This window comes from Lethenteron reissneri, chromosome 19, assembly GCF_015708825.2.
Source record: "Lethenteron reissneri isolate LAM-NWPU_2019-01 chromosome 19, ASM1570882v1, whole genome shotgun sequence".
Classification (NCBI taxonomy): Eukaryota; Metazoa; Chordata; class Hyperoartia; order Petromyzontiformes; family Petromyzontidae; genus Lethenteron; species Lethenteron reissneri.
In genome coordinates this window covers 13,678,884-13,749,755 of record NC_083797.1, presented here as the reverse complement: position 1 = coordinate 13,749,755, position 70,872 = coordinate 13,678,884, and the positions used below count along the sequence as shown (strand labels likewise).

Genomic DNA, 70,872 nt, shown 5'->3' with positions numbered 1-70,872 from the left:
GAATCCACCATTCCTGACCTCCAGTACTATTTGGCTGAGTCGAATAAAACTCACCGCCTTTGCTACTGACACTGGTTTATAAGAAACAAACGTGTATACATGTGTATGGTACTAACTTCTGGCCCTTAGCCGGCCCCAAATTCACATCCCGGGGACTGACCCTTGTGTGGCTCCATCTTCACCGGTGATGTGCAGACTCTTGCAGGCCCTACCGTGGCTCGATCATTGTGGCAAGATGGTGCCGTACCTGCAGGCTGCCTCCACTCCTGCTTCTATTACATTAATTCTCCTTTTCACCAAGCCTCTCTCTGTTTTTTTACCCTTAATCTCTTCCCTATCTTCCCTTTCGACTCGCTTCTTTATTATTTTAATTACGTTGCAGCCTCACTCTTGGGCTGCCCCAACGTGGATCTCGCCTGCTACCCAGCTGCTCCCGGGTTGCAAGACTGCCAAGGCTACTTGGTACCTTCACCAGCCTCCTTCGCTGTTTGCAGTGGTCGACCCGCTGTCGGACTGTCTGATCGACGGGCAGCTCTATCGTCTCGCTCTGGCAGTTCCATCGCTGCACCACACAGTCCTCGGGCCATACTGCTGCTCTGCAGGGGTTGAGTCACTTTTGAGCCATCTGGCCGACTCTATATGCCGTATGACTTTACAATGCTGGAATGTAGTACCTTCACATTTATATTAATTCCTTGATCTCGCCTTCTCTGAGCACCATGGTCAAGTATGTTAGTATGGTAGAACTATGACTTATCAGGTGTTTCGATGCCTTTAGAAGATTGCGTAGATTAATGGGAAATACAGTGGTCTCTCGGTTAACGATATTAATTGGGTCCACGAAAACTATCGTGAATTGAAATTATCGTTAATCGAATAGAGGAAATACATTTGAAAGGCTTAATTTGTTCCAAGACGATCGGAAGTTGACCTTTTTAACCATAAATCCATAGTTTATAATGTTTAAACACGCGATTTAAAAAAATGAACGTTAGATGAACACTTTTAATGCATTAAAATTAATACAAACATCGATAAATAAAGAACAAATAGAGAACACAAATGCGCATAAATTTAACATTCTTACCTTGGGCTTTTCAATTATTTCCTGCTTAATTTGCACGCTAATTATTTTCCTCACTTGTCTTTTTTCAAATTCATTTTAGGCGCCATTGTTATTGATCTCATTTAACTTTTAAGTAAAAACACCTCAAGTATTCAAGAGAGCTGTTTCCATAAGCAATGCACAACAAACATTGAAAAGCTAGCCAGTTGCTCTCAAGACGATCATAAAAGGATGTAGCTGGTTGGCTGAGGTCCGCGTGATATCGTGAACATCGTTATGGGAGGCGGACCGTTAATCGATGACATCGTCAATCGAGCGACCACTGTATTCTCTTTTTTTTTTACAAAATAACAAAATACTGTACAGCATGCATTGATCCCTCCAATACTCCAGCAAATATAATATTTAAAAATGTTACTTTAACCCAGGTTGAAACAACTGAGAATAGATCTGAAGTGAAGATTTAGCCTTGCATAACCCGCTCTTTAGACCCCATGGCAAATAACGTGTGATGAGAAAAAGGCCATTGCCCATGACGTTTCACGTCTACTAGTAGTCCCCGACTTACGATGGTCCGATTTACGATATTTCGATCTTACGATGGCGATAACGATATCACAAAATTGTAAAATATTTAACATTTCGCGCGGCAGGCAAACGCAGCAGCGTACGAGGTACGATACTGTACCTTGGGACGCTGCCGGGATGTACTGTACGCATATAGTTTATACAGTACGGTTCTGTAAATTGCTCAGTTTTGCTAAATTATCACCATTCTTTAACACTCCTGGGTAGGCTAGGCCATTTTCGACTTAAGATATTTTCGACTTACGATGGGGTCGTCGTAACGCATCTGCGTCGTAAGTCGGGGACTACCTGCATTTCTTTCTTTTAAGGAAGTGTTATTTGACAGTGTGTTGAATTTGTTGATGGTGATCTCAACGTCTAGAGAAGTAGAATCATTTGATCTGCCAACACTGGTCAGGCCTCTCCCATAAGATGAATAACTTTTTAAGTCGTTAATAGTAATTAAATTTGCAATGCACGCAGAGGGAGGTGAGGTAATCTTTTTACAACTAATGTTGAAATTGCTTATGTAAAAACTCTCTGCGTTTTTCTTTCTGAAGTGGCACGATAATTATTATACGCTGATCCAATATAAACAAAACTTTAGTAAAAAGTTGTTGCTAATTTGTTACTTGCAATATTTAAAACCGGCGAAATTGATTAAAGGATTTCTGAAAACTAGGAAACAATACGTGTTATAAAGCATGTGTGCATGATTGTTCTTGCTTTGTTTAAATATTAGAGTAAATTTGTCATGTATTTTTTTACAATTATAAGGGCATGTTTGATATGCTGGAAGTACACCGTGCATTGTAGTATGAAAATGTTCATATTTGTATAATTGGGAACGGTTTGTTTACTTGTCTTTAACCAGAATATCGGTTACACGTAACAAGTGGCTTAGAAGTGAAATCCAACTGTGGTGTTTGTCTATTAACCTCCAATAGAGTATGCACATTTATTGATAGTTGATTCTTAACCCAAATAACTTCAGTATATGGTAAGATTACTTCTTTTTGCTATATTAAAAACAATATGATGACCGTATAGTGTTTTTGTTTGAACAAATGTGAAATCAATTGTGCTTAATAAATTACACGCTTGGCTAAGTTTATGATTGTTTATTATTTAGCCTAGGTCATCGGAAAGCCTGGGTCAAGGCTCACCCTCGTGTCCTCCGTTTAACTCATCACTGACGCTTTGGCACTCATGAGCTCGTTCGTAGCACTGTTGGCGGGTTCCAACTCGCCTGCGGGATCGGAGCCCTGGCATTCTTACTCATAGTTTTAGTGTTACCACACACGCGCTATGACCAATCGATTATGAAACACCCACACGCGATCTCTCATGCACACGCACACCGTAACTGCATAATAATTAGCACTTATGATATGCTCGCCAAAGTCGTGTGACATTCAACAGACTCTCAAGCAAACCGATATTACGCAATTTGTCACACTTATAATACACGCAACTAGGTCACGCAACTTTCAAGAACAGCAACAGCCACCATTGGCCACGAAGTGGTGATGACTTCTCCACAATGTATCCAGCATGTGCTGGGCAAGATACACTATGAGGCCATGTGAAGGGTCGAAGACTCGTTGGAAAGAGGTAATGGGACAGACCCAGGTGCCATGGGTTGAGTGACTGATATGACTGGCAGATGCACCAACTGCGCTCCCGACTGTTTCAATTCGCTGCGTTTTAGCGACACGGCGCTCCACTCGTTGTGAGCCTCGCTCTTCTGGAAAACTCCCACCACAGAAATTATTATTTACTAATTGTCTAAATTTATACTTATTGAAGTATTCATTGAGACAAGCCAGTTAAATAATTCGTCCCTACTCGTCCCCAATACTGGTTATTGAAATGGGATGGTAAAGCAACGGCGACCTGATTTTTCTATCTGAAAGTCACCTCAACATGTTGGTCGCTGCTATAATAAGTGTGCGTGATTAATATTCTTCATTAACATGGCCGCCATTTTCTTAAAAGCACAAAATGTAAATTTGAATAGTTTATAATGCTGGATATCTTGATAAACGTGCATCAGCCAAGGAATCGAAACGTGGCCTCCCACGTGGCAGTCGAGAACTCTACCATTGGAACCACCGATGCCACGTGTGCCTGAAGTGATTCTATGTGAGATGCGTGAATACTGATCTTATTTCAGTCGTTTGTAAATGCGTCTTCTCTGTATATATTTCGCTTCTAACTTTTCCTTCTTTCATGACGATCCGAAGATGAGAAAGGAGTTTTTGGATTATCTGCAAATGAATTGGATTTTGCTAAAACGATTTCTTCACATGTCATAATGAATAAGTGGAAACTCTTTGAACAAGAGGAATCATTCGTCACAACTCGTCTTCAATACTAGTTTTTGAACTTCGATGTTAAAATAACTGCGACCTGATTTGTGCCCCTGAAAGTGACCTCAACGTGTTTGTTGCCGCAAGTTTACAAGGAAAAGAAGTGGGTGCGATTAATATTTTTTATAAACATTGGATAAAAGTGGAACGGCCGGGAATCGAACCCGGGCCTCCCGCGTGGCAGGCGAGAATTCTACCACTGAACCACCGATGCCTCGTGTGCCTGGTGTGATTTTACGTGAGATGCATGAATACTGATCTTATTTCAGTGGCGTGTAAGTGAGACTTTTCTGTGTTTCTTCGGCTCCTGACTTTCCCATTTTTCTTGAATATCCGAAGATGAAGATGGACTAAATTGATGATATGCAAGTTATTGGGATGTTGTTAAAATATTTCTTCACCTGTTATAAAGATTTGGTAGAACCGCTTTCCGCAAGAGAAATCCTTCATCAATACTCGTTTACAATACTAGTTATTGAACTTCGTTGTTAAAATAACTGCGGCCTGATTTCCACAGCTGAAAGTGACCTCACCGTGTTTGTTTCTGCAAGTATACAAGAGAATGAATTTGAAGCGATTAATCTTCTTCATTGACATGGATAGTCATTTTTCTGAAACCACTCCACGTGCATTTTAATCGGTTATAATGTTGCTTATCTGGATAAAAGTGCATTGGCCAGGAATCGATCTCAGGTCTCCCACGTGGCAGTCCAGAATTCTACCACTGAATCACCTATACCACATTCCACTCGAATTTTTTTTACGTGAGATGCATGAATACTCTTCTTTTTTCATTCCACCAAAATTGCGTGTTGTCTGTGTATATAGAATCTGACTTTTTAATTTTTTCATCACGATCTGCAGATGATGGTGGGTTCTTTTTTATATTCGCTACGAATTTGAAGTTTATTGTTGTTTAGTTGGATAAAAGTGCATCGTCTGGGAATCGAACCCGGGCCTCCCACGTGGCAGGCGAGAATTCTACCACTGAACCACCGATGCCTCGTGTGCCTAGTGTGATTTTACGTGAGATGCATGAATACTGATCTTCTTTCAGTAGCGTGTGAGTGAGACTTTTCTGTGTTTCTTATGCTCCTGACTTTCTCATTTTTCATGAATATCCGAAGATGAAGATGGACTAAATTGATTATATGCAAGTTATTGGGATGTTGTTAAAATATTTCTTCACCTGTTATAAAGATTTGGTAGAACCGCTTTTCGCAAGAGAAATCCTTCGTCACTACTCGTTTCCAATACTAGTCATTGCATTTCGTTGTCAAAATAACTGCGACCTGATTTCTGCAGCTGAAAGTGACATCACCGTGTTTGTTTCTGAAAATATACAAGGGAATGAATTGTATGCGATTAATATTCTTCATTGACATGTAAAGTCATTTTCCTGAAACCACTCCACGTACATTTTAATCGGTTATAATGTTGCTTATCTGGATAAAAGTGCATTGGCCAGGAATCGATCTCAGGTCTTCCACGTGGCAGTCCAGAATTCTACCACTGAATCACCTATACCACATTCCACTCGAATTTTTTTTACGTGAGATGCATGAATACTCTTCTTTTTTCATTCCACCAAAATTGCGTTTTCTCTGTGTGTATAGAATCTGACTTTTTACTTTTTTCATCACGATCTGCAGATGATGGTGGGTTCTTTTTTTATTTTCTCAACAAATTTGCAGTTTATTGTTGTTTAGTTGGATAAAAGTTGCCAGGCAACGGAAGCTTGGCTCACGTCCAGCAACGCCTGCCAGCACTCAAGGCATTTTCTTCAGAGAGGGGTGAGTGGGCAGCGTTCGAACGCCGGTTCGTCTCTCTTATAGAGACGTCCGGCTGGTCGGAGTATGAAGCGCTCCAGGGCCTCCCGGCCATGCTCGACGACGACTCCCTCGCAGCACTCCTTGCTGTGCCACGCGCGAAACGTGCCACGCTCACTGATGCCCTTCATCAGATGCGGCTGATTTATGGACCCCCATCCGAAGCACGTCACCGCTTCGATGCGAGGAGGAAGAAGGCCTCCGAGTCGGCGATGGGGTACCGCAGCGCGCTGCTGGCCATGGCGAAGGTTGCCTACCCTCGCATGGATGAAGACGCTGTGGAGTCACTCGTTCTGCAGAAGCTCATGAGCTTGGCCCGCCAGCTTCGAGTTGCCATGCCGACAGCCGACGACGACGACGACTTCACGTCGCTACGTGCTGCCAGGTGCATCCAAGCACACCTACATTGCGATGAGGACACGACCATCGCCGCCTGCGCAGGCCCACCTGATGCACAAGCCTATGACGTGCATTCGGGGCCTCATCAGGCCTTCGCAGCAACAGAAAATCGCGGATCGTCCACCTGGCGATCCCAGCGAGATCACCACCAGCGGGACCGGCCAACCTCGCGCCAGGACGGAGCGTCCATCGTCTGCCACAACTGTGGCCTTCGGGGCCATGTGGCGTCCGGCTGTCGGGTCCCCCGACGCCGGACTTCAGGACCTCCGGCGCCTCGGCCACCACCTTATCCTCGGCATACCCAGGCGAGTCACGACACCTCGCACTCTCGGCCCCCACTTACAACAAGCACGCACCCTCACACCACACAGGGGGGTCATGCTTCGGAGGAGGGGGATTCGGGCCCATCATTGAACAACCGGGCGCTCGGACCGGGTCAATGGTCCGAATTGGCCCATAGGGTCGTTGCCGCTGCGGCAGGGTCCTCTGCCGTAGTGGGTTCCATCGAGGGCGTTGATGTTCGTATGTTGATCGATACGGGTGCGTCAGCGACCATCATTTCAGACATAATTTATAACATTTTGCCCGATACATGCCGTCCCTTGCAGCCAGTTGATGTGCCATGCTATGCCGCAAATGGGGGTTCGTTGGGCATCACCGGTCGGATCAATGCTCAGATCCGCATTGCTGACGTCCAATTAGTTTGGCCCATTTTGGTCTCATCAACCCTCGCCGTTCCGTGCCTCCTCGGAACAGATTTCTTGGGGAAGATGCCCATTAAAATTCTCATTAACAAAGGGTGTATTGAGCTCCCCTCCGGCCGACGCATGGCCTTCCTACCCACACCCACTCGGTTGCACTCCGCATCTACGACGGTGCAGGCGTTGGCGGCGTGCACAATTCACATTCCTCCTGGCTCTCAGATGTTAGTTCCCCTCCGGTTTCGTAAACCCCTTGATTACGACGCGTTCATGGGGGGTGCTGTGATCGGGCCTTCGCGTTCAGCTGAGCGGGTGCCGGACCTCGTGTGTGCACAAACGCTCGTGCAAAGCGACCACGACCCCTTTATCCAGGTCCTTAACGCGGGATTGGAAACGGCCGTTATCTGTCAGGGAATGGTGCTTGCTCACGCGACGCCAGCCCCGCCAGAAGATGTGATCGTGGGTCACGTAGGGGGCGAGTTCTCTTCCGTTGCCAAGCCAGGTCCTGACACAGGATGGCTCGACGCGCTTTGCTCCACTTCTGCCGATTTGTCACCATTACAGCATGCTAAATTACGCACGCTGCTGAGCGATTTCGCCGACGTTTTCAGTCAAAGCAAATTCGACATTGGCTGCACTAAATTGCTAAGCCACCACATCGACACGGGTGATGCCGCTCCAATTCATCAAAACCCATTCCGGTTGAGCCCGGCCGAAAAGGAACATGTACGGGTGGCCGTCAACGATATGTTGGCGGCCGATGTCATTGCGCCATCAAATAGCCCATGGGGGGCGCCGATCGTTCTTGTTAAGAAGCACGACGGGAGCCTCCGCTTTTGTGTTGACTTCAGGAAACTTAATAAGATTTCTGTGGCCGACGCCTACCCACTTCCCAGGATGGACGAGTCGCTCGATGCCTTAGCAGGTGCGCATTACTTCTCCACCTTGGATCTCCTCTCGGGGTTTTGACAGCTACCCCTTGATGACGCATCCAAACCAAAGATGGCCTTTCGCACGCCGCAGGGACTGTTCCAATTCAACAGACTTCCCATGGGTCTTCACTCGGCCCCGGCGACGTTCCAGCGCCTGATGGAGCTGGTCCTCGCTGGGCTCCAGTGGGATTCTTGCCTAATCTACCTCGACGATGTAATCGTGTTCAGCAAAACTTTTGATGAACACCTCACGCGATTGAAGGCAGTTTTCCTTAAAATGCGAGCGGCTAACCTGAAATTCAAACCGCAAAAGTGCCACCTCATGAGGGATTCGGTTCGTTATTTGGGCCATATTGTCAGCCGCTCGGGAATTGCCACGGACCCCGAAAAGACAAATTGCGTGCGCTCATGGCCAACTCCTACCTCTGTTGGGGAGGTGCGGAGTTTTATCGGCTTCGCCTCATATTATCGACGATTTGTTGCGGATTCGCATCCATCGCGAAGCCCCTCCACGCATTAACAGCCAAAGGGGTCAAATTCCGCTGGGGAGAGTTAGAACAGGCATCTTTCAATGCCGTCCGAAAAGCACTGGTCGATGCTCCTACCCTGTCTTATCCAGATTTTACCACTCCGTTCATTCTGGATACAGACGCCAGCAACACCGGAATTGGAGGGGTGCTGTCGCAAATTGTCAATGGAGTGGAGCGCGTCGTCGCCTATGGCAGCAGGGTGCTGTCGCCCGCGGAGCAATGTTACTGCGTGACGCGCCGCGAATTGCTTGCTATCGTTTTTTTCATAAAGCAGTACAGGCCATACGTGTATGGCAGGCATTTCACAGTACGCTCCGACCACGCGGCGCTACAATACGCCTTGCGAGTGGACCAACCATCTGGACAGCTCTCGCGTTGGCTCGAGATCCTCCAGGACTTTGCGTTCACTGTCATTTACCGCAAGGGGATTCGACACGGGAACGCCGACGGGTTGTCGCGACTGCCGAACAATGGGTGCTGTGCTTGTTTTTTGGGTGCGGGGCGTTGTAGGCAGCCTGACGGGGTACCGCCCCCATCCCTTGCGGCCGCGGCCGGGGATGGGGTCGGGGACCACGGGGCTCCCTCCACGCAAGTTCCGCAGGACGCATTGTTGGGCCTCGGGTTGGACGACTGGGGACGTCTTCAGATGGAAGACGTCTCCCTCCTCAAATTGAGACGCCGCGCTAGGGATGCCGAGAGTCACAGGGGGCAGGGGGCCCCGTATCATATGTCATCCGGGAAGGCGTCCTCATGCATTGGGATGGGGGGTCCCAATCCCACACATTGGTGGTGCCCACCTCCCTGCGGGGGCGACTTGTGTGGGAAACCCACAGTCGCCTCTTGCACTTGGGTGTTCAGAAAACACTATCTAAAATCCAATTGGAATTTTTCTGGCCGGGCATGGCAAACGATGTGGCTGACCTTGTGCAAGGTTGCACAGAATGTGCACGGCGGAAACCACCTGCTAGGCCGTCCATTAAAGTTTCCCGGGTCAATGAGATCGTCGCATTGGATATTTTGGGTCCGTTTCCCGCTACTCCTCGGGGTAGTAAGTACCTTTTGGTTGGGGTCGAATATTTTACCCGATGGGCCATGGCCTGGCCACTCCCCAACCAGTCTGCAGCAGCCATTACGGAGGCCTTTTTCCAGGGCTACGTCCTGGACAAGGGTGCTCCCGAACGCCTGCTGACCGACCAAGGGAAAAATTTCTCTTCCACGCTGTTGCGGGATGTGTGCAACCTGCTAGGGACACACAAAATTCGCACCTCGCCATATCACCCCCAGACTGACGGTATGGTCGAGCGATTACATAGGACACTTACCTCCATGCTAAGCCACCAGGTGTCTGAGTCACAGACTGATTGGGATCTCCACATACCTGGTGTCTTGGCCGCCTATAGAATGGCGCCCCATGCTGCCACGGGGTACTCGCCATTCTATCTTATGTATGGTAGGGAGGTTTGCCCCCCAATCGACGTACAATTGCACATTAAACAGCCCGCACCTAAGGCTAAGATTGCCGACCACATCCGTGCTAATGTGCGTCGTCTCATGGATGCCCGGGAGGCTGCTCAAAATAACTCAGAAGCCCGTCAGCTTGCCAATGAGCGGTTGCGGAATCTCCGCACATCCCGCCACGTTTGGGTGGAAGGGGACCGCGCCTGGCTCCACTGCCCGCAGGTACCATTGGCTACTTCCTCAAAACTGCTTAAGCCTTGGAGAGGCCCGGTTGTTATTATTCGCGTTCTCCGCCCGCAGTGTGTCAGGATCCAGCATGGCAAGCGACGTTGGTTCGTGCACCCGTCACGTCTAAAACCTTACATTCAACCCTACACACCTCCTTCACTTCTCCGGGGCCGAGAGCGCGACATGTCTGACGAGCCGCGCCGCGATGATGCTGCTTCTAACTCTCGGGCAGGTCCCGCTGTCCCGCCCTCAGGTGGCTTGGGAATGAAATCCGCCACGGCCGACCAAGCGGGAACAAGCTTGCCCGCGGGATCAGCGACCCAGGACACAAGCGCAACAGCGGGTCGTCGGTCCCCTCCCACCTCCGTCGCGACCGATGGACCTGCCACTCGGACTCGCTCAAAACTCAAACGATTTTCATGACCCCCGCCCACAAACTCTCGTCCCAACGTGACGCCACTCACCTTGCCATCATGTATAGTGGGCGATTGGGGCATGCGTTCATCCTGAATATATGTGTTTATACAGTGTTGTTCTGCATCGGTGACCACAGGAGGGGGAGAGGCGCTTTCTTCTCATTTTTTTTTCTTGATTGTCACACACTCATTCTGATGGTTAACAAATAATTTCTTGTACAATTGTATTTTTTTTTGACAGCCGGGTCGGCTGGAGGCTACGTAGAGGGGGGTAATGTAGTGACATAAGAAGGGAGGGGCTGCTGTAGGCTCTGGGTTCCCAGGTGGGTCCAGACGCGTAAGCCTCTGGGCACCAGGCACTGGGTTCCCAGGGGGTCCGGACGCTTTTAAGCCGTTGGGCGCCAGGTGTTGGGTTCCCAGGCGCTTAAGCCTTTTTGGCGCTGCCAACGGGGGGGGGGGGGGGGGGCTGTGTGTGCTCTGTGGGATGTCTGGTGGCGCACACGGCCCCACCCCTCGTCGGACCAGGCATAAAAGGAGAGCTCCCTGGACGATCGGGGCCCAGTTGTAACTCAAGACCCAAGACCCACGACCAGCCATCTGAAGACCCTGGAATGTTGTGAGAGCCAGCGCTGGGACTCTGGAACTCCCGACTCTACGGCCTTGTGAGGGCGAGTTCCGGAGCGTAGCCAGAGTAGAGTATCTACGCTGTGTATCTAGGCTGTGTAGCTAGGCTGTGTACCTAGGCTGTAACAGAGTATCAGGACTGTTGGAGAGTTGGAGTACTGTTGGAGAGTTAGAGTACTGTTGGAGTGTTGTATTGTAATAAAGAAGTACATCTAGAAGTGTCTCCGGAACCCGTTACATATGTAATAAAAGACTCGGACGCTTCTCTCTGACTCCGTGTCCTTTATTTGGGTTCTTCGTAATTACCCTCACGGCACTCTCTTAGAGATACTCTGCTTGCAGCCCCCGGCTGCTATCACTATTGTAGCCTCCTTCCTCTCCTTGCAGACTCGCTGCTAACTCCGTGTGCAGACTCCCGCTGCCAACTCTGTATGCAGACCCCCGCTGCCAACTCCGTGTGCAGACTCCCGCTGCCAACTCCGTGTGCAGACCCCCGCTGCCACCTGCAGCCTCCTCGCTGCTCCGGGTCGGTCACCGTTGGCCGACGGTGCCGAACCTCGTTCCCCGCATACGTGGCGATCTCGCCACTCTCCCGCTCTCGCCCTACGTGGCCTACCTCGTTCTTAGTCTCCCATCACTCCCCCTCCTCTTCCGGTTTCTCTCCCTATAGACCTGACCCCTCTCCCCCACGTGACCTAACTCCTCCCCTCATGACGTCACCTCCGGGAGGTCGTTCACGCCCGCATTACATCACCCTCCCCCGTAGAGAAAATCCAGCCGACCTCGGCTGAACAACGACCTAACAAGTAATGCGAGCGTAAAAGACCAATACATTAAAGGACACGAAGCATACAACAACAATATAACAAGAACACAACACAAGTTAACGAAATGTGAGGGATTTCGAGCGAGTACGGGTAGCCGGACTGTCCTGGACGGTCGGCGGCCCTCCCGCCGAGCGGGAGCGTGGCAGGGTTTTAAGGGCGACAGGAGCAAGTTCGTCCGTCGCCATTGGAGGCCTGCCACCGTCCCGGTCCCGTTCAGAGGCGTCCCGTAATCTCGTCCGTGGCGGGGCAGGAAGGGCTGCAGGTCCCGGAGATTCCGCGGCCCCGGTCGGCACCCCGCGAGCGGAGCGTCCTCCCTCCTGCGGCGTCACGGCCGGCTTGTCTGTAAGGGGTACGACAGGCGCTCTTGCAAGGTCAGCAGGCACAGGCAGGGGCGAGTCGGCAGCAACAGACCCCGGCAAGGCAACCTCAGGAGATGACGCATCAGGTCGCGGGGCAATGTACGGCTTCAACCGAGATGTATGTACGAACCAGCGCCGCGAACCAACCCGAACACGCGCCGACTGTGGGTTGGGAACCGCGATGAGGCGGACCGGTCCTTGCCATGGTTTATGTAATTTAGGAGAGGTACCTGGCCGCACCTGTGGGCAATGAAGCCAGGCCAGGTCCCCCGTTTTCCAGGGGCACTCCCCCTTTGAACATCGAGCACACCGCTCGTTCCGGGCCTGGGCTTTGGCCGTAGCCACGCGGGCTCCTTCCCTCGCCTCAGTGACACGGCGAACGTTGTCCTGAATATAATCAGGAAGAGGTTTAACAGGTCCCCTCGCTCCGGTTCCCAACTGCTCATTGATTGGCGGCACGTTTTCACGGCCGTACATAAGAAAGAACGGCGAATATCCAGTAGCCGCGTGCGGCGTCATGCGATACGCCGAAAGCACCCCAGGGATATGCAAATCCCAATCTGATTGTTTTTCACTGACCGTATGACACAGCATGGCGGACAGGGTCCGATTTAACCGTTCCACCATACCATCCGTTTGTGGGTGATAGGGGGATGTCCGTATATTTTTAGTTCCAAGAGCCGCACACACCTCCCCCAACAATTTAGACGAAAAATTCCGGCCTTGGTCTGTAAGGAGCCTCTCCGGCGCCCCCTTGTCCATAACATACCCAAATAGAAATGCGTCTGTGATAGACGCCGCTGACTGGTCCGGCAAAGGCCAGGCCATCGGCCAGCGGGAGAGGTACTCCACCCCCACTAGCAAATACTTATTTCCCCTAGCGGATGGCGGAAAGGGTCCCAAAATATCTAACGCCACCAATTCATTAACCCGAGATACCTGAATAGATTGTATCGGCGGCACATATGGATGTTTAGGTGGCTTCCGGCGGGCACAATCGGGACACGCGCGAACGTGACCGACGACATCTGTCGACATGCCGTGCCAATAATAGTCTCGCTGCAGCGTCAATAGGGTCTTCTGCACCCCCAGATGTAAAAGTGTGTCACAATGCAGAGTCCTAATCAATTCGTACCGCAATGATGCCGGTACAACCAGACGCCAGCGTTCCTGTATCCCTTCCCTCCACATCAGCAACCCATCTCGGAGAGCGGATTCCGGCACACCACCCGCGCCGAGTCCCCTACTCGCCTTTTCCGATCGCTTTCGTAACGTTACCAAGGAATCATCCAACATTTGCTCCCGAATCCACACAGACCTCGGGAGACGCAAAATCCCATCAGCCGGTCCCCCATCAACCGGTCCCGGCTTAAGCGGAGCTTCAGGCACATCAACCGCCAGCGCGACAGGCTGAGGGGGGTGCTGAATCGGTCCACACCTATGCGTCCCCGACGCACACGCGCAAGGGGATCGCTGCGGCAACCTGGAAAGCGCGTCCGCATTAGCGTGACGCACACCCTTCCGATGTTGAATTTGGAAGGAAAATTCTTGCAGCGTGTCCAGCCACCTTGCCAATTGGCCGGACGGCTGGTCCATCTTAAGAGCATACTGCAAGGCCGCATGGTCCGTGCGGACAATAAACGACCGACCGTACAGATACAGTCTAAATTGGCGGAGAAAAAAAACAATAGCCAAAAGTTCCCTGCGAGTGACGCAGTAGCGGGTTTCTGCGGGAGACAAAACCCGACTACCATACGCCACTACGCGTTCAACTCCACCTTTTGACTGAGACAACACCGCCCCAATGCCAGTGTCACTCGCATCCGTATCCAGAATGAAGGGATGTTCAAAATCCGGATAATCCAACGTCGGTGCCGTAGCCAATAGATCACGCAGGCTTCGAAACGCCGCCTCCTCCGGCGGTCCCCAAACAAATTTGTGTCCTTTCCCTGTAAGGAGATGCAAAGGCCTCGCAATCGTAGCAAAATTTGGAACAAACCTCCGATAATAAGAGGCGAACCCCAAAAACCGGCGCACATCACCTACCGTGGCCGGGGTTGGCCAATCACGGACACACGCAGTTTTCTCCGGATCTGTGGCCACCCCGTCCGCACTAACAATATGCCCCAAGTATCGAACGGAGTGTTGCAGTAGGTGACATTTTTTTGGCTTGAATTTCAAATTAGCAGAACGCATCCTGGTGAATACAGCCTCCAACCGCAGTAAATGCTCATCAAATGTGCGGCTGAAGATGATAATATCGTCTAAATATATCAAACATGTCTCCCACTGCAACCCCGTTAATACCAACTCCATCAACCTCTGAAAAGTGGCAGGGGCCGCATTCAACCCAATCGGAAGACAGTTAAATTGGAATAACCCCTGCGGCGTACGGAAAGCAGTCTTTTCTCTCGAGGGCTCGTCAAGGGGGAGCTGCCAGAAGCCCGAAGAGAGATCTAGCGTTGAAAAGAACTTGGCCCCCGACAAGGCGTCGAGAGAATCGTCCATACGCGGCGGGGGGTACGCATCTGCTACCGACACTTTATTCAACTTACGAAAATCGACACAAAATCGCAATTTGCCATCCTTCTTTTTAACCAACACAACAGGCGCGCCCCATGGGCTGTTAGACGGAGATATTATGTCCGCGTTCAACATGTCATCCACTGCACCTCGAACATGCTCTCGCTCAGCCGGACTCATCCGACGGGAGTTTAAGCGAATAGGGGCAGCGTCCCCTGTGTCGATATGATGATAAAGCAGCGAGGTGCGTCCCAAGTCCAAATCATCGGAGCTAAACACATCCGAATAACTCGATAATAATTTATGAATCGCACAACGTTGTTCGCCGGAAAGGGCTGAATTCTCCCCACACAATTCAGCAATCCAACGATCATCCACCGCTCCATCGTGTGAAACACCCCCAACCAGCCCCCCGCTGGACAGATCACTGTGAGCCGTAAACGCCGTAGTGGCATGTGCCACAACGGTACCAGCCGGAACACACACGCTTTCGGTACTCGCGTTAAGCACCTGCAAAAACGGCCGCTGATCTGGCCGGACAATAGTTTGCGCCCCCACCAGCGCCGATCCACCCGTAATAGCGGCGGACGGCGACAGCAAAACCCCAAAAGCTCCCTGCCGACCAGGCACCGGCTTCCGATATCATAAGGGAATGAGCATCTGTGAGCCAGGTGGAATATCAACAGAAACTTCCGATAACGCCTGCACCTGGGCGACAGGAGCAGGTCGCCCCCAGGCGGACGGTAAAAATGCCATTTTACGGCCCCCCGGCAATTCAATGCAGTTTTCATTGATTCGAATTAGAATGGGCATTTTAGCGAGAAAATCAGTACCCAACAGGCAAGGAACCGCAAGGGACCTCGAAATTAACACAATTCCCGAGGCCGACACACCCCCGATAGATATGTTAGCGTCCACCTGCCCCACGATGCCCATGCTACCCCCGTTCGCAGCGACGCAAGAAGCGTAAGCTGGACTCACGGCCCCTGGTGGGATGTTCAAAAGGTGGAATATCACGTCCGAAATGATGGTCGCGGACGCACCGGAATCCACCAAAATACGTACGTCCACTCCTTGGATCGACCCGGGTACAGTGGACGAACCGGTAGCGGCCGCGACAACCCGCCGAGCCAACTTGCGCCACTGCGTTATCGAGCGACAAGGCGCAGATAATGGCCTCCCGTATTTAACAACATCCGCCTCGCACGACAACGGCGATGAGTGAGATGTCAAGCCTTACCGGGTGTCTGGTGCGCACCGACTTGCCTGTGCTGTAGAATCTTTCTTGGGAGCGTCCGCTGTCGAGGCCTCCTGCTGGGGCGGACCCGGAACGCGGGCCCAGCAGTCCCTGGCATAATGGCCCCGACGGCCGCAGCGGAAGCACACGATGTCGCTGCGGCGCGCAGCGGGCACCCCGTCCCGACGCGGCCGTATCGGCGGCGCAGCCCGCGGCCCCGGCCCACCCCGGGCCGGCCACGGAGCGGAGGCGGCTGACAGCTCCTGCTGGCTGCTCCCATCCGGCACGTACACGGCCTTTTTAGGGTCCCACCCTAAGGCACCCCCCTCGACGACAGGACCACCTGTCCACGCCGTAACTTGTTTCCAGCGGCGGAGGTTAAACTGGGCGTCCAGACACTTCGCCGCAGCCCGGGACGTGAGTTTTTCATGACCGCACACCGGCATAGGAATGCCGAGATCCCGGGACAACTCCAACATCTTCCCCAGGATGAGAGGTTCCAGCAGGTCAGGCTCCGTCTCCGGGTAAGCGGCCATAGCTAGCTCCAACACCGCGCCCCTATACGCAACCGGTGACTCCTCGGGTGCGCGTTGTCGTTGCACAAACCGGCAATGGGCATCATCCGGCGGCTCGTACGCGTCCGCCATTTCGTCGAACACCCCTCGCAGAGTCTTCTTCTTTGCGGCTTTTATAGAGCGAAAAAAACGAACGGACTCATCATCGAGAAGGGTCGGAAGAACCTCCAGTGCCTCGGCGTCCGTCCACCTCGCTGAGCGTACTGCTGCCAGAAATCTACAGGCGAACGCACTCCAATCGCCCCCGATGGAGAATTCCTTGACAGTTGTTAAGTGACGACTGCGACTCCTTGGCTTGCTCCCTCCGGCCGCTGGCTCCTCCGGTGGCAAATTTAACATGGCGTCGCAACGCGGTGTCGACAAGATGGCGGCTGGCAATCGTGGAGGTCCCAAAATGGCGGCTTCCCGCTTTTCGTCGTGCGCGACGCCCAAGATGGCGTCGTCGTGCCGCGTGGCCGATGGCGGCGACATCGAAGACAACCCGGACTCCTGCGGACCACCAACATCTCCATCCGACGCCGCCCTCGGCGTGACAAGCTCACACAACTGAGTAATGACATTCTTGAGAGTTACAAGTTGCTCCGCCATCTGGCTCCATCTTGAATCCGCGTCCTTTGGAGCAGACGGGTCCGCTGACACGACGACATCTTGGACCCCCGGACCCGCACGCATCCCAGCACGGATCTCTTCTTCTGCCAGAGTCAGGCCGACTTCAGGAGGAAGATCTTCGTCGTCGGAAGATGAAGCCGATGCCGGAGACGGAATATTCTTTTTTCTGAGTTGTTTCGCCATGCCGTTTCACTTCTGACTCCAGTGTAATAAAAGACTCGGACGCTTCTCTCTGACTCCGTGTCCTTTATTTGGGTTCTTCGTAATTACCCTCACGGCACTCTCTTAGAGATACTCTGCTTGCAGCCCCCGGCTGCTATCACTATTGTAGCCTCCTTCCTCTCCTTGCAGAGGGGGGTTAACGGCCCCAGTACCCAGCCTCAGCCGGGTGGGTAATTTAGGCGAGGCCGGAGGCTCTGCACGGTACTAGGCCTCGACACCTCACCACACTATAGGCCGTACATATTACTGCACAGCGGCCAAGGAGATCGTGGCTGGCGGGGGGGGGGGGTAGCAGCCCATCTGTGTATATATGTAAGGTTATTAAGAAATATATTTTTCATCCAGGCAACGCCGGGTACTTCTGCTAGTTCTCTACAAATTTGCAGTTTATTGTTGTTTAGTTGGATAAAAGTGCATCGGCCGGGAATCGACCCCGGGCCTCCCGCGTGGCAGGCGAGAATTCTACCACTGAACCACCGATGCCTCGTGCGTTTCGTGTGATTTTACATGAGATGCATGAATATTGATCTTCTTTCAGTAGCGTGGAGGTGAGACTTTTCTGTGTTTCTTCGGCTCCTGACTTTCCCATTTGCATGAATATCCGAAGATGAAGATGGACTAAATTGATTATATGCAAGTTATTGGGATGTTGTTAAAATATTTCATCACCTGTTATAAAGATTTGGTAGAACCGCTTTCCGCAAGAGAAATCCTTCGTCACTACTCGTTTCCAATACTAGTTATTGCATTTCGTTGTCAAAATAACTGCGACCTGATTTCTGCAGCTGAATGTGACCTCACAGTGTCTGTTTCTGAAAATATAAAAGGGAATGAATTTTATGCGATTAATATTCTTCATTGACATGTAAAGTTATTTTCTTGAAACCACTCCACGTGCATTTTAATCGGTTATAATGTTGCTTATCTGGATAAAAGTGCATTGGCCAGGAATCGATCTCAGGTCTCCCACGTGGCAGTCCAGAATTCTACCACTGAATCACCTATACCACATTCCACTCGAATTATTTTTTACGTGAGATGCATGAATACTCTTCTTATTTCATTCCTCCAAAATTGAGTTTTATCTGTGTATATAGAATCTGACTTTTTAATTTTTTCATCACGATCTGCAGATGATGGTGGATTCTTTTTTATATTCGCTACAAATTTGCAGTTTATTGTTGTTTAGTTGGATAAAAGTGCATCGGCCGGGAATCGAACCCGGGCCTCCCGCGTGGCAGGCGAGAATTCTACCACTGAACCACCGATGCCTCGTGTGCCTAGTGTGATTTTACGTGAGATGCATGAATACTGATCTTCTTTCAGTTGCGTGTGAGTGAGACTTTTCTGTGTTTCTTATGCTCCTGACTTTCCCATTTTTCATGAATATCCGAAAATGAAGATGGACTAAATTGATTATATGCAAGTTATTGGGATGTTGTTAAAATATTTCTTCACCTGTTATAAAGATTTGGTAGAACCGCTTTCCGCAAGAGAAATCCTTCGTCAATACTCGTTTCCAATACTAGTTATTGAACTTCGTTGTTAAAATAACTGCGACCTGATTTCCGCAGCTGAAAGTGACCTCACCGTGTTTGTTTCTGCAAGTATACAAGAGAATGAATTTGAAGGGATTAATTTTCTTCATTGACATGGATAGTCATTTTCCTGAAACCACTCCACGTGCATTTTAATCTGTTATAATGTTGCTTATCTGGATAAAAGTGCATTGGCCAGGAATCGATTTCAGGTCTCCCACGTGGCAGTCCAGAATTCTACCACTGAATCACCTATACCACATTCCACTCGAATTATTTTTTTACGTGAGATGCATGAATACTCTTCTTATTTCATTCCACCAAAATTGCGTTTTCTCTGTGTATATAGAATCTGACTTTTTACTTTTTTCATCACGATCTGCAGATGATGGTGGGTTCTTTTTTAAATCCTTTATATTAAGTTCGCTTGCTTGCTTGCGTACTTGCTTGCTTACGACCGTGCAAATCTTTCGGTCGTTTTTTAACCCACTTCCCGTGATACAATCGAGCTGACATTTTCCACACAGACTCGTTGTGCCAGACAATTAATGTTCGTGAAAAAAAATTCCCAAAATTTTACACTTTTTAGGCAAAAAAAAAATATTTTACATATATTCAAAAGAACTCATTCTTGGCTTTGGCTGAACGTCACAGTATAAGAGCCCAGAGCGTAACCCCTCCACAGGCCGTGGCGGAGTAGCGCAGTTGGTAGCGCCCTCGCTTCCCATGCCAAAGGTCGCGGGATCGATCCCCATGTCCTCCACAGGCGAATTTATTTTAAAATCCTTTATATTAAGTTCGCTGCCACGCATATAAAGGATTTATAGTGAAAAACTTTGTTTTTACGGGTTATACTTATTATATTCTCTACAAATTTGCAGTTTATTGTTGTTTAGTTGGATAAAAGTTGCATCGGCCGGGAATCGAACCCGTGCCTCCCGCGTGGCAGGCAAGAATTCTACCACTGAACCACCGATGCCTCGTGTGCCTGGTGTGATTTTACGTGAGATGCATGAATACTGAACTTCTTTCAGTCGCGCGTGAGACTTTTCTGTGTTTCTTAGGCTCCTGACTTTCCCATTTTTCATGAATATCCGAAGATGAAGATGGACTAAATTGATTATATGCAAGTTATTGGGATGATGTCAAATATTTATTCACCTGTTATAAAGATTTGGTATAACCGCTTTCCGCAAGAGAAATCCTTCGTCACTACTCGTTTCCAATACTAGTTTTTGCATTTCGTTGTCAAAATTACTGCGACCTGATTTCCGCAGCTGAAAGTGACCTCACCCTGTTTTTTTCTGCAAGTATACAAGGGAATGCATTTGATGCGATTAATATTCTTCATTGACATGGAAAGTCATTTTCTTGAAACCACTCCACGTGCATTTTAATCGGTTATGATGTTGCTTATCTGGATATAAGTGCTTTGGCCAGGAATCGATCCCAGGTCTTCCACGTGGCAGTCCAGAATTCTTCCACTGAATCACCTATACCACATTTCACTCGAATTTTTTTACGTGAGATGCATGATGCATGAATACTCTTCTTTTTTCCATCGTCCAAAATTGCGTTTTCTCTGTGTATATGGAATCTGACTTTTGACTTTTTTCATCACGATCTGCAGATGATGGTGGGTTCTTTTTTATATTCGCTACAAATTTGCAGTTTATTGTTGTTTAGTTTGATAAAAGTGCATCGGCCGGGAATCGAACCCGGGCCTCCCGTGTGGCAGGCGAGAATTATACCACTGAACCACCGATGCCTCGTGTGCCCGGTGTGATTTTACGTGAGATGCATGAATACTGAACTTCTTTCAGTCGCGTGTGAGACTTTTCTGTGTTTCTTAGGCTCCTGACTTTCCCATTTTTCTTGAATATCCGAAGATGAAGATGGACTAAATTGATGATATGCAAGTTATTGGGATGTTGTTAAAATATTTATTCACCTGTTATAAAGATTTGGTATAACCGCTTTCCGCAAGAAAAATTATTCGTCACTACTCGTTTCCAATACTCGTTATTGCATTTCGTTGTCAAAATTACTGCGACCTGATTTCCGCAGCTGAAAGTGACCTCACCGTGTTTTTTTCTGCAAGTATACAAGGGAATGCATTTGATGCGATTAATATTCTTCATTGACATGGAAAGTCATTTTCTTGAAACCACTCCACGTGCATTTTAATCGGTTATGATGTTGCTTATCTGGATATAAGTGCTTTGGCCAGGAATCGATCCCAGGTCTTCCACGTGGCAGTCCAGAATTCTTCCACTGAATCACCTATTCCACATTTCACTCGAATTTTTTTACGTGAGATGCATGATGCATGAATACTCTTCTTTTTTCCATCGTCCAAAATTGCGTTTTCTCTGTGTATATGGAATCTGACTTTTGACTTCTTTCAGTAGCGTGTGAGACTTTTCTGTGTTTATTAGGCTCCTGACTTTCCCATTTTTCTTGAATATCCGAAAGAAGTTCAGTATTCATGCATCTCACGTAAAATCACACAGGCACACGAGGCATCGGTGGTTCAGTGGTAGAATTCTCGCCTGCCACGCGGGAGGCCCGGGTTCGATTCCCGGCCGATGCACTTTTATCCAACTAAACAACAATAAACTGCAAATTTGTAGCGAATATAAAAAAGAACCCACCATCATCTGCAGATCGTGATGAAAAAATTAAAAAGTCAGATTCTATATATACAGAGAACACGCAATTTTGGAGGAATGAAAAAAGAAGAGTATTAATGCATCATGCATCTCACGTAAAAAAAATTCGAGTGGAATGTGGTATAGGTGATTCAGTGGTAGAATTCTGGACTGCCACGTGGGAGACCTGAGATCGATTCTTGGCCAATGCACTTTTATCCAGATAAGCAACATTATAACCGATTAAAATGCACGTGGAGTGGTTTCAGGAAAATGACTTTACATGTCAATGAAGAAGGTTAATCGCTTCAAATTCATTCCCTTGTATACTTGCAGAAACAAACACGGTGAGGTCACTTTCAGCTGCGGAAATCAGGTCGCAGTTATTTTGACAACAAAATACAATAACTAGTATTGGAAACGAGTAGTGACGAAGGATTTATCTTGCGGAAAGCGGTTCTACCAAATCTTTATAACAGGTGAAGAAATATTTTAACAACATCCCAATAACTTGCATATCATCAATTTAGTCCATCTTCGGATATTCATGAAAAATGGGAAAGTCAGGAGCCTAAGAAACACAGAAAAGTATCACGCGCGACTGAAAGAAGTTCAGTATTCATGCATCTCACGTAAAATCACACCTGGCATACGAGGCATCGGTGGTTCAGTGGTAGAATTCTCGCCTGCCACGCGGGAGGCCCGGGTTCGATTCCCGGCCGATTCACTTTTATCCAACTAAACAACAATAAACTGCAAATTTGTAGCGAATATAAAAAAGAACCCACCATCATCTGCAGATCGTGATGGAAAAATTAAAAAGTCAGATTCTATATACACAGAGAACACGCAATTTTGGACGATGGAAAAAAGAAGAGTATTCATGCATCATGCATCTCACGTAAAAAATTCGAGTGGAATGTGGTATAGGTGATTCAGAGGAAGAATTCTGGACTGCCACGTGGAAGACCTGGGATCGATTCCTGGCCAAAGCACTTATATCCAGATAAGCAACATCATCTATATATATAAAATCGTGCATGTCTGTCTGTGTGTGTGTGTGTGGACTTTGGCCCATACGCACTTTCATTGGACGGCGGTTGCCCCTGGCAACGGCTAGCCACGCCTTCGCCGCTTTCATTGGACCTGGCAACGGCTAGCCACGCCTTCGCCAAGGGCTGCAGTTTCATTGGACGGCGGTTGCCCCTGCCAACGGCTAGCCACGCCTTCGCCACTTTCATAAGCTCCGTATTTAATTAAATAATAGCCATTACACAGTATTGTTGGAGCGCTAGGGGGGGGGGGAAGGAACGCCACCCGTACCCTGCCTTTTCCAAGCCGACAATTTTAGGCGAGGCCGCAGGCTTTGCACGCTACTAGGCCTCGACACCCACCACGCCACTCTGAGGTAAATTCATCAAAGTTTTTCCTACTCTTCACTACACCCCCACCACAATGTGTGCTATTAATATTACTTTTAAACCCAACGCGCCAACAATCGATTACTTTAATGTTCACTGTACAAATACTCATTAAGCTGGGTGAGCGTACTGCCAGTCTATCATGTACACTGTAGCCTGCTTATTAAGCTCGGTGAGCGTACTGCCACTCTATCATGTACACTCTAGCCTGCTTATGAAGCTGAGTGCGTGTACTGGCAGTCTATAATGTGGACTCTTGCCTGGTTATTATAATCGATTCTTTATATGTTCTTTGTACAAACAGTCATTAAGCTGCTTGAGCGACCCCAGTTCGATTCCAACTCACGCCCACCACCGCTGACGATTATTTGAAACGGACCTGGCCCTCCCCTAGGTCCACTCAGCCTCAAAAGCGTAACTGCTGTCGTGTGTGAACATCGTCACTGGGGAGACAAAGGCGGCGGGGCATCGTGGATCAAAGTCCCGGGCGAAGCCGGGTCATGTGTATGTGTGTTTGTGTTTATGTGTATGTCTGTGTGTCTCTATGTATGTGTGTATGTATGTGTATGTATGTGTTTGTGTGTATGTGTGTGTGTATGTATGTGGGTTTTTTTTTACGTCTTTATGTGTATGTCTGCGTGTCTCTATGTATGTGTGTATGTACGTGTGTGCATGTGTTTGTGTGTATGTATGTGTGTGTCTATGTATGTGTGTGTATGTGTTTCTGTGTATGTATGTGTGTGTATGTATGTGTGTTACGTGTCTGTCTGTGTGTCTGCATGTATGTGTGTGTGTATTGTGTATGTGTTTGTGTGCATGTATGTGTGTGTTTGTGTGTATGTGTATGTCTGTGTGTTTGTATGTGTGTGTATGTGTGTGTATGTGTTTGTGTGTATGTGTGTGTATTATGTGTGTGTATGTGTTTGTATGTGTTTGTGTGTTTACGCTCGCATTACACAAATGTGTTGCTGGTCTAAGGCGTTCCTCGCACAGCATTGCCGCTTTATTATTTCAGTCGTTTACTGCCTTACGCACCCTGAAAGTCGTGTGTCTGCAGCAAGCGCGTGTATGTGTACCTATGGACGCGCGCGCGTGTGTTGTGTAGGGGGAACGGTAGTGTAGTGCTTAGCGTGCTGTCTGTGTGTCTGTGTGTGTGTGTGTCTGTCTGTGTCTGTCTGTGTGTGTCTGCGTGTGTCTGTGTGTGTGTCTGTGTGTGTGCGTGTGTGGTGTGTGGGGAGCGGTAGTGGAGTGCTTAGCGTGCTGTCTGTGTGTCTGTGTGTGTGTGTGTCTGTCTGTGTCTGTCTGTGTGTGTCTGCGTGTGTCTGTGTGTGTGTCTGTGCGTGTGTGGTGTGTGAGGAGCGGTGGGTGTAGTGCTTAACGCTACGCTGCGCTACCAACCCGGCGAACCGAGTTCGATTCCCGCTCACGGCCACCACCGGTGACGATTATTTGAACCTCCCCTAGGTCGACTCAGCCTCAAACGAGTAACTGGTGTGGCGTATTAACATCGGCACTTGGGAGACAAAGGCGGCCGGGCGTGGTGGATCCAAGTCCCGGGCGAAGCCGGGTAGTACAGCTAGTAACCGATAAAAATGCACGTGGAGTGGTTTCAAGAAAATAACTTTCCATGTCAATGAAGAATATTAATCGCATCAAATGCATTCCCTTGTATACTTGCAGAAAAAAACACGGTGAGGTCACTTTCCGCTGCGGAAATCAGGTCGCAGTAATTGTGACAACGAAATGCAAAAACTAGTATTGGAAACGAGTAGTGAAGAAGGATTTCTCTTGCGGAAAGCGGTTATACCAAATCTTTATAACAGGTGAAGAAATATTTTGACATCATCCCAATAACTTGCATATAATCAATTTAGTCCATCTTCATCTTCGGATATTCATGAAAAATGGGGAAGTCAGGAGCATAAGTAACACAGAAAGTCTCACTTACACGCGACTGAAAGAAGTTCAGTATTCATGGATCTCACGTAAAATCACACCAGGCACACGAGGCATCGGTGGTTCAGTGGTAGAATTCTCGCCTGCCACGCTGGAGGCCCGGGTCCGATTCCCGGCCGATGCACTTTTATCCAACTAAACTACAATAAACTGCAAATTTGTAGCGAATATAAAAAGAACCCACCATCATCTGCAGATCGTGATGAAAAAAATAAAAAGTCAGATTCTATATACACAGAGAACACGCAATTTTGGAGGAATGAAAAAAGAAGAGTATTAATGCATCTCACGTAAAAAAATTCGAGTGAAATGTGGTACAGGTGATTCAGTGGAAGAATTCTGGACTGCCACGTGGAAGACCTGGGATCGATTCCTGGCCAAAGCACTTATATCCAGATAAGCAACATCATAACCGATTAAAATGCACGTGGAGTGGTTTCAAGAAAATGACTTTCCATGTCAATGAAGAATATTAATCGCATCAAATGCATTCAAAATATTTCTTCACCTGTTATAAAGATTTGGTATAACCGCTTTCCGCAAGAGAAATCCTTCGTCACTACTCGTTTCCAATACTAGTTTTTCCATTTCGTTGTCACAATTACTGCGACCTGATTTCCGCAGCGGAAAGTGACCTCACCGTGTTTTTTTCTGCAAGTATACAAGGGAATGCATTTGATGCGATTAATATTCTTCATTGACATGGAAAGTTATTTTCTTGAAACCACTCCACGTGCATTTTTATCGGTTATGATGTTGCTTATCTGGATATTAGTGCTTTGTCCAGGAATCGATCCCAGGTCTTCCACGTGGCAGTCCAGAATTCTTCCACTGAATCACCTATACCACATTCCACTCGAATTTTTTTACGTGAGATGCATGATGCATGAATACTCTTCTTTTTTCCATCGTCCAAAATTGCGTTTTCTCTTTGTATATAGAATCTGACTTTTTAATTTTTTCATCACGATCTGCAGATGATGGTGGGTTCTTTTTTATATTCGCTACAAATTTGCAGTTTATTGTTGTTTAGTTGGATAAAAGTGCATCGGCCGGGAATTGAACCCGGGCCTCCCGCGTGGCAGGCGAGAATTCTACCACTGAACCACCGATGCCTCGTGTGCCTGGTGTGATTTTACGTGAGATGCATGAATACTGAACTTCTTTCAGTCGCGTGTGAGACTTTTCTGTGTTTCTTAGGCTCCTGACTTTCCCATTTTTCATGAATATCCGAAGATGAAGATGGACTAAATTGATTATATGCAAGTTATTGGGATGTTGTTAAAATATTTCTTCACCTGTTATAAAGATTTGGTATAACCGCTTTCCGCAAGAGAAATCCTTCGTCAATACTCGTTTCCAATACTACTTATTGCATTTCGTTGTCAAAATTACTGCGACCTGATTTCCGCAGCTGAAAGTGACCTCACTGTTTTTTTCTGCAAGTATACAAAGGAATGAATTTGAAGCGATTAATCTTCTTCATTGACATGTAAAGTCATTTTCCTGAAACCACTCCACGTGCATTTTAATCGGTTATAATGTTGCTTATCTGGATAAAGGTGCATTGGCCAGGAATCGATCTCAGGTCTCCCACGTGGCAGTCCGGAATTTTACCACTGAATCACCTATACCACATTCCACTCGAATTTTTTTTACGTGAGATGCATTAATACTTCGATTTAAAGCTTTCGTGACTGCAGGGATTCATCTTCTTGGTTCTTTCGGTAAAGTCACGTAGAAGGGAAGTAATAAAATAATAAAAATAAAACATAATAAAATAAAATAATTCTCACGACGTTTCGGCTACAACGCAAGCAGCCGTCTTCAGGTGAAGAATGCTTGGTAGTGTCTCATTCTTCACCTGAAGACGGCTGCTTGCGTTGTAGCCGAAACGTCGTGAGAATTATTTTATTTTATTATGTTTTATTTTTATTATTTTATTACTTCCCTTCTACGTGACTTTACCGAAAGAACCAAGAAGATGCATTAATACTCTTCTTTTTTCATTCCTCCAAAATTGCGTGTTCTCTGTGTATATAGAATCTGACTTTTTAATTTTTTCATCACGATCTGCAGATGATGGGTGGGTTCTTTTTTATATTCGCTACAAATTTGCAGTTTATTGTTGTTTAGTTGGATAAAAGTGCATCGGCCGGGAATCGAACCCGGGCCTCCCGCGTGGCAGGCGAGAATTCTACCACTGAACCACCGATGCCTCGTGTGCCTGGTGTGATTTTACGTGAGATGCATGAATACTGAACTTCTTTCAGTCGCGTGTGAGACTTTTCAGTGTTTATTAGGCTCCTGACTTTCCCATTTTTCTTGAATATCCGAAGATGGACTAATTTGATGATATGCAAGTTTTTGGGATGTTGTTAAAATATTTATTCACCTGTTATAAAGTTTTGGTAGAACCGCTTTCCGCAAGATAAATCCTTCGTCAATACTCGTTTCCAATACTACTTATTGCATTTCGTTGTCAAAATTACTGCGACCTGATTTCCGCAGCTGAAAGTGACCTCACTGTTTTTTTTCTGCAAGTATACAAAGGAATGAATTTGAAGCGATTAATCTTCTTCATTGACATGTAAAGTCATTTTCCTGAAACCACTCCACGTGCATTTTAATCGGTTATAATGTTGCTTATCTGGATAAAAGTGCATCTCAGGTCTCCCACGTGGAAGTCCAGAATTCTACCACTGAATCACCTATACCACATTCCACTCGAATTTTTTTTACGTGAGATGCATTAATACTCTTCTTTTTTCATTCCGCCAAAATTGCGTGTTCTCTGTGTATATAGAATCTGACTTTTTAATTTTTTCATCACGATCTGCAGATGATGGTGGGTTCTTTTTCATATTCGCTACAAATTTGCAGTTTATTGTTGTTTAGTTGGATAAAAGTGCATCGGCCGGGAATCGAACCCGGGCCTCCCGCGTGGCAGGCGAGAATTCTACCACTGAACCACCGATGCCTCGTGTGCCTGGTGTGATTTTACGTGAGATGCATGAATACTGAACTTCTTTCAGTCGCGTGTGAGACTTTTCTGTGTTTCTTAGGCTCCTGAATTTCCCATTTTTCATGAATATCCGAAGATGAAGATGGACTAAATTGATTATATGCAAGTTATTGGGATGATGTCAAAATATTTCTTCACCTGTTATAAAGATTTGGTATAACCGCTTTCCGCAAGAGAAATCCTTCGTCACTACTCGTTTCCAATACTAGTTTTTGCATTTCGTTGTCACAATTACTGCGACCTGATTTCTGCAGCGGAAAGTGACCTCACCGTCTTTTTTTCTGCAAGTATACAAGGGATTGCATTTGATGCGATTAATATTCTTCATTGACATGGAAAGTTATTTTCTTGAAACCACTCCACGTGCATTTTTATCGGTTATGATGTTGCTTATCTGGATATTAGTGCTTTGGCCAGGAATCGATCCCAGGTCTTCCACGTGGCAGTCCAGAATTCTTCCACTGAATCACCTATACCACATTCCACTCGAATTTTTTTACGTGAGATGCATGATGCATGAATACTCTTCTTTTTTCCATCGTCCAAAATTGCGTTTTCTGTTTGTATATATAATCTGACTTTTTAATTTTTTCATCACGATCTGCAGATGATGGTGGGTTCTTTTTTTATATTCGCTACAAATTTGCAGTTTATTGTTGTTTAGTTGGATAAAAGTGCATCGGCCGGGAATCGAACCTGGGCCTCCCGCATGGCAGGCGAGAATTCTACCACTGAACCACCGATGCCTCGTGTGCCCGGTGTGATTTTACGTGAGATGCATGAATACTGAAAATCTTTCAGTAGCGTGTGAGACTTTTCTGTGTTTCTTAGGCTCCTGACTTTCCCATTTTTCTTGAATATCCGAAGATGGACTAAATTGATGATATGCAAGTTATTGGGATGTTGTTAAAATATTTCTTCACCTGTTATAAAGATTTGGTATAACCGCTTTCCGCAAGAGAAATCCTTCGTCACTACTCGTTTCCAATACTAGTTATTGCATTTTGTTGTCAAAATAACTGCGACCTGATTTCCGCAGCTGAAAGTGACCTCACGGTGTTTGTTTCTGCAAGTATACAAGGGAATGAAGTTGAAGCGATTAATCTTCTTCATTGACATGTAAAGTCAATTTCCTGAAACCACTCCACGTGCATTTTAATCGGTTATAATGTTGCTTATCTGGATAAAAGTGCATTGGCCAGGAATCGATCTCAGGTCTCCCACGTGGAAGTCCAGAATTCTACCACTGAATCACCTATACCACATTCCACTCGAATTTTTTTTACGTGAGATGCATTAATACTCTTCTTTTTTCATTCCGCCAAAATTGCGTGTTCTCTGTGTATATAGAATCTGACTTTTTAATGTTTTCATCACGATCTGCAGATGATGGTGGGTTCTTTTTCATATTCGCTACAAATTTGCAGTTTATTGTTGTTTAGTTGGATAAAAGTGCATCGGCCGGGAATCGAACCCGGGCCTCCCGCGTGGCAGGCGAGAATTCTACCACTGAACCACCGATGCCTCGTGTGCCCGGTGTGATTTTACGTGAGATGCATGAATACTGAAAATCTTTCAGTAGCGTGTGAGACTTTTCTGTGTTTCTTAGGCTCCTGACTTTCCCATTTTTCTTGAATATCCGAAGATGGACTAAATTGATGATATGCAAGTTATTGGGATGTTGTTAAAATATTTCTTCACCTGTTATAAAGATTTGGTATAACCGCTTTCCGCAAGAGAAATCCTTCGTCACTACTCGTTTCCAATACTAGTTATTGCATTTTGTTGTCAAAATAACTGCGACCTGATTTCCGCAGCTGAAAGTGACCTCACGGTGTTTGTTTCTGCAAGTATACAAGGGAATGAAGTTGAAGCGATTAATCTTCTTCATTGACATGTAAAGTCATTTTCCTGAAACCACTCCACGTGCATTTTAATCGGTTATAATGTTGCTTATCTCGATAAAAGTGCATTGGCTAGGAATCGATCTCAGGTCTCCCACGTGGAAGTCCAGAATTCTACCACTGAATCACCTATACCACATTCCACTCGAATTTTTTTTACGTGAGATGCATTAATACTTCGATTTAAAGCTTTCGTGACTGCAGGGATTCATCTTCTTGGTTCTTTCGGTAAAGTCACGTAGAAGGGAAGTAATAAAATAATAAAAATAAAACATAATAAAATAAAATAATTCTCACGACGTTTCGGCTACAACGCAAGCAGCCGTCTTCAGGTGAAGAATGCTTGGTAGTGTCTCATTCTTCACCTCAAGACGGCTACTTGCGTTGTAGCCGAAACGTCGTGAGAATTATTTTATTTTATTATGTTTTATTTTTATTATTTTATTACTTCCCTTCTACGTGACTTTACCGAAAGAACCAAGAAGATGCATTAATACTCTTCTTTTTTCATTCCTCCAAAATTGCGTGTTCTCTGTGTATATAGAATCTGACTTTTTAATTTTTTCATCACGATATGCAGATGATGGTGGGTTCTTTTTTATATTCGCTACAAATTTGCAGTTTATTGTTGTTTAGTTGGATAAAAGTGCTTCGGCCGGGAATTGAACCCGGGCCTCCCGCGTGGCAGGCGAGAATTCTACCACTGAACCACCGATGCCTCGTGTGCCCGGTGTGATTTTACGTGAGATGCATGAATACTGAACTTCTTTCAGTCGCGTGTGAGACTTTTCTGTGTTTCTTAGGCTCCTGACTTTCCCATTTTTCATGAATATCCGAAGATGAAGATGGACTAAATTGATTATATGCAAGTTATTGGGATGATGTCAAAATATTTCTTCACCTGTTATAAAGATTTGGTATTACCGCTTTCCGCAAGAGAAATCCTTCGTCACTACTCGTTTCCAATACTAGTTTTTGCATTTCGTTGTCACAATTACTGCGACCTGATTTCCGCAGCGGAAAGTAACCTCACCGTGTTTTTTTTCTGCAAGTATACAAGGGAATGCATTTGATGCGATTAATATTCTTCATTGACATGGAAAGTTATTTTCTTGAAACCACTCCACGTGCATTTTTATCGGTTATGATGTTGCTTATCTGGATATAAGTGCTTTGGCCAGGAATCGATCCCAGGTCTTCCACGTGGCAGTCCAGAATTCTTCCTCTGAATCACCTATACCACATTCCACTCGAATTTTTTTACATGAGATGCATGATGCATGAATACTCTTCTTTTTTCCATCGTCCAAAATTGCGTTTTCTCTTTGTATATACAATATGACTTTTTAATTTTTCATCACGATCTGCAGATGATGGTGGGTTCTTTTTTATATTCGCTACAAATTTGCAGTTTATTGTTGTTTAGTTGGATAAAAGTGCATCGGCCGGGAATCGAACCCGGGCCTCCCGCGTGGCAGGCGAGAATTCTACCACTGAACCACCGATGCCTCGTGTGCCCGGTGTGATTTTACGTGAGATGCATTAATACTCTTCTTTTTTCATTCCTCCAAAATTGCGTGTTCTCTGTGTATATAGAATTTGACTTTTTAATTTTTTCATCACGATCTGCAGATGATGGTGGGTTCTTTTTTATATTCGCTACAAATTTGCAGTTTATTGTTGTTTAGTTGGATAAAAGTGCATCGGCCGGGAATCGAACCCGGGCCTCCCGCGTGGCAGGCGAGAATTCTACCACTGAACCACCGATGCCTCGTGTGCCCGGTGTGATTTTACGTGAGATGCATGAATACTGAACTTCTTTCAGTAGCGTGTGAGACTTTTCTGTGTTTCTTAGGCTCCTGACTTTCCCATTTTTCTTGAATATCCGAAGATGGACTAAATTGATGATATGCAAGTTATTGGGATGTTGTTAAATTATTTATTCACCTGTTATAAAGATTTGGTAGAACCGCTTTCCGCAAGATAAATCCTTCGTCACTACTCGTTTCCAATACTAGTTTTTGCATTTCGTTGTCACAATTACTGCGACCTGATTTCCGCAGCGGAAAGTAACCTCACCGTGTTTTTTTTCTGCAAGTATACAAGGGAATGCATTTGATGCGATTAATATTCTTCATTGACATGGAAAGTTATTTTCTTGAAACCACTCCACGTGCATTTTTATCGGTTATGATGTTGCTTATCTGGATATAAGTGCTTTGGCCAGGAATCGATCCCAGGTCTTCCACGTGGCAGTCCAGAATTCTTCCTCTGAATCACCTATACCACATTCCACTCGAATTTTTTTACATGAGATGCATGATGCATGAATACTCTTCTTTTTCCATCGTCCAAAATTGCGTTTTCTCTTTGTATATACAATATGACTTTTTAATTTTTCATCACGATCTGCAGATGATGGTGGGTTCTTTTTTATATTCGCTACTAATTTGCAGTTTATTGTTGTTTAGTTGGATAAAAGTGCATCGGCCGGGAATCGAACCCGGGCCTCCCGCGTGGCAGGCGAGAATTCTACCACTGAACCACCGATGCCTCGTGTGCCCGGTGTGATTTTACGTGAGATGCATTAATACTCTTCTTTTTTCATTCCTCCAAAATTGCGTGTTCTCTGTGTATATAGAATTTGACTTTTTAATTTTTTCATCACGATCTGCAGATGATGGTGGGTTCTTTTTTATATTCGCTACAAATTTGCAGTTTATTGTTGTTTAGTTGGATAAAAGTGCATCGGCCGGGAATCGAACCCGGGCCTCCCGCGTGGCAGGCGAGAATTCTACCACTGAACCACCGATGCCTCGTGTGCCCGGTGTGATTTTACGTGAGATGCATGAATACTGAACTTCTTTCAGTAGCGTGTGAGACTTTTCTGTGTTTCTTAGGCTCCTGACTTTCCCATTTTTCTTGAATATCCGAAGATGGACTAAATTGATGATATGCAAGTTATTGGGATGTTGTTAAATTATTTATTCACCTGTTATAAAGATTTGGTAGAACCGCTTTCCGCAAGATAAATCCTTCGTCACTACTCGTTTCCAATACTAGTTATTGCATTTTGTTGTCAAAATTACTGCGACCTGATTTCCGCAGCTGAAAGTGACCTCACCGTGTTTGTTTCTGCAAGTATACAAGGGAATGCATTTGATGCGATTAACCTTCTTCATTGACATGTAATGTCATTTTCCTGAAACCACTCCACGTGCATTTTAATCGGTTATAATGTTGCTTATCTGGATATTAGTGCTTTGTCCAGGAATCGATCCCAGGTCTTCCACGTGGCAGTCCAGAATTCTTCCACTGAATCACCTATACCACATTCCACTCGAATTTTTTTACGTGAGATGCATGATGCATGAATACTCTTCTTTTTTCCATCGTCCAAAATTGCGTTTTCTCTTTGTATATAGAATCTGACTTTTTAATTTTTTCATCACGATCTGCAGATGATGGTGGGTTCTTTTTTATATTCGCTACAAATTTGCAGTTTATTGTTGTTTAGTTGGATAAAAGTGCATCGGCCGGGAATCGAACCCGGGCCTCCCGCGTGGCAGGCGAGAATTCTACCACTGAACCACCGATGCCTCGTGTGCCCGGTGTGATTTTACGTGAGATGCATGAATACTGAACTTCTTTCAGTAGCGTGTGAGACTTTTCTGTGTTTCTTAGGCTCCTGACTTTCCCATTTTTCTTGAATATCCGAAGATGGACTAAATTGATGATATGCAAGTTATTGGGATGTTGTTAAATTATTTATTCACCTGTTATAAAGATTTGGTAGAACCGCTTTCCGCAAGATAAATCCTTCGTCACTACTCGTTTCCAATACTAGTTATTGCATTTTGTTGTCAAAATTACTGCGACCTGATTTCCGCAGCTGAAAGTGACCTCACCGTGTTTGTTTCTGCAAGTATACAAGGGAATGCATTTGATGCGATTAACCTTCTTCATTGACATGTAATGTCATTTTCCTGAAACCACTCCACGTGCATTTTAATCGGTTATAATGTTGCTTATCTGGATATTAGTGCTTTGTCCAGGAATCGATCCCAGGTCTTCCACGTGGCAGTCCAGAATTCTTCCACTGAATCACCTATACCACATTCCACTCGAATTTTTTTACGTGAGATGCATGATGCATGAATACTCTTCTTTTTTCCATCGTCCAAAATTGCGTTTTCTCTTTGTATATAGAATCTGACTTTTTAATTTTTTCATCACGATCTGCAGATGATGGTGGGTTCTTTTTTATATTCGCTACAAATTTGCAGTTTATTGTTGTTTAGTTGGATAAAAGTGCATCGGCCGGGAATTGAACCCGGGCCTCCCGCGTGGCAGGCGAGAATTCTACCACTGAACCACCGATGCCTCGTGTGCCTGGTGTGATTTTACGTGAGATGCATGAATACTGAACTTCTTTCAGTCGCGTGTGAGACTTTTCTGTGTTTCTTAGGCTCCTGACTTTCCCATTTTTCATGAATATCCGAAGATGAAGATGGACTAAATTGATTATATGCAAGTTATTGGGATGTTGTTAAAATATTTCTTCACCTGTTATAAAGATTTGGTATAACCGCTTTCCGCAAGAGAAATCCTTCGTCAATACTCGTTTCCAATACTACTTATTGCATTTCGTTGTCAAAATTACTGCGACCTGATTTCCGCAGCTGAAAGTGACCTCACTGTTTTTTTCTGCAAGTATACAAAGGAATGAATTTGAAGCGATTAATCTTCTTCATTGACATGTAAAGTCATTTTCCTGAAACCACTCCACGTGCATTTTAATCGGTTATAATGTTGCTTATCTGGATAAAGGTGCATTGGCCAGGAATCGATCTCAGGTCTCCCACGTGGCAGTCCGGAATTTTACCACTGAATCACCTATACCACATTCCACTCGAATTTTTTTTACGTGAGATGCATTAATACTTCGATTTAAAGCTTTCGTGACTGCAGGGATTCATCTTCTTGGTTCTTTCGGTAAAGTCACGTAGAAGGGAAGTAATAAAATAATAAAAATAAAACATAATAAAATAAAATAATTCTCACGACGTTTCGGCTACAACGCAAGCAGCCGTCTTCAGGTGAAGAATGCTTGGTAGTGTCTCATTCTTCACCTGAAGACGGCTGCTTGCGTTGTAGCCGAAACGTCGTGAGAATTATTTTATTTTATTATGTTTTATTTTTATTATTTTATTACTTCCCTTCTACGTGACTTTACCGAAAGAACCAAGAAGATGCATTAATACTCTTCTTTTTTCATTCCTCCAAAATTGCGTGTTCTCTGTGTATATAGAATCTGACTTTTTAATTTTTTCATCACGATCTGCAGATGATGGGTGGGTTCTTTTTTATATTCGCTACAAATTTGCAGTTTATTGTTGTTTAGTTGGATAAAAGTGCATCGGCCGGGAATCGAACCCGGGCCTCCCGCGTGGCAGGCGAGAATTCTACCACTGAACCACCGATGCCTCGTGTGCCTGGTGTGATTTTACGTGAGATGCATGAATACTGAACTTCTTTCAGTCGCGTGTGAGACTTTTCAGTGTTTATTAGGCTCCTGACTTTCCCATTTTTCTTGAATATCCGAATATGGACTAATTTGATGATATGCAAGTTTTTGGGATGTTGTTAAAATATTTATTCACCTGTTATAAAGTTTTGGTAGAACCGCTTTCCGCAAGATAAATCCTTCGTCAATACTCGTTTCCAATACTACTTATTGCATTTCGTTGTCAAAATTACTGCGACCTGATTTCCGCAGCTGAAAGTGACCTCACTGTTTTTTTCTGCAAGTATACAAAGGAATGAATTTGAAGCGATTAATCTTCTTCATTGACATGTAAAGTCATTTTCCTGAAACCACTCCACGTGCATTTTAATCGGTTATAATGTTGCTTATCTGGATAAAGGTGCATTGGCCAGGAATCGATCTCAGGTCTCCCACGTGGCAGTCCGGAATTTTACCACTGAATCACCTATACCACATTCCACTCGAATTTTTTTTACGTGAGATGCATTAATACTTCGATTTAAAGCTTTCGTGACTGCAGGGATTCATCTTCTTGGTTCTTTCGGTAAAGTCACGTAGAAGGGAAGTAATAAAATAATAAAAATAAAACATAATAAAATAAAATAATTCTCACGACGTTTCGGCTACAACGCAAGCAGCCGTCTTCAGGTGAAGAATGCTTGGTAGTGTCTCATTCTTCACCTGAAGACGGCTGCTTGCGTTGTAGCCGAAACGTCGTGAGAATTATTTTATTTTATTATGTTTTATTTTTATTATTTTATTACTTCCCTTCTACGTGACTTTACCGAAAGAACCAAGAAGATGCATTAATACTCTTCTTTTTTCATTCCTCCAAAATTGCGTGTTCTCTGTGTATATAGAATCTGACTTTTTAATTTTTTCATCACGATCTGCAGATGATGGGTGGGTTCTTTTTTATATTCGCTACAAATTTGCAGTTTATTGTTGTTTAGTTGGATAAAAGTGCATCGGCCGGGAATCGAACCCGGGCCTCCCGCGTGGCAGGCGAGAATTCTACCACTGAACCACCGATGCCTCGTGTGCCCGGTGTGATTTTACGTGAGATGCATGAATACTGAAAATCTTTCAGTAGCGTGTGAGACTTTTCTGTGTTTCTTAGGCTCCTGACTTTCCCATTTTTCTTGAATATCCGAAGATGGACTAAATTGATGATATGCAAGTTATTGGGATGTTGTTAAAATATTTCTTCACCTGTTATAAAGATTTGGTAGAACCGCTTTCCGCAAGATAAATCCTTCGTCACTACTCGTTTCCAATACTAGTTATTGCATTTTGTTGTCAAAATAACTGCGACCTGATTTCCGCAGCTGAAAGTGACCTCACGGTGTTTGTTTCTGCAAGTATACAAGGGAATGAAGTTGAAGCGATTAATCTTCTTCATTGACATGTAAAGTCATTTTCCTGAAACCACTCCACGTGCATTTTAATCGGTTATAATGTTGCTTATCTGGATAAAAGTGCATCTCAGGTCTCCCACGTGGAAGTCCAGAATTCTACCACTGAATCACCTATACCACATTCCACTCGAATTTTTTTTACGTGAGATGCATTAATACTCTTCTTTTTTCATTCCGCCAAAATTGCGTGTTCTCTGTGTATATAGAATCTGACTTTTTAATTTTTCATCACGATCTGCAGATGATGGTGGGTTCTTTTTCATATTCGCTACAAATTTGCAGTTTATTGTTGTTTAGTTGGATAAAAGTGCATCGGCCGGGAATCGAACCCGGGCCTCCCGCGTGGCAGGCGAGAATTCTACCACTGAACCACCGATGCCTCGTGTGCCTGGTGTGATTTTACGTGAGATGCATGAATACTGAACTTCTTTCAGTCGCGTGTGAGACTTTTCTGTGTTTCTTAGGCTCCTGAATTTCCCATTTTTCATGAATATCCGAAGATGAAGATGGACTAAATTGATTATATGCAAGTTATTGGGATGATGTCAAAATATTTCTTCACCTGTTATAAAGATTTGGTATAACCGCTTTCCGCAAGAGAAATCCTTCGTCACTACTCGTTTCCAATACTAGTTTTTGCATTTCGTTGTCACAATTACTGCGACCTGATTTCTGCAGCGGAAAGTGACCTCACCGTCTTTTTTTCTGCAAGTATACAAGGGATTGCATTTGATGCGATTAATATTCTTCATTGACATGGAAAGTTATTTTCTTGAAACCACTCCACGTGCATTTTTATCGGTTATGATGTTGCTTATCTGGATATTAGTGCTTTGGCCAGGAATCGATCCCAGGTCTTCCACGTGGCAGTCCAGAATTCTTCCACTGAATCACCTATACCACATTCCACTCGAATTTTTTTACGTGAGATGCATGATGCATGAATACTCTTCTTTTTTCCATCGTCCAAAATTGCGTTTTCTCTTTGTATATAGAATCTGACTTTTTAATTTTTTCATCACGATCTGCAGATGATGGTGGGTTCTTTTTTTATATTCGCTACAAATTTGCAGTTTATTGTTGTTTAGTTGGATAAAAGTGCATCGGCCGGGAATCGAACCTGGGCCTCCCGCATGGCAGGCGAGAATTCTACCACTGAACCACCGATGCCTCGTGTGCCCGGTGTGATTTTACGTGAGATGCATGAATACTGAAAATCTTTCAGTAGCGTGTGAGACTTTTCTGTGTTTCTTAGGCTCCTGACTTTCCCATTTTTCTTGAATATCCGAAGATGGACTAAATTGATGATATGCAAGTTATTGGGATGTTGTTAAAATATTTCTTCACCTGTTATAAAGATTTGGTATAACCGCTTTCCGCAAGAGAAATCCTTCGTCACTACTCGTTTCCAATACTAGTTATTGCATTTTGTTGTCAAAATAACTGCGACCTGATTTCCGCAGCTGAAAGTGACCTCACGGTGTTTGTTTCTGCAAGTATACAAGGGAATGAAGTTGAAGCGATTAATCTTCTTCATTGACATGTAAAGTCAATTTCCTGAAACCACTCCACGTGCATTTTAATCGGTTATAATGTTGCTTATCTGGATAAAAGTGCATTGGCCAGGAATCGATCTCAGGTCTCCCACGTGGAAGTCCAGAATTCTACCACTGAATCACCTATACCACATTCCACTCGAATTTTTTTTACGTGAGATGCATTAATACTCTTCTTTTTTCATTCCGCCAAAATTGCGTGTTCTCTGTGTATATAGAATCTGACTTTTTAATTTTTTCATCACGATCTGCAGATGATGGTGGGTTCTTTTTCATATTCGCTACAAATTTGCAGTTTATTGTTGTTTAGTTGGATAAAAGTGCATCGGCCGGGAATCGAACCCGGGCCTCCCGCGTGGCAGGCGAGAATTCTACCACTGAACCACCGATGCCTCGTGTGCCCGGTGTGATTTTACGTGAGATGCATGAATACTGAAAATCTTTCAGTAGCGTGTGAGACTTTTCTGTGTTTCTTAGGCTCCTGACTTTCCCATTTTTCTTGAATATCCGAAGATGGACTAAATTGATGATATGCAAGTTATTGGGATGTTGTTAAAATATTTCTTCACCTGTTATAAAGATTTGGTATAACCGCTTTCCGCAAGAGAAATCCTTCGTCACTACTCGTTTCCAATACTAGTTATTGCATTTTGTTGTCAAAATAACTGCGACCTGATTTCCGCAGCTGAAAGTGACCTCACGGTGTTTGTTTCTGCAAGTATACAAGGGAATGAAGTTGAAGCGATTAATCTTCTTCATTGACATGTAAAGTCATTTTCCTGAAACCACTCCACGTGCATTTTAATCGGTTATAATGTTGCTTATCTCGATAAAAGTGCATTGGCTAGGAATCGATCTCAGGTCTCCCACGTGGAAGTCCAGAATTCTACCACTGAATCACCTATACCACATTCCACTCGAATTTTTTTTACGTGAGATGCATTAATACTTCGATTTAAAGCTTTCGTGACTGCAGGGATTCATCTTCTTGGTTCTTTCGGTAAAGTCACGTAGAAGGGAAGTAATAAAATAATAAAAATAAAACATAATAAAATAAAATAATTCTCACGACGTTTCGGCTACAACGCAAGCAGCCGTCTTCAGGTGAAGAATGCTTGGTAGTGTCTCATTCTTCACCTCAAGACGGCTACTTGCGTTGTAGCCGAAACGTCGTGAGAATTATTTTATTTTATTATGTTTTATTTTTATTATTTTATTACTTCCCTTCTACGTGACTTTACCGAAAGAACCAAGAAGATGCATTAATACTCTTCTTTTTTCATTCCTCCAAAATTGCGTGTTCTCTGTGTATATAGAATCTGACTTTTTAATTTTTTCATCACGATATGCAGATGATGGTGGGTTCTTTTTTATATTCGCTACAAATTTGCAGTTTATTGTTGTTTAGTTGGATAAAAGTGCTTCGGCCGGGAATTGAACCCGGGCCTCCCGCGTGGCAGGCGAGAATTCTACCACTGAACCACCGATGCCTCGTGTGCCCGGTGTGATTTTACGTGAGATGCATGAATACTGAACTTCTTTCAGTCGCGTGTGAGACTTTTCTGTGTTTCTTAGGCTCCTGACTTTCCCATTTTTCATGAATATCCGAAGATGAAGATGGACTAAATTGATTATATGCAAGTTATTGGGATGATGTCAAAATATTTCTTCACCTGTTATAAAGATTTGGTATTACCGCTTTCCGCAAGAGAAATCCTTCGTCACTACTCGTTTCCAATACTAGTTTTTGCATTTCGTTGTCACAATTACTGCGACCTGATTTCCGCAGCGGAAAGTAACCTCACCGTGTTTTTTTTCTGCAAGTATACAAGGGAATGCATTTGATGCGATTAATATTCTTCATTGACATGGAAAGTTATTTTCTTGAAACCACTCCACGTGCATTTTTATCGGTTATGATGTTGCTTATCTGGATATAAGTGCTTTGGCCAGGAATCGATCCCAGGTCTTCCACGTGGCAGTCCAGAATTCTTCCTCTGAATCACCTATACCACATTCCACTCGAATTTTTTTACATGAGATGCATGATGCATGAATACTCTTCTTTTTTCCATCGTCCAAAATTGCGTTTTCTCTTTGTATATACAATATGACTTTTTAATTTTTCATCACGATCTGCAGATGATGGTGGGTTCTTTTTTATATTCGCTACAAATTTGCAGTTTATTGTTGTTTAGTTGGATAAAAGTGCATCGGCCGGGAATCGAACCCGGGCCTCCCGCGTGGCAGGCGAGAATTCTACCACTGAACCACCGATGCCTCGTGTGCCCGGTGTGATTTTACGTGAGATGCATTAATACTCTTCTTTTTTCATTCCTCCAAAATTGCGTGTTCTCTGTGTATATAAAATTTGACTTTTTAATTTTTTCATCACGATCTGCAGATGATGGTGGGTTCTTTTTATATTCGCTACAAATTTGCAGTTTATTGTTGTTTAGTTGGATAAAAGTGCATCGGCCGGGAATCGAACCCGGGCCTCCCGCGTGGCAGGCGAGAATTCTACCACTGAACCACCGATGCCTCGTGTGCCCGGTGTGATTTTACGTGAGATGCATGAATACTGAACTTCTTTCAGTAGCGTGTGAGACTTTTCTGTGTTTCTTAGGCTCCTGACTTTCCCATTTTTCTTGAATATCCGAAGATGGACTAAATTGATGATATGCAAGTTATTGGGATGTTGTTAAATTATTTATTCACCTGTTATAAAGATTTGGTAGAACCGCTTTCCGCAAGATAAATCCTTCGTCACTACTCGTTTCCAATACTAGTTTTTGCATTTCGTTGTCACAATTACTGCGACCTGATTTCCGCAGCGGAAAGTAACCTCACCGTGTTTTTTTTCTGCAAGTATACAAGGGAATGCATTTGATGCGATTAATATTCTTCATTGACATGGAAAGTTATTTTCTTGAAACCACTCCACGTGCATTTTTATCGGTTATGATGTTGCTTATCTGGATATAAGTGCTTTGGCCAGGAATCGATCCCAGGTCTTCCACGTGGCAGTCCAGAATTCTTCCTCTGAATCACCTATACCACATTCCACTCGAATTTTTTTACATGAGATGCATGATGCATGAATACTCTTCTTTTTTCCATCGTCCAAAATTGCGTTTTCTCTTTGTATATACAATATGACTTTTTAATTTTTCATCACGATCTGCAGATGATGGTGGGTTCTTTTTTATATTCGCTACAAATTTGCAGTTTATTGTTGTTTAGTTGGATAAAAGTGCATCGGCCGGGAATCGAACCCGGGCCTCCCGCGTGGCAGGCGAGAATTCTACCACTGAACCACCGATGCCTCGTGTGCCCGGTGTGATTTTACGTGAGATGCATTAATACTCTTCTTTTTTCATTCCTCCAAAATTGCGTGTTCTCTGTGTATATAGAATTTGACTTTTTAATTTTTTCATCACGATCTGCAGATGATGGTGGGTTCTTTTTTATATTCGCTACAAATTTGCAGTTTATTGTTGTTTAGTTGGATAAAAGTGCATCGGCCGGGAATCGAACCCGGGCCTCCCGCGTGGCAGGCGAGAATTCTACCACTGAACCACCGATGCCTCGTGTGCCCGGTGTGATTTTACGTGAGATGCATGAATACTGAACTTCTTTCAGTAGCGTGTGAGACTTTTCTGTGTTTCTTAGGCTCCTGACTTTCCCATTTTTCTTGAATATCCGAAGATGGACTAAATTGATGATATGCAAGTTATTGGAATGTTGTTAAATTATTTATTCACCTGTTATAAAGATTTGGTAGAACCGCTTTCCGCAAGATAAATCCTTCGTCACTACTCGTTTCCAATACTAGTTATTGCATTTTGTTGTCAAAATTACTGCGACCTGATTTCCGCAGCTGAAAGTGACCTCACCGTGTTTGTTTCTGCAAGTATACAAGGGAATGCATTTGATGCGATTAACCTTCTTCATTGACATGTAATGTCATTTTCCTGAAACCACTCCACGTGCATTTTAATCGGTTATAATGTTGCTTATCTGGATATTAGTGCTTTGTCCAGGAATCGATCCCAGGTCTTCCACGTGGCAGTCCAGAATTCTTCCACTGAATCACCTATACCACATTCCACTCGAATTTTTTTACGTGAGATGCATGATGCATGAATACTCTTCTTTTTTCCATCGTCCAAAATTGCGTTTTCTCTTTGTATATAGAATCTGACTTTTTAATTTTTTCATGACGATCTGCAGATGATGGTGGGTTCTTTTTTATATTCGCTACAAATTTGCAGTTTATTGTTGTTTAGTTGGATAAAAGTGCATCGGCCGGGAATCGAACCCGGGCCTCCCGCGTGGCAGGCGAGAATTCTACCACTGAACCACCGATGCCTCGTGTGCCCGGTGTGATTTTACGTGAGATGCATGAATACTGAAAATCTTTCAGTAGCGTGTGAGACTTTTCTGTGTTTCTTAGGCTCCTGACTTTCCCATTTTTCTTGAATATCCGAAGATGGACTAAATTGATGATATGCAAGTTATTGGGATGTTGTTAAAATATTTCTTCACCTGTTATAAAGATTTGGTATAACCGCTTTCCGCAAGAGAAATCCTTCGTCACTACTCGTTTCCAATACTAGTTATTGCATTTTGTTGTCAAAATAACTGCGACCTGATTTCCGCAGCTGAAAGTGACCTCACGGTGTTTGTTTCTGCAAGTATACAAGGGAATGAAGTTGAAGCGATTAATCTTCTTCATTGACATGTAAAGTCATTTTCCTGAAACCACTCCACGTGCATTTTAATCGGTTATAATGTTGCTTATCTCGATAAAAGTGCATTGGCTAGGAATCGATCTCAGGTCTCCCACGTGGAAGTCCAGAATTCTACCACTGAATCACCTATACCACATTCCACTCGAATTTTTTTTACGTGAGATGCATTAATACTTCGATTTAAAGCTTTCGTGACTGCAGGGATTCATCTTCTTGGTTCTTTCGGTAAAGTCACGTAGAAGGGAAGTAATAAAATAATAAAAATAAAACATAATAAAATAAAATAATTCTCACGACGTTTCGGCTACAACGCAAGCAGCCGTCTTCAGGTGAAGAATGCTTGGTAGTGTCTCATTCTTCACCTCAAGACGGCTACTTGCGTTGTAGCCGAAACGTCGTGAGAATTATTTTATTTTATTATGTTTTATTTTTATTATTTTATTACTTCCCTTCTACGTGACTTTACCGAAAGAACCAAGAAGATGCATTAATACTCTTCTTTTTTCATTCCTCCAAAATTGCGTGTTCTCTGTGTATATAGAATCTGACTTTTTAATTTTTTCATCACGATATGCAGATGATGGTGGGTTCTTTTTTATATTCGCTACAAATTTGCAGTTTATTGTTGTTTAGTTGGATAAAAGTGCTTCGGCCGGGAATTGAACCCGGGCCTCCCGCGTGGCAGGCGAGAATTCTACCACTGAACCACCGATGCCTCGTGTGCCCGGTGTGATTTTACGTGAGATGCATGAATACTGAACTTCTTTCAGTCGCGTGTGAGACTTTTCTGTGTTTCTTAGGCTCCTGACTTTCCCATTTTTCATGAATATCCGAAGATGAAGATGGACTAAATTGATTATATGCAAGTTATTGGGATGATGTCAAAATATTTCTTCACCTGTTATAAAGATTTGGTATTACCGCTTTCCGCAAGAGAAATCCTTCGTCACTACTCGTTTCCAATACTAGTTTTTGCATTTCGTTGTCACAATTACTGCGACCTGATTTCCGCAGCGGAAAGTAACCTCACCGTGTTTTTTTTCTGCAAGTATACAAGGGAATGCATTTGATGCGATTAATATTCTTCATTGACATGGAAAGTTATTTTCTTGAAACCACTCCACGTGCATTTTTATCGGTTATGATGTTGCTTATCTGGATATAAGTGCTTTGGCCAGGAATCGATCCCAGGTCTTCCACGTGGCAGTCCAGAATTCTTCCTCTGAATCACCTATACCACATTCCACTCGAATTTTTTTACATGAGATGCATGATGCATGAATACTCTTCTTTTTTCCATCGTCCAAAATTGCGTTTTCTCTTTGTATATACAATATGACTTTTTAATTTTTCATCACGATCTGCAGATGATGGTGGGTTCTTTTTTATATTCGCTACAAATTTGCAGTTTATTGTTGTTTAGTTGGATAAAAGTGCATCGGCCGGGAATCGAACCCGGGCCTCCCGCGTGGCAGGCGAGAATTCTACCACTGAACCACCGATGCCTCGTGTGCCCGGTGTGATTTTACGTGAGATGCATTAATACTCTTCTTTTTTCATTCCTCCAAAATTGCGTGTTCTCTGTGTATATAAAATTTGACTTTTTAATTTTTTCATCACGATCTGCAGATGATGGTGGGTTCTTTTTTATATTCGCTACAAATTTGCAGTTTATTGTTGTTTAGTTGGATAAAAGTGCATCGGCCGGGAATCGAACCCGGGCCTCCCGCGTGGCAGGCGAGAATTCTACCACTGAACCACCGATGCCTCGTGTGCCCGGTGTGATTTTACGTGAGATGCATGAATACTGAACTTCTTTCAGTAGCGTGTGAGACTTTTCTGTGTTTCTTAGGCTCCTGACTTTCCCATTTTTCTTGAATATCCGAAGATGGACTAAATTGATGATATGCAAGTTATTGGGATGTTGTTAAATTATTTATTCACCTGTTATAAAGATTTGGTAGAACCGCTTTCCGCAAGATAAATCCTTCGTCACTACTCGTTTCCAATACTAGTTTTTGCATTTCGTTGTCACAATTACTGCGACCTGATTTCCGCAGCGGAAAGTAACCTCACCGTGTTTTTTTTCTGCAAGTATACAAGGGAATGCATTTGATGCGATTAATATTCTTCATTGACATGGAAAGTTATTTTCTTGAAACCACTCCACGTGCATTTTTATCGGTTATGATGTTGCTTATCTGGATATAAGTGCTTTGGCCAGGAATCGATCCCAGGTCTTCCACGTGGCAGTCCAGAATTCTTCCTCTGAATCACCTATACCACATTCCACTCGAATTTTTTTACATGAGATGCATGATGCATGAATACTCTTCTTTTTTCCATCGTCCAAAATTGCGTTTTCTCTTTGTATATACAATATGACTTTTTAATTTTTCATCACGATCTGCAGATGATGGTGGGTTCTTTTTTATATTCGCTACAAATTTGCAGTTTATTGTTGTTTAGTTGGATAAAAGTGCATCGGCCGGGAATCGAACCCGGGCCTCCCGCGTGGCAGGCGAGAATTCTACCACTGAACCACCGATGCCTCGTGTGCCCGGTGTGATTTTACGTGAGATGCATTAATACTCTTCTTTTTTCATTCCTCCAAAATTGCGTGTTCTCTGTGTATATAGAATTTGACTTTTTAATTTTTTCATCACGATCTGCAGATGATGGTGGGTTCTTTTTTATATTCGCTACAAATTTGCAGTTTATTGTTGTTTAGTTGGATAAAAGTGCATCGGCCGGGAATCGAACCCGGGCCTCCCGCGTGGCAGGCGAGAATTCTACCACTGAACCACCGATGCCTCGTGTGCCCGGTGTGATTTTACGTGAGATGCATGAATACTGAACTTCTTTCAGTAGCGTGTGAGACTTTTCTGTGTTTCTTAGGCTCCTGACTTTCCCATTTTTCTTGAATATCCGAAGATGGACTAAATTGATGATATGCAAGTTATTGGGATGTTGTTAAATTATTTATTCACCTGTTATAAAGATTTGGTAGAACCGCTTTCCGCAAGATAAATCCTTCGTCACTACTCGTTTCCAATACTAGTTATTGCATTTTGTTGTCAAAATTACTGCGACCTGATTTCCGCAGCTGAAAGTGACCTCACCGTGTTTGTTTCTGCAAGTATACAAGGGAATGCATTTGATGCGATTAACCTTCTTCATTGACATGTAATGTCATTTTCCTGAAACCACTCCACGTGCATTTTAATCGGTTATAATGTTGCTTATCTGGATAAAAGTGCATTGGCCAGGAATCGATCTCAGGTCTCCCACGTGGCAGTCCAGAATTCTACCACTGAATCACCTATACCACATTCCACTCGAATTTTTTTTACGTGAGATGCATTAATACTCTTCTTTTTTCATTCCGCCAAAATTGCGTGTTCTCTGTGTATATAGAATCTGACTTTTTAATTTTTTCATCACGATCTGCAGATGATGGTGGGTTCTTTTTCATATTCGCTACAAATTTGCAGTTTATTGTTGTTTAGTTGGATAAAAGTGCATCGGCCGGGAATCGAACCCGGGCCTCCCGCGTGGCAGGCGAGAATTCTACCACTGAACCACCGATGCCTCGTGTGCCCGGTGTGATTTTACGTGAGATGCATGAATACTGAAAATCTTTCAGTAGCGTGTGAGACTTTTCTGTGTTTCTTAGGCTCCTGACTTTCCCATTTTTCTTGAATATCCGAAGATGGACTAAATTGATGATATGCAAGTTATTGGGATGTTGTTAAAATATTTCTTCACCTGTTATAAAGATTTGGTATAACCGCTTTCCGCAAGAGAAATCCTTCGTCACTACTCGTTTCCAATACTAGTTATTGCATTTTGTTGTCAAAATAACTGCGACCTGATTTCCGCAGCTGAAAGTGACCTCACGGTGTTTGTTTCTGCAAGTATACAAGGGAATGAAGTTGACGCGATTAATCTTCTTCATTGACATGTAAAGTCATTTTCCTGAAATCACTCCACGTGCATTTTAATCGGTTATAATGTTGCTTATCTCGATAAAAGTGCATTGGCTAGGAATCGATCTCAGGTCTCCCACGTGGAAGTCCAGAATTCTACCACTGAATCACCTATACCACATTCCACTCGAATTTTTTTTACGTGAGATGCATTAATACTTCGATTTAAAGCTTTCGTGACTGCAGGGATTCATCTTCTTGGTTCTTTCGGTAAAGTCACGTAGAAGGGAAGTAATAAAATAATAAAAATAAAACATAATAAAATAAAATAATTCTCACGACGTTTCGGCTACAACGCAAGCAGCCGTCTTCAGGTGAAGAATGCTTGGTAGTGTCTCATTCTTCACCTCAAGACGGCTACTTGCGTTGTAGCCGAAACGTCGTGAGAATTATTTTATTTTATTATGTTTTATTTTTATTATTTTATTACTTCCCTTCTACGTGACTTTACCGAAAGAACCAAGAAGATGCATTAATACTCTTCTTTTTTCATTCCTCCAAAATTGCGTGTTCTCTGTGTATATAGAATCTGACTTTTTAATTTTTTCATCACGATATGCAGATGATGGTGGGTTCTTTTTTATATTCGCTACAAATTTGCAGTTTATTGTTGTTTAGTTGGATAAAAGTGCTTCGGCCGGGAATTGAACCCGGGCCTCCCGCGTGGCAGGCGAGAATTCTACCACTGAACCACCGATGCCTCGTGTGCCCGGTGTGATTTTACGTGAGATGCATGAATACTGAACTTCTTTCAGTCGCGTGTGAGACTTTTCTGTGTTTCTTAGGCTCCTGACTTTCCCATTTTTCATGAATATCCGAAGATGAAGATGGACTAAATTGATTATATGCAAGTTATTGGGATGATGTCAAAATATTTCTTCACCTGTTATAAAGATTTGGTATTACCGCTTTCCGCAAGAGAAATCCTTCGTCACTACTCGTTTCCAATACTAGTTTTTGCATTTCGTTGTCACAATTACTGCGACCTGATTTCCGCAGCGGAAAGTAACCTCACCGTGTTTTTTTTCTGCAAGTATACAAGGGAATGCATTTGATGCGATTAATATTCTTCATTGACATGGAAAGTTATTTTCTTGAAACCACTCCACGTGCATTTTTATCGGTTATGATGTTGCTTATCTGGATATAAGTGCTTTGGCCAGGAATCGATCCCAGGTCTTCCACGTGGCAGTCCAGAATTCTTCCTCTGAATCACCTATACCACATTCCACTCGAATTTTTTTACATGAGATGCATGATGCATGAATACTCTTCTTTTTTCCATCGTCCAAAATTGCGTTTTCTCTTTGTATATACAATATGACTTTTTAATTTTTCATCACGATCTGCAGATGATGGTGGGTTCTTTTTTATATTCGCTACAAATTTGCAGTTTATTGTTGTTTAGTTGGATAAAAGTGCATCGGCCGGGAATCGAACCCGGGCCTCCCGCGTGGCAGGCGAGAATTCTACCACTGAACCACCGATGCCTCGTGTGCCCGGTGTGATTTTACGTGAGATGCATTAATACTCTTCTTTTTTCATTCCTCCAAAATTGCGTGTTCTCTGTGTATATAGAATTTGACTTTTAATTTTTTCATCACGATCTGCAGATGATGGTGGGTTCTTTTTTATATTCGCTACAAATTTGCAGTTTATTGTTGTTTAGTTGGATAAAAGTGCATCGGCCGGGAATCGAACCCGGGCCTCCCGCGTGGCAGGCGAGAATTCTACCACTGAACCACCGATGCCTCGTGTGCCCGGTGTGATTTTACGTGAGATGCATGAATACTGAACTTCTTTCAGTAGCGTGTGAGACTTTTCTGTGTTTCTTAGGCTCCTGACTTTCCCATTTTTCTTGAATATCCGAAGATGGACTAAATTGATGATATGCAAGTTATTGGGATGTTGTTAAATTATTTATTCACCTGTTATAAAGATTTGGTAGAACCGCTTTCCGCAAGATAAATCCTTCGTCACTACTCGTTTCCAATACTAGTTTTTGCATTTCGTTGTCACAATTACTGCGACCTGATTTCCGCAGCGGAAAGTAACCTCACCGTGTTTTTTTTCTGCAAGTATACAAGGGAATGCATTTGATGCGATTAATATTCTTCATTGACATGGAAAGTTATTTTCTTGAAACCACTCCACGTGCATTTTTATCGGTTATGATGTTGCTTATCTGGATATAAGTGCTTTGGCCAGGAATCGATCCCAGGTCTTCCACGTGGCAGTCCAGAATTCTTCCTCTGAATCACCTATACCACATTCCACTCGAATTTTTTTACATGAGATGCATGATGCATGAATACTCTTCTTTTTTCCATCGTCCAAAATTGCGTTTTCTCTTTGTATATACAATATGACTTTTTAATTTTTCATCACGATCTGCAGATGATGGTGGGTTCTTTTTTATATTCGCTACAAATTTGCAGTTTATTGTTGTTTAGTTGGATAAAAGTGCATCGGCCGGGAATCGAACCCGGGCCTCCCGCGTGGCAGGCGAGAATTCTACCACTGAACCACCGATGCCTCGTGTGCCCGGTGTGATTTTACGTGAGATGCATTAATACTCTTCTTTTTTCATTCCTCCAAAATTGCGTGTTCTCTGTGTATATAGAATTTGACTTTTTAATTTTTTCATCACGATCTGCAGATGATGGTGGGTTCTTTTTTATATTCGCTACAAATTTGCAGTTTATTGTTGTTTAGTTGGATAAAAGTGCATCGGCCGGGAATCGAACCCGGGCCTCCCGCGTGGCAGGCGAGAATTCTACCACTGAACCACCGATGCCTCGTGTGCCCGGTGTGATTTTACGTGAGATGCATGAATACTGAACTTCTTTCAGTAGCGTGTGAGACTTTTCTGTGTTTCTTAGGCTCCTGACTTTCCCATTTTTCTTGAATATCCGAAGATGGACTAAATTGATGATATGCAAGTTATTGGGATGTTGTTAAATTATTTATTCACCTGTTATAAAGATTTGGTAGAACCGCTTTCCGCAAGATAAATCCTTCGTCACTACTCGTTTCCAATACTAGTTATTGCATTTTGTTGTCAAAATTACTGCGACCTGATTTCCGCAGCTGAAAGTGACCTCACCGTGTTTGTTTCTGCAAGTATACAAGGGAATGCATTTGATGCGATTAACCTTCTTCATTGACATGTAATGTCATTTTCCTGAAACCACTCCACGTGCATTTTAATCGGTTATAATGTTGCTTATCTGGATAAAAGTGCATTGGCCAGGAATCGATCTCAGGTCTCCCACGTGGCAGTCCAGAATTCTACCACTGAATCACCTATACCACATTCCACTCGAATTTTTTTTACGTGAGATGCATTAATACTCTTCTTTTTTCATTCCTCCAAAATTGCGTGTTCTCTGTGTATATAGAATCTGACTTTTTAATTTTTTCATCACGATCTGCAGATGATGGTGGGTTCTTTTTTATATTCGCTACAAATTTGCAGTTTATTGTTGTTTAGTTGGATAAAAGTGCATCGGCCGGGAATCGAACCCGGGCCTCCCGCGTGGCAGGCGAGAATTCTACCACTGAACCACCGATGCCTCGTGTGCCCGGTGTGATTTTACGTGAGATCCATGAATACTGAACTTCTTTCAGTCGCGTGTGAGACTTTTCTGTGTTTCTTAGGCTCCTGAATTTCCCATTTTTCATGAATATCCGAAGATGAAGATGGACTAAATTGATTATATGCAAGTTATTGGGATGATGTCAAAATATTTCTTCACCTGTTATAAAGATTTGGTATAACCGCTTTCCGCAAGAGAAATCCTTCGTCACTACTCGTTTCCAATACTAGTTTTTGCATTTCGTTGTCACAATTACTGCGACCTGATTTCTGCAGCGGAAAGTGACCTCACCGTCTTGTTTTCTGCAAGTATACAAGGGATTGCATTTGATGCGATTAATATTCTTCATTGACATGGAAAGTTATTTTCTTGAAACCACTCCACGTGCATTTTTATCGGTTATGATGTTGCTTATCTGGATATTAGTGCTTTGGCCAGGAATCGATCCCAGGTCTTCCACGTGGCAGTCCAGAATTCTTCCACTGAATCACCTATACCACATTCCACTCGAATTTTTTTACGTGAGATGCATGATGCATGAATACTCTTCTTTTTTCCATCGTCCAAAATTGCGTTTTCTCTTTGTATATAGAATCTGACTTTTTAATTTTTTCATCACGATCTGCAGATGATGGTGGGTTCTTTTTTTATATTCGCTACAAATTTGCAGTTTATTGTTGTTTAGTTGGATAAAAGTGCATCGGCCGGGAATCGAACCCGGGCCTCCCGCATGGCAGGCGAGAATTCTACCACTGAACCACCGATGCCTCGTGTGCCCGGTGTGATTTTACGTGAGATGCATGAATACTGAAAATCTTTCAGTAGCGTGTGAGACTTTTCTGTGTTTCTTAGGCTCCTGACTTTCCCATTTTTCTTGAATATCCGAAGATGGACTAAATTGATGATATGCAAGTTATTGGGATGTTGTTAAAATATTTCTTCACCTGTTATAAAGATTTGGTATAACCGCTTTCCGCAAGAGAAATCCTTCGTCACTACTCGTTTCCAATACTAGTTATTGCATTTTGTTGTCAAAATAACTGCGACCTGATTTCCGCAGCTGAAAGTGACCTCACGGTGTTTGTTTCTGCAAGTATACAAGGGAATGAAGTTGAAGCGATTAATCTTCTTCATTGACATGTAAAGTCAATTTCCTGAAACCACTCCACGTGCATTTTAATCGGTTATAATGTTGCTTATCTGGATAAAAGTGCATTGGCCAGGAATCGATCTCAGGTCTCCCACGTGGAAGTCCAGAATTCTACCACTGAATCACCTATACCACATTCCACTCGAATTTTTTTTACGTGAGATGCATTAATACTCTTCTTTTTTCATTCCGCCAAAATTGCGTGTTCTCTGTGTATATAGAATCTGACTTTTTAATTTTTTCATCACGATCTGCAGATGATGGTGGGTTCTTTTTCATATTCGCTACAAATTTGCAGTTTATTGTTGTTTAGTTGGATAAAAGTGCATCGGCCGGGAATCGAACCCGGGCCTCCCGCGTGGCAGGCGAGAATTCTACCACTGAACCACCGAACCACCGATGCCTCGTGTGCCTGGTGTGATTTTACGTGAGATGCATGAATACTGAACTTCTTTCAGTCGCGTGTGAGACTTTTCTGTGTTTCTTAGGCTCCTGAATTTCCCATTTTTCTTGAATATCCGAAGATGGACTAAATTGATGATATGCAAGTTATTGGGATGTTGTTAAAATATTTCTTCACCTGTTATAAAGATTTGGTATAACCGCTTTCCGCAAGAGAAATCCTTCGTCACTACTCGTTTCCAATACTAGTTATTGCATTTTGTTGTCAAAATAACTGCGACCTGATTTCCGCAGCTGAAAGTGACCTCACGGTGTTTGTTTCTGCAAGTATACAAGGGATTGCATTTGATGCGATTAATATTCTTCATTGACATGGAAAGTTATTTTCTTGAAACCACTCCACGTGCATTTTTATCGGTTATGATGTTGCTTATCTGGATATTAGTGCTTTGGCCAGGAATCGATCCCAGGTCTTCCACGTGGCAGTCCAGAATTCTTCCACTGAATCACCTATACCACATTCCACTCGAATTTTTTTACGTGAGATGCATGATGCATGAATACTCTTCTTTTTTCCATCGTCCAAAATTGCGTTTTCTCTTTGTATATAGAATCTGACTTTTTAATTTTTTCATCACGATCTGCAGATGATGGTGGGTTCTTTTTTTATATTCGCTACAAATTTGCAGTTTATTGTTGTTTAGTTGGATAAAAGTGCATCGGCCGGGAATCGAACCTGGGCCTCCCGCATGGCAGGCGAGAATTCTACCACTGAACCACCGATGCCTCGTGTGCCCGGTGTGATTTTACGTGAGATGCATGAATACTGCAAATCTTTCAGTAGCGTGTGAGACTTTTCTGTGTTTCTTAGGCTCCTGACTTTCCCATTTTTCTTGAATATCCGAAGATGGACTAAATTGATGATATGCAAGTTATTGGGATGTTGTTAAAATATTTCTTCACCTGTTATAAAGATTTGGTATAACCGCTTTCCGCAAGAGAAATCCTTCGTCACTACTCGTTTCCAATACTAGTTATTGCATTTTGTTGTCAAAATAACTGCGACCTGATTTCCGCAGCTGAAAGTGACCTCACGGTGTTTGTTTCTGCAAGTATACAAGGGAATGAAGTTGAAGCGATTAATCTTCTTCATTGACATGTAAAGTCAATTTCCTGAAACCACTCCACGTGCATTTTAATCGGTTATAATGTTGCTTATCTGGATAAAAGTGCATTGGCCAGGAATCGATCTCAGGTCTCCCACGTGGAAGTCCAGAATTCTACCACTGAATCACCTATACCACATTCCACTCGAATTTTTTTTACGTGAGATGCATTAATACTCTTCTTTTTTCATTCCGCCAAAATTGCGTGTTCTCTGTGTATATAGAATCTGACTTTTTAATTTTTTCATCACGATCTGCAGATGATGGTGGGTTCTTTTTCATATTCGCTACAAATTTGCAGTTTATTGTTGTTTAGTTGGATAAAAGTGCATCGGCCGGGAATCGAACCCGGGCCTCCCGCGTGGCAGGCGAGAATTCTACCACTGAACCACCGAACCACCGATGCCTCGTGTGCCTGGTGTGATTTTACGTGAGATGCATGAATACTGAACTTCTTTCAGTCGCGTGTGAGACTTTTCTGTGTTTCTTAGGCTCCTGAATTTCCCATTTTTCATGAATATCCGAAGATGAAGATGGACTAAATTGATTATATGCAAGTTATTGGGATGATGTCAAAATATTTCTTCACCTGTTATAAAGATTTGGTATAACCGCTTTCCGCAAGAGAAATCCTTCGTCACTACTCGTTTCCAATACTAGTTTTTGCATTTCGTTGTCACAATTACTGCGACCTGATTTCTGCAGCGGAAAGTGACCTCACCGTGTTTTTTTTTGCAAGTATACAAGGGAATGCATTTGATGCGATTAATATTCTTCATTGACATGGAAAGTTATTTTCTTGAAACCACTCCACGTGCATTTTTATCGGTTATGATGTTGCTTATCTGGATATTAGTGCTTTGGCCAGGAATCGATCCCAGGTCTTCCACGTGGCAGTCCAGAATTCTTCCACTGAATCACCTATACCACATTCCACTCGAATTTTTTTACGTGAGATGCATGATGCATGAATACTCTTCTTTTTTCCATCGTCCAAAATTGCGTTTTCTCTTTGTATATAGAATCTAACTTTTTAATTTTTTCATCACGATCTGCAAGATGATGGTGGGTTCTTTTTTATATTCGCTACAAATTTGCAGTTTATTGTTGTTTAGTTGGATAAAAGTGCATCGGCCGGGAATCGAACCCGGGCCTCCCGCGTGGCAGGCGAGAATTCTACCACTGAACCACCGATGCCTCGTGTGCCCGGTGTGATTTTACGTGAGATGCATGAATACTGAAAATCTTTCAGTAGCGTGTGAGACTTTTCTGTGTTTCTTAGGCTCCTGACTTTCCCATTTTTCTTGAATATCCGAAGATGGACTAAATTGATGATATGCAAGTTATTGGGATGTTGTTAAAATATTTCTTCACCTGTTATAAAGATTTGGTATAACCGCTTTCCGCAAGAGAAATCCTTCGTCACTACTCGTTTCCAATACTAGTTATTGCATTTTGTTGTCAAAATAACTGCGACCTGATTTCCGCAGCTGAAAGTGACCTCACGGTGTTTGTTTCTGCAAGTATACAAGGGAATGAAGTTGAAGCGATTAATCTTCTTCATTGACATGTAAAGTCATTTTCCTGAAACCACTCCACGTGCATTTTAATCGGTTATAATGTTGCTTATCTCGATAAAAGTGCATTGGCTAGGAATCGATCTCAGGTCTCCCACGTGGAAGTCCAGAATTCTACCACTGAATCACCTATACCACATTCCACTCGAATTTTTTTTACGTGAGATGCATTAATACTTCGATTTAAAGCTTTCGTGACTGCAGGGATTCATCTTCTTGGTTCTTTCGGTAAAGTCACGTAGAAGGGAAGTAATAAAATAATAAAAATAAAACATAATAAAATAAAATAATTCTCACGACGTTTCGGCTACAACGCAAGCAGCCGTCTTCAGGTGAAGAATGCTTGGTAGTGTCTCATTCTTCACCTGAAGACGGCTGCTTGCGTTGTAGCCGAAACGTCGTGAGAATTATTTTATTTTATTATGTTTTATTTTTATTATTTTATTACTTCCCTTCTACGTGACTTTACCGAAAGAACCAAGAAGATGCATTAATACTCTTCTTTTTTCATTCCTCCAAAATTGCGTGTTCTCTGTGTATATAGAATCTGACTTTTTAATTTTTTCATCACGATCTGCAGATGATGGTGGGTTCTTTTTTGTATTCGCTACAAATTTGCAGTTTATTGTTGTTTAGTTGGATAAAAGTGCATCGGCCGGGAATCGAACCCGGGCCTCCCGCGTGGCAGGCGAGAATTCTACCACTGAACCACCGATGCCTCGTGTGCCTGGTGTGATTTTACGTGAGATGCATGAATACTGAAAATCTTTCAGTCGCGTGTGAGACTTTTCTGTGTTTCTTAGGCTCCTGACTTCCCCATTTTTCATGAATATCAGAAGATGAAGATGGACTAAATTGATTATATGCAAGTTATTGGGATGATGTCAAAATATTTCTTCACCTGTTATAAAGATTTGGTATAACCGCTTTCCGCAAGAGAAATCCTTCGTCACTAATCGTTTCCAATACTAGTTATGGCATTTTGTTGTCAAAATTACTGCGACCTGATTTCCGCAGCTGAAAGTGACCTCACCGTGTTTGTTTCTGCAAGTATACAAGGGAATGCATTTGATGCGATTAATATTCTTCATTGACATGGAAAGTAATTTTCTTCAAACCACTCCACGTGCATTTTTATCGGTTACTAGCTGTACTACCCGGCTTCGCCCGGGACTTGTATCTACCACGGCCGGCCGCCTTTGTCTCCCCAGTGGCGATGTTAATACGCTACAGTAGTTAAGTTACTCGTTTGAGGCAGAGTCGACCTAGGGGAGGTTCAAATAATCGTCACCGGTGGTGGCCGTGAGCGGGAATCGAACTGGGTTTGCCGGGTTGGTAGCGCAGCGTAGCGTTAAGCACTACACCCACCGCTCCTCACACACCACACACGCACAGACACACACACAGACACACACACAGACACACGCAGACACACACAGACAGAAACACACACACAGACAGCACGCTAACCACTACACTACCGCTCCCCACACACCACACACGCACACACACAGACACACACACAGACACACACACAGACACACACACACAGACACACACAGACACAGGCAGCACGCTAAGCACTACACTACCGTTCCCCCTACACAACACACGCGCGTGCGTCCATAGGTACACATACACGCGCTTGCTGCAGACACACACGACTTTTAGGGTGCATACGGCAGTAAACGACTGAAATAATAAAGCGGCAATGCTGTGTAAGGAACGCCTTAGACCCGCATTATACATTTGTGTAATGCGAGCGTAAACACACAAACACACACAAACACATACACAATACACACACACATACATGCAGACACACAGACAGACACATAACACACATACATACACACACATACAAACACAGAAACACATACACACACATACATAGACACACACATACATACACACAAACACATCCACAGACGTACATACACACATACATACAGGCACGCAGACATACACATAAACACATACAAAAAAACCCACATACATACACACACACATACATACACACAAACACATGCACACACATACATACACACATGCATACAGACACACAGACATACACATAAACACATACACACATACACATGACCCGGCTTCGCCCGGGACTTGGATCCACCATGGCGGCAAAACCGACATACATACACACACAGACATACACACAAACACATACACATACATACATACACACATGCATACAGACACACAGACATACACATAAACACATACACATGACCCGGCTTCGCCCGGGACTTGGATCCACCACGGCGGCAAAACCGACATACATACACACACAGACATACACACAAACACATACACACACATACATACACACATGCATACAGACACACAGACATACACATAAACACATACACATGACCCGGCTTCGCCCGGGACTTGGATCTACCACGCCCAGCCGCCTTTGTCTCCCAAGTGCCGATGTTAATACGCCACACCAGTTACTCGTTTGAGGCTGAGTGGACCTAGGGGAGGTTCAAATAATCGTCACCGGTGGTGGCCGTGAGCGGGAATGGAACTGGGTTCGCCGGGTTGGTAGCGCAGCGTAGCGTTAAGCACTACACCCACCGCTCCTCACACACCACACACGCACAGACACACACACAGACACACGCAGACACACACAGACAGACACAGACAGACACACACACACACAGACACACAGACAGCACGCTAAGCACTACACTACCGCTCCCCACACACCACACACGCACACACACAGACACACACACAGACACACGCAGACACACACAGACAGACACAGACAGACACACACACACACAGACACAGACAGCACGCTAAGCACTACACTACCGTTCCCCCTACACAACACACGCGCGCGCGTCCATAGGTACACATACACGCGCTTGCTGCAGACACACACGACTTTCAGGGTGCGTAAGGCAGTAAACGACTGAAATAATAAAGCGGCAATGCTGTGCGAGGAACGCCTTAGACCAGCAACACATTTGTGTAATGCGAGCGTAAACACACAAACACATACAAACACATACACACACATACACACACAAAGATAGACACACACATACATAGACACACACATACATACACACAAACACATGCACACACGTACATACACACATACATAGAGACACGCAGACATACACATAAAGACATAAAAAAAAACCCACATACATACACACACACATACACACAAACACATACATACACATACATACACACATACATAGAGACACACAGACATACACATAAACACAAACACACATACACATGACCCGGCTTCGCCCGGGACTTGGATCCACGATGCCCCGCCGCCTTTGTCTCCCCAGTGACGATGTTCACACACGACAGCAGTTACGCTTTTGAGGCTGAGTGGACCTAGGGGAGGGCCAGGTCCGTTTCAAATAATCGTCAGCGGTGGTGGGCGTGAGTTGGAATCGAACTGGGCTCGCTCAAGCAGCTTAATGACTGTTTGTACAAAGAACATATAAAAAATCGATTATAATAACCAGGCAAGAGTCCACATTATAGACTGCCAGTACACGCACTCAGCTTCATAAGCAGGCTAGAGTGTACATGATAGAGTGGCAGTACGCTCACCGAGCTTAATAAGCAGGCTACAGTGTACATGATAGACTGGCAGTACGCTCACCCAGCTTAATGAGTATTTGTACAGTGAACATTAAAGTAATCGATTGTTGGCGCGTTGGGTTTAAAAGTAATATTAATAGCACACATTGTGGTGGGGGTGTAGTGAAGAGTAGGAAAAACTTTGATGAATTTACCTCAGAGTGGCGTGGTGGGTGTCGAGGCCTAGTAGCGTGCAAAGCCTGCGGCCTCGCCTAAAATTGTCGGCTTGGAAGAGGCAGGGTACAGGTGGCGTTCCTTCCCCCCCCCCTAGCGCTCCAACAATACTGTGTAATGGCTATTATTTAATTAAATACGGAGCTTATGAAAGTGGCGAAGGCGTGGCTAGCCGTTGGCAGGGGCAACCGCCGTCCAATGAAACTGCAGCCCTTGGCGAAGGCGTGGCTAGCCGTTGCCAGGTCCAATGAAAGCGGCGAAGGCGTGGCTAGCCGTTGCCAGGGGCAACCGCCGTCCAATGAAAGTGCGTATGGGCCAAAGTCCACACACACACACACACAGACAGACAGACATGAACGATTTTATATATATAGACTAGCTGTACTACCCGGCTTCGCCCGGGACTTGTATCTACCACGGCCGGCCGCCTTTGTCTCCCCAGTGGCGATGTTAATACGCTACAGTAGTTAAGTTACTCGTTTGAGGCAGAGTCGACCTAGGGGAGGTTCAAATAATCGTCACCGGTGGTGGCCGTGAGCGGGAATCGAACTGGGTTTGCCGGGTTGGTAGCGCAGCGTAGCGTTAAGCACTACACCCACCGCTCCTCACACACCACACACGCACAGACACACACACAGACACACACACAGACACACGCAGACACTTACAGACAGAAACACACACACAGACAGCACGCTAACCACTACACTACCGCTCCCCACACACCACACACGCACACACACAGACACACACACAGACACACACACAGACACACACACACAGACACACACAGACACAGGCAGCACGCTAAGCACTACACTACCGTTCCCCCTACACAACACACGCGCGTGCGTCCATAGGTACACATACACGCGCTTGCTGCAGACACACACGACTTTTAGGGTGCATACGGCAGTAAACGACTGAAATAATAAAGCGGCAATGCTGTGTAAGGAACGCCTTAGACCCGCATTATACATTTGTGTAATGCGAGCGTAAACACACAAACACACACAAACACATACACAATACACACACACATACATGCAGACACACAGACAGACACATAACACACATACATACACACACATACAAACACAGAAACACATACACACACATACATAGACACACACATACATACACACAAACACATCCACAGACGTACATACACACATACATACAGGCACGCAGACATACACATAAACACATACAAAAAAACCCACATACATACACACACACATACATACACACAAACACATGCACACACATACATACACACATGCATACAGACACACAGACATACACATAAACACATACACACATACACATGACCCGGCTTCGCCCGGGACTTGGATCCACCACGGCGGCAAAACCGACATACATACACACACAGACATACACACAAACACATACACACACATACATACATACACACATGCATACAGACACACAGACATACACATAAACACATACACATGACCCGGCTTCGCCCGGGACTTGGATCCACCACGGCGGCAAAACCGACATACATACACACACAGACATACACACAAACACATACACACACATACATACATACACACATGCATACAGACACACAGACATACACATAAACACATACACATGACCCGGCTTCGCCCGGGACTTGGATCTACCACGCCCAGCCGCCTTTGTCTCCCAAGTGCCGATGTTAATACGCCACACCAGTTACTCGTTTGAGGCTGAGTGGACCTAGGGGAGGTTCAAATAATCGTCACCGGTGGTGGCCGTGAGCGGGAATGGAACTGGGTTCGCCGGGTTGGTAGCGCAGCGTAGCGTTAAGCACTACACCCACCGCTCCTCACACACCACACACGCACAGACACACACACAGACACACGCAGACACACACAGACAGACTCAGACAGACACACACACACACAGACACACAGACAGCACGCTAAGCACTACACTACCGCTCCCCACACACCACACACGCACACACACAGACACACACACAGACACACGCAGACACACACAGACAGACACAGACAGACACACACACACACGGACACAGACAGCACGCTAAGCACTACACTACCGTTCCCCCTACACAACACACGCGCGCGCGTCCATAGGTACACATACACGCGCTTGCTGCAGACACACACGACTTTCAGGGTGCGTAAGGCAGTAAACGACTGAAATAATAAAGCGACAATGCTGTGCGAGGAACGCCTTAGACCAGCAACACATTTGTGTAATGCGAGCGAAAACACACAAACACATACAAACACATACACACACATACACACACAAAGATAGACACACACATACATAGACACACACATACATACACACAAACACATGCACACACGTACATACACACATACATAGAGACACGCAGGCATACACATAAAGACATAAAAAAAACCCACATACATACACACACACATACACACAAACACATACATACACATACATACACACATACATAGAGACACACAGACATACACATAAACACAAACACACATACACATGACCCGGCTTCGCCCGGGACTTGGATCCACGATGCCCCGCCGCCTTTGTCTCCCCAGTGACGATGTTCACACACGACAGCAGTTACGCTTTTGAGGCTGAGTGGACCTAGGGGAGGGCCAGGTCCGTTTCAAATAATCGTCAGCGGTGGTGGGCGTGAGTTGGAATCGAACTGGGGTCGCTCAAGCAGCTTAATGACTGTTTGTACAAAGAACATATAAAGAATCGATTATAATAACCAGGCAAGAGTCCACATTATAGACTGCCAGTACACGCACTCAGCTTCATAAGCAGGCTAGAGTGTACATGATAGAGTGGCAGTACGCTCACCGAGCTTAATAAGCAGGCTACAGTGTACATGATAGACTGGCAGTACGCTCACCCAGCTTAATGAGTATTTGTACAGTGAACATTAAAGTAATCGATTGTTGGCGCGTTGGGTTTAAAAGTAATATTAATAGCACACATTGTGGTGGGGGTGTAGTGAAGAGTAGGAAAAACTTTGATGAATTTACCTCAGAGTGGCGTGGTGGGTGTCGAGGCCTAGTAGCGTGCAAAGCCTGCGGCCTCGCCTAAAATTGTTGGCTTGGAAGAGGCAGGGTACGGGTGGCGTTCCTTCCCCCCCCCCTAGCGCTCCAACAATACTGTGTAATGGCTATTATTTAATTAAATACGGAGCTTATGAAAGTGACGAAGGCGTGGCTAGCCGTTGGCAGGGGCAACCGCCGTCCAATGAAACTGCAGCCCTTGGCGAAGGCGTGGCTAGCCGTTGCCAGGTCCAATGAAAGCGGCGAAGGCGTGGCTAGCCGTTGCCAGGGGCAACCGCCGTCCAATGAAAGTGCGTATGGGCCAAAGTCCACACACACACACACAGACAGACAGACATGAACGATTTTATATATATAGACTAGCTGTACTACCCGGCTTCGCCCGGGACTTGTATCTACCACGGCCGGCCGCCTTTGTCTCCCCAGTGGCGATGTTAATACGCTACAGTAGTTAAGTTACTCGTTTGAGGCAGAGTCGACCTAGGGGAGGTTCAAATAATCGTCACCGGTGGTGGCCGTGAGCGGGAATGGAACTGGGTTCGCCGGGTTGGTAGCGCAGCGTAGCGTTAAGCACTACACCCACCGCTCCTCACACACCACACACGCACAGACACACACACAGACACACGCAGACACACACAGACAGACACAGACAGACACACACACACACAGACACACAGACAGCACGCTAAGCACTACACTACCGCTCCCCACACACCACACACGCACACACACAGACACACACACAGACACACGCAGACACACACAGACAGACACAGACAGACACACACACACACAGACACAGACAGCACGCTAAGCACTACACTACCGTTCCCCCTACACAACACACGCGCGCGCGTCCATAGGTACACATACACGCGCTTGCTGCAGACACACACGACTTTCAGGGTGCGTAAGGCAGTAAACGACTGAAATAATAAAGCAGCAATGCTGTGCGAGGAACGCCTTAGACCAGCAACACATTTGTGTAATGCGAGCGTAAACACACAAACACATACAAACACATACACACACATACATACACACACATACACACAAACACATACACACAGACATACACATGCACACAAACACACACATACATGCACACAAACACATACACAATACACACACACATACATGCAGACACAGACAGACACATAACACACATACATACACACACATACACACACAAAGATAGACACACACATACATAGACACACACATACATACACACAAACACATGCACACATGTACATACACACATACATAGAGACACGCAGACATACACATAAAGACATAAAAAAAACCCACATACATACACACACACATACACACAAACACATACATACACATACATACACACATACATAGAGACACACAGACATACACATAAACACAAACACACATACACATGACCCGGCTTCGCCCGGGACTTGGATCCACGATGCCCCGCCGCCTTTGTCTCCCCAGTGACGATGTTCACACATGACAGCAGTTACGCTTTTGAGGCTGAGTGGACCTAGGGGAGGGCCAGGTCCGTTTCAAATAATCGTCAGCGGTGGTGGGCGTGAGTTGGAATCGAACTGGGGTCGCTCAAGCAGCTTAATGACTGTTTGTACAAAGAACATATAAAGAATCGATTATAATAACCAGGCAAGAGTCCACATTATAGACTGCCAGTACACGCACTCAGCTTCATAAGCAGGCTAGAGTGTACATGATAGAGTGGCAGTACGCTCACCGAGCTTAATAAGCAGGCTACAGTCTACATGATAGACTGGCAGTACGCTCACCCAGCTTAATGAGTATTTGTACAGTGAACATTAAAGTAATCGATTGTTGGCGCGTTGGGTTTAAAAGTAATATTAATAGCACACATTGTGGTGGGGGTGTAGTGAAGAGTAGGAAAAACTTTGATGAATTTACCTCAGAGTGGCGTGGTGGGTGTCGAGGCCTAGTAGCGTGCAAAGCCTGCGGCCTCGCCTAAAATTGTCGGCTTGGAAGAGGCAGGGTACGGGTGGCGTTCCTTTCCCCCCCCCCTAGCGCTCCAACAATACTGTGTAATGGCTATTATTTAATTAAATACGGAGCTTATGAAAGTGGCGAAGGCGTGGCTAGCCGTTGGCAGGGGCAACCGCCGTCCAATGAAACTGCAGCCCTTGGCGAAGGCGTGGCTAGCCGTTGCCAGGGGCAACCGCTGTCCAATGAAAGTGCGTATGGGCCAAAGTCCACACACACACACACAGACAGACAGACATGAACGATTTTATATATATAGACTAGCTGTACTACCCGGCTTCGCCCGGGACTTGTATCTACCACGGCCGGCCGCCTTTGTCTCCCCAGTGGCGATGTTAATACGCTACAGTAGTTAAGTTACTCGTTTGAGGCAGAGTCGACCTAGGGGAGGTTCAAATAATCGTCACCGGTGGTGGCCGTGAGCGGGAATCGAACTGGGTTTGCCGGGTTGGTAGCGCAGCGTAGCGTTAAGCACTACACCCACCGCTCCTCACACACCACACACGCACAGACACACACACAGACACACACACAGACACACGCAGACACACACAGACAGAAACACACACACAGACAGCACGCTAACCACTACACTACCGCTCCCCACACACCACACACGCACACACACAGACACACACACAGACACACACACAGACACACACACACAGACACACACAGACACAGGCAGCACGCTAAGCACTACACTACCGTTCCCCCTACACAACACACGCGCGTGCGTCCATAGGTACACATACACGCGCTTGCTGCAGACACACACGACTTTCAGGGTGCATAGGGCAGTAAACGACTGAAATAATAAAGCGGCAATGCTGTGTAAGGAACGCCTTAGACCCGCATTATACATTTGTGTAATGCGAGCGTAAACACACAAACACACACAAACACATACACAATACACACACACATACATGCAGACACACAGACAGACACATAACACACATACATACACACACATACAAACACAGAAACACATACACACACATACATAGACACACACATACATACACACAAACACATCCACAGACGTACATACACACATACATACAGGCACGCAGACATACACATAAACACATACAAAAAAACCCACATACATACACACACACATACATACACACAAACACATGCACACACATACATACACACATGCATACAGACACACAGACATGCACATAAACACATACACACATACACATGACCCGGCTTCGCCCGGGACTTGGATCCACCACGGCGGCAAAACCGACATACATACACACACAGACATACACACAAACACATACACACACATACATACATACACACATGCATACAGACACACAGACATACACATAAACACATACACATGACCCGGCTTCGCCCGGGACTTGGATCCACCACGGCGGCAAAACCGACATACATACACACACAGACATACACACAAACACATACAAAGACAAAGATCCCCCGTATAGCCTTAACAGACTGTTTGTTTGTCACGGCAAACAAACACATACACACGGCAAACAAACACATACACACACATACATACACACATGCATACAGACACACAGACATACACATAAACACATACACATGACCCGGCTTCGCCCGGGACTTGGATCTACCACGCCCAGCCGCCTTTGTCTCCCAAGTGCCGATGTTAATACGCCACACCAGTTACTCGTTTGAGGCTGAGTGGACCTAGGGGAGGTTCAAATAATCGTCACCGGTGGTGGCCGTGAGCGGGAATGGAACTGGGTTCGCCGGGTTGGTAGCGCAGCGTAGCGTTAAGCACTACACCCACCGCTCCTCACACACCACACACGCACAGACACACACACAGACACACGCAGACACACACAGACAGACACAGACAGACACACACACACACAGACACACAGACAGCACGCTAAGCACTACACTACCGCTCCCCACACACCACACACGCACACACACAGACACACACACAGACACACGCAGACAGACACAGACAGACACACACACACACGGACACAGACAGCACGCTAAGCACTACACTACCGTTCCCCCTACACAACACACGCGCGCGCGTCCATAGGTACACATACACGCGCTTGCTGCAGACACACACGACTTTCAGGGTGCGTAAGGCAGTAAACGACTGAAATAATAAAGCGACAATGCTGTGCGAGGAACGCCTTAGACCAGCAACACATTTGTGTAATGCGAGCGAAAACACACAAACACATACAAACACATACACACACATACACACACAAAGATAGACACACACATACATAGACACACACAAACATACACACAAACACATGCACACACGTACATACACACATACATAGAGACACGCAGACATACACATAAAGACATAAAAAAAACCCACATACATACACACACACATACACACAAACACATACATACACATACATACACACATACATAGAGACACACAGACATACACATAAACACAAACACACATACACATGACCCGGCTTCGCCCGGGACTTGGATCCACGATGCGCCGCCGCCTTTGTCTCCCCAGTGACGATGTTCACACACGACAGCAGTTACGCTTTTGAGGCTGAGTGGACCTAGGGGAGGGCCAGGTCCGTTTCAAATAATCGTCAGCGGTGGTGGGCGTGAGTTGGAATCGAACTGGGGTCGCTCAAGCAGCTTAATGACTGTTTGTACAAAGAACATATAAAGAATCGATTATAATAACCAGGCAAGAGTCCACATTATAGACTGCCAGTACACGCACTCAGCTTCATAAGCAGGCTAGAGTGTACATGATAGAGTGGCAGTACGCTCACCGAGCTTAATAAGCAGGCTACAGTGTACATGATAGACTGGCAGTACGCTCACCCAGCTTAATGAGTATTTGTACAGTGAACATTAAAGTAATCGATTGTTGGCGCGTTGGGTTTAAAAGTAATATTAATAGCACACATTGTGGTGGGGGTGTAGTGAAGAGTAGGAAAAACTTTGATGAATTTACCTCAGAGTGGCGTGGTGGGTGTCGAGGCCTAGTAGCGTGCAAAGCCTGCGGCCTCGCCTAAAATTGTTGGCTTGGAAGAGGCAGGGTACGGGTGGCGTTCCTTCCCCCACCCCTAGCGCTCCAACAATACTGTGTAATGGCTATTATTTAATTAAATACGGAGCTTATGAAAGTGGCGAAGGCGTGGCTAGCCGTTGGCAGGGGCAACCGCCGTCCAATGAAACTGCAGCCCTTGGCGAAGGCGTGGCTAGCCGTTGCCAGGTCCAATGAAAGCGGCGAAGGCGTGGCTAGCCGTTGCCAGGGGCAACCGCCGTCCAATGAAAGTGCGTATGGGCCAAAGTCCACACACACACACACAGACAGACAGACATGAACGATTTTATATATATAGATGCATGATGCATGAATACTGTTCTTTTTTTCATCGTCCAAAATTGCTTTTTCTCTGTGTATATAGAATCTGACTTTTTATTTTTTTCATCACGATCTGCAGATGATGGTGGGTTCTTTTTTATATTCGCTACAAATTTGCAGTTTATTGTTGTTTAGTTGGATAAAAGTGCATCGGCCGGGAATCGAACCCGGGCCTCCCACGTGGCAGGCGAGAATTCTACCACTGATCCACCGATGCCTCGTGTGCCCGGTGTGATTTTACGTGAGATGCATGAATACTGAACTTCTTTCAGTCGCGTGTGAGACTTTTCTGTGTTTCTTAGGCTCCTGACTTTCCCATTTTTCTTGAATATCCGAAGATGAAGATGGACTAAATTGATGATATGCAAGTTATTGGGATGTTGTTAAAATATTTCTTCACCTGTTATAAAGATTTGGTATAACCGCTTTCCGCAAGAGAAATCCTTCGTCAATACTTGTTTCCAATACTAGTTATTGCATTTCGTTGTCAAAATTACTGCGACCTGATTTCCGCAGCTGAAAGTGACCTCACCGTGTTATTTTCTGCAAGTATACAAGGGAATGCATTTGATGCGATTAATATTCTTCATTGACATGGAAAGTTATTTTCTTGAAACCACTCCACGTGCATTTTTATCGGTTATGATGTTGCTCATCTGGATATAAGTGCTTTGGCCAGGAATCGATCCCAGGTCTTCCACGTGGCAGTTCAGAATTCTTCCACTGAATCACCTATACCACATTCCACTCGAATTGTTTTAAGTGAGATGCATGAATACTCTTCTTTTTTCCATCGTCCAAAATTGCGTTTTCTCTTTGTATATAGAATCTGACTTTTTAATTTTTTCATGACGATCTGCAGATGATGGTGGGTTCTTTTTTATATTCGCTACAAATTTGCAGTTTATTGTTGTTTAGTTGGATAAAAGTGCATCGGCCGGGAATCGAACCCGGGCCTCCCGCGTGGCAGGCGAGAATTCTACCACTGAACCACCGATGCCTCGTGTGCCCGGTGTGATTTGACGTGAGATGCATTAATACTCTTCTTTTTTCATTCCTCCAAAATTGCGTGTTCTCTGTGTATATAGAATCTGACTTTTTAATTTTTTCATCACGATCTGCAGATGATGGTGGGTTCTTTTTTATATTCGCTACAAATTTGCAGTTTATTGTTGTTTAGTTGGATAAAAGTGCATCGGCCGGGAATTGAACCCGGGCCTCCCGCGTGGCAGGCGAGAATTCTACCACTGAACCACCGATGCCTCGTGTGCCTGGTGTGATTTTACGTGAGATGCATGAATACTGAACTTCTTTCAGTCGCGTGTGAGACTTTTCTGTGTTTCTTAGGCTCCTGACTTCCCCATTTTTCATGAATATCTGAAGATGAAGATGGACTAAATTGATTATATGCAAGTTATTGGGATGATGTCAAAATATTTCTTCACCTGTTATAAAGATTTGGTATAACCGCTTTCCGCAAGAGAAATCCTTCGTCACTAATCGTTTCCAATACTAGTTATGGCATTTTGTTGTCAAAATTACTGCGACCTGATTTCCGCAGCTGAAAGTGACCTCACCGTGTTTGTTTCTGCAAGTATACAAGGGAATGCATTTGATGCGATTAATATTCTTCATTGACATGGAAAGTAATTTTCTTCAAACCACTCCACGTGCATTTTTATCGGTTATGATGTTGCTTATCTGGATATAAGTGCTTTGGCCAGGAATCGATCCCAGGTCTTCCACGTGGCAGTCCACAATTCTTCCTCTGAATCACCTATACCACATTCCACTCGAATTTTTTTACGTGAGATGCATGATGCATTAATACTGTTCTTTTTTTCATCGTCCAAAATTGCGTTTTCTCTGTGTATATACAATCTGACTTTTTAATTTTTTCATCACGATCTGCAGATGATGGTGGGTTCTTTTTTATATTCGCTACAAATTTGCAGTTTATTGTTGTTTAGTTGGATAAAAGTGCATCGGCCGGGAATCGAACCCGGGCCTCCCGCGTGGCAGGCGAGAATTATACGAGTGAACCACCGATGCCTCGTGTGCCTGGTGTGATTTTACGTGAGATGCATGAATACTGAAAATCTTTCAGTAGCGTGTGAGACTTTTCTGTTTTTCTTAGGCTCCTGACTTTCCCATTTTTCTTGAATATCCGAAGATGAAGATGGACTAAATTGATGATATGCAAGTTATTGGGATGTTGTTAAAATATTTCTTCACCTGTTATAAAGATTTGGTAGAACCGCTTTCCGCAAGATAAATCCTTCGTCAATACTAGTTTCCAATACTAGTTATTGCATTTCGTTGTCAAAATTACTGCGACCTGATTTCCGCAGCTGAAAGTGACCTCACCGTGTTTTTTTCTGCAAGTATACAAAGGAATGAATTTGAAGCGATTAATCTTCTTCATTGACATGTAAAGTCATTTTCCTGAAACCACTCCACGTGCATTTTAATCGGTTATAATGTTGCTTATCTGGATAAAAGTGCATTGGCCAGGAATCGATCTCAGGTCTCCCACGTGACAGTCCGGAATTTTACCACTGAATCACCTATACCACATTCCACTCGAATTTTTTTTACGTGAGATGCATTAATACTTCGATTTAAAGCTTTCGTGACTGCAGGGATTCATCTTCTTGGTTCTTTCGGTAAAGTCACGTAGAAGGGAAGTAATAAAATAATAAAAATAAAACATAATAAAATAAAATAATTCTCACGACGTTTCGGCTACAACGCAAGCAGCCGTCTTCAGGTGAAGAATGCTTGGTAGTGTCTCATTCTTCACCTGAAGACGGCTGCTTGCGTTGTAGCCGAAACGTCGTGAGAATTATTTTATTTTATTACTAGCTGTACTACCCGGCTTCGCCCGGGACTTGTATCCGCCACGGCCGGCCGCCTTTGTCTCCCCAGTGGCGATGTTAATACGCTACAGCAGTTACTCTTTTGAATCAGAGTCGACCTAGGGGAGGTTCAAATAATCGTCACCGGTGGTGGCCGTGAGCGGGAATGGAACTGGGTTCGCCGGGTTGGTAGCGCAGCGTAGCGTTAAGCACTACACCCACCGCTCCTCACACACCACACACGCACAGACACACACACAGACACACACACAGACACACGCAGACACACACAGACAGAGACACACACACACACAGACAGCACGCTAACCACTACACTACCGCTCCCCACACACCACACACGCACACACACAGACACACACACAGACACACACACAGACACACACACACAGACACACACACACAGACACAGGCAGCACGCTAAGCACTACACTACCGTTCCCCCTACACAAAACACGCGCGCGCGTCCATAGGTACACATACACGCGCTTGCTGCAGACACACACGACTTTGAGGGTGCGTACGGCAGTAAACGACTGAAATAATAAAGCGGCAATGCTGCGCA

General features: G+C 44.5%; 32 non-coding genes across 32 annotated transcripts; 1 reads left to right on the top strand and 31 right to left on the bottom strand.

Annotated features, from left to right (window-relative positions):
- Positions 1-18,674: 18,674 nt before the first annotated feature.
- TRNAG-GCC (transfer RNA glycine (anticodon GCC)) lies at positions 18,675-18,745 on the bottom strand. Its single transcript has one exon. It is a non-coding gene; the product is annotated as a tRNA-Gly (tRNA).
- A 2,789-nt stretch (positions 18,746-21,534) lies between these two features.
- On the top strand, positions 21,535-21,605 carry TRNAG-GCC (transfer RNA glycine (anticodon GCC)). The gene has a single exon. It is a non-coding gene; the product is annotated as a tRNA-Gly (tRNA).
- Positions 21,606-27,187: 5,582 nt separating this feature from the next.
- TRNAG-GCC (transfer RNA glycine (anticodon GCC)) lies at positions 27,188-27,258 on the bottom strand. Its single transcript has one exon. It is a non-coding gene; the product is annotated as a tRNA-Gly (tRNA).
- A 691-nt stretch (positions 27,259-27,949) lies between these two features.
- TRNAG-GCC (transfer RNA glycine (anticodon GCC)) lies at positions 27,950-28,020 on the bottom strand. Its single transcript has one exon. It is a non-coding gene; the product is annotated as a tRNA-Gly (tRNA).
- Positions 28,021-29,518: 1,498 nt separating this feature from the next.
- TRNAG-GCC (transfer RNA glycine (anticodon GCC)) lies at positions 29,519-29,589 on the bottom strand. The gene has a single exon. It is a non-coding gene; the product is annotated as a tRNA-Gly (tRNA).
- Positions 29,590-31,406: 1,817 nt separating this feature from the next.
- On the bottom strand, positions 31,407-31,477 carry TRNAG-GCC (transfer RNA glycine (anticodon GCC)). The gene has a single exon. It is a non-coding gene; the product is annotated as a tRNA-Gly (tRNA).
- A 191-nt stretch (positions 31,478-31,668) lies between these two features.
- TRNAG-GCC (transfer RNA glycine (anticodon GCC)) lies at positions 31,669-31,739 on the bottom strand. Its single transcript has one exon. It is a non-coding gene; the product is annotated as a tRNA-Gly (tRNA).
- A 712-nt stretch (positions 31,740-32,451) lies between these two features.
- TRNAG-GCC (transfer RNA glycine (anticodon GCC)) lies at positions 32,452-32,522 on the bottom strand. Its single transcript has one exon. It is a non-coding gene; the product is annotated as a tRNA-Gly (tRNA).
- A 191-nt stretch (positions 32,523-32,713) lies between these two features.
- Positions 32,714-32,784, bottom strand: TRNAG-GCC (transfer RNA glycine (anticodon GCC)). The gene has a single exon. It is a non-coding gene; the product is annotated as a tRNA-Gly (tRNA).
- A 713-nt stretch (positions 32,785-33,497) lies between these two features.
- Positions 33,498-33,568, bottom strand: TRNAG-GCC (transfer RNA glycine (anticodon GCC)). Its single transcript has one exon. It is a non-coding gene; the product is annotated as a tRNA-Gly (tRNA).
- Positions 33,569-35,384: 1,816 nt separating this feature from the next.
- On the bottom strand, positions 35,385-35,455 carry TRNAG-GCC (transfer RNA glycine (anticodon GCC)). The gene has a single exon. It is a non-coding gene; the product is annotated as a tRNA-Gly (tRNA).
- A 1,026-nt stretch (positions 35,456-36,481) lies between these two features.
- Positions 36,482-36,552, bottom strand: TRNAG-GCC (transfer RNA glycine (anticodon GCC)). The gene has a single exon. It is a non-coding gene; the product is annotated as a tRNA-Gly (tRNA).
- Positions 36,553-37,243: 691 nt separating this feature from the next.
- TRNAG-GCC (transfer RNA glycine (anticodon GCC)) lies at positions 37,244-37,314 on the bottom strand. The gene has a single exon. It is a non-coding gene; the product is annotated as a tRNA-Gly (tRNA).
- Positions 37,315-38,812: 1,498 nt separating this feature from the next.
- Positions 38,813-38,883, bottom strand: TRNAG-GCC (transfer RNA glycine (anticodon GCC)). Its single transcript has one exon. It is a non-coding gene; the product is annotated as a tRNA-Gly (tRNA).
- Positions 38,884-40,700: 1,817 nt separating this feature from the next.
- Positions 40,701-40,771, bottom strand: TRNAG-GCC (transfer RNA glycine (anticodon GCC)). The gene has a single exon. It is a non-coding gene; the product is annotated as a tRNA-Gly (tRNA).
- Positions 40,772-40,961: 190 nt separating this feature from the next.
- On the bottom strand, positions 40,962-41,032 carry TRNAG-GCC (transfer RNA glycine (anticodon GCC)). Its single transcript has one exon. It is a non-coding gene; the product is annotated as a tRNA-Gly (tRNA).
- Positions 41,033-41,745: 713 nt separating this feature from the next.
- TRNAG-GCC (transfer RNA glycine (anticodon GCC)) lies at positions 41,746-41,816 on the bottom strand. Its single transcript has one exon. It is a non-coding gene; the product is annotated as a tRNA-Gly (tRNA).
- A 191-nt stretch (positions 41,817-42,007) lies between these two features.
- On the bottom strand, positions 42,008-42,078 carry TRNAG-GCC (transfer RNA glycine (anticodon GCC)). The gene has a single exon. It is a non-coding gene; the product is annotated as a tRNA-Gly (tRNA).
- Positions 42,079-42,791: 713 nt separating this feature from the next.
- TRNAG-GCC (transfer RNA glycine (anticodon GCC)) lies at positions 42,792-42,862 on the bottom strand. Its single transcript has one exon. It is a non-coding gene; the product is annotated as a tRNA-Gly (tRNA).
- A 1,817-nt stretch (positions 42,863-44,679) lies between these two features.
- Positions 44,680-44,750, bottom strand: TRNAG-GCC (transfer RNA glycine (anticodon GCC)). The gene has a single exon. It is a non-coding gene; the product is annotated as a tRNA-Gly (tRNA).
- Positions 44,751-44,941: 191 nt separating this feature from the next.
- Positions 44,942-45,012, bottom strand: TRNAG-GCC (transfer RNA glycine (anticodon GCC)). The gene has a single exon. It is a non-coding gene; the product is annotated as a tRNA-Gly (tRNA).
- Positions 45,013-45,725: 713 nt separating this feature from the next.
- On the bottom strand, positions 45,726-45,796 carry TRNAG-GCC (transfer RNA glycine (anticodon GCC)). The gene has a single exon. It is a non-coding gene; the product is annotated as a tRNA-Gly (tRNA).
- A 191-nt stretch (positions 45,797-45,987) lies between these two features.
- TRNAG-GCC (transfer RNA glycine (anticodon GCC)) lies at positions 45,988-46,058 on the bottom strand. Its single transcript has one exon. It is a non-coding gene; the product is annotated as a tRNA-Gly (tRNA).
- Positions 46,059-46,765: 707 nt separating this feature from the next.
- TRNAG-GCC (transfer RNA glycine (anticodon GCC)) lies at positions 46,766-46,836 on the bottom strand. Its single transcript has one exon. It is a non-coding gene; the product is annotated as a tRNA-Gly (tRNA).
- Positions 46,837-48,653: 1,817 nt separating this feature from the next.
- On the bottom strand, positions 48,654-48,724 carry TRNAG-GCC (transfer RNA glycine (anticodon GCC)). The gene has a single exon. It is a non-coding gene; the product is annotated as a tRNA-Gly (tRNA).
- A 190-nt stretch (positions 48,725-48,914) lies between these two features.
- Positions 48,915-48,985, bottom strand: TRNAG-GCC (transfer RNA glycine (anticodon GCC)). The gene has a single exon. It is a non-coding gene; the product is annotated as a tRNA-Gly (tRNA).
- Positions 48,986-49,698: 713 nt separating this feature from the next.
- On the bottom strand, positions 49,699-49,769 carry TRNAG-GCC (transfer RNA glycine (anticodon GCC)). The gene has a single exon. It is a non-coding gene; the product is annotated as a tRNA-Gly (tRNA).
- Positions 49,770-49,960: 191 nt separating this feature from the next.
- Positions 49,961-50,031, bottom strand: TRNAG-GCC (transfer RNA glycine (anticodon GCC)). Its single transcript has one exon. It is a non-coding gene; the product is annotated as a tRNA-Gly (tRNA).
- Positions 50,032-50,738: 707 nt separating this feature from the next.
- TRNAG-GCC (transfer RNA glycine (anticodon GCC)) lies at positions 50,739-50,809 on the bottom strand. The gene has a single exon. It is a non-coding gene; the product is annotated as a tRNA-Gly (tRNA).
- Positions 50,810-54,677: 3,868 nt separating this feature from the next.
- Positions 54,678-54,748, bottom strand: TRNAG-GCC (transfer RNA glycine (anticodon GCC)). The gene has a single exon. It is a non-coding gene; the product is annotated as a tRNA-Gly (tRNA).
- Positions 54,749-55,775: 1,027 nt separating this feature from the next.
- On the bottom strand, positions 55,776-55,846 carry TRNAG-GCC (transfer RNA glycine (anticodon GCC)). Its single transcript has one exon. It is a non-coding gene; the product is annotated as a tRNA-Gly (tRNA).
- Positions 55,847-68,360: 12,514 nt separating this feature from the next.
- On the bottom strand, positions 68,361-68,431 carry TRNAG-GCC (transfer RNA glycine (anticodon GCC)). The gene has a single exon. It is a non-coding gene; the product is annotated as a tRNA-Gly (tRNA).
- Between the last annotated feature and the right edge of the window lie 2,441 nt (positions 68,432-70,872).